General features: G+C 42.0%; 1 long non-coding RNA gene across 1 annotated transcript; it reads left to right on the top strand.

Annotated features, from left to right (window-relative positions):
• The first annotated feature begins 14198 nt into the window (after window positions 1-14198).
• LOC117520076 lies at window positions 14199-40419 on the top strand. Its single transcript, XR_004563524.1, has 3 exons — window positions 14199-14277; window positions 36649-36655; window positions 40409-40419. It is a non-coding gene; the product is annotated as an uncharacterized LOC117520076 (long non-coding RNA).
• The last annotated feature ends 31670 nt before the right edge of the window (window positions 40420-72089 follow it).

The raw sequence follows: 72089 nt of genomic DNA, 5'->3' as shown, positions 1-72089 counted from the left end.
TAATGTGAATGTCCTTTGACGAAAAAAAAATTCATGATCTGTTGCCAGGGAATGTGTTTCTTCCTGCGTTTCATCCATAGATCTGTTAGCAACTACCCTGGCATATGATTGATGTTTAGCGTTCAATCCTGCTACAATAACATCATCCATTCTTGAGTACTGTTCCAACTCATCCACCTGTTTTTCCAAAAATCTAATTTTGTTGTCTTTTTCTTGCAGCATTGTTCTCAGCTCACATTCAACAAACGCAGTAATTCATTCTGTTTTTTAACCACACCATTCAGTTCTTCCGACATGAAGTTCAGAGACTGTTTTATCTCTTCAAGCTCATCTCCACTTATTACCTTATTACGTTGGCATCTACCGACGAGCTGCGGTCCTGGCTGGGCCTCCCACAAGCTGGGGCGAGGCTAAGCTGGTTTATCTTAGCCTGTGTCATCCCAGCTTCCCTGCAGGAACAACACGCCGACTGTCGATGCTGGTGGTGGTTACCGATGCTGCAGCAGTTCCAGCTTAGTCGTGGGCTCAGCTCACGACCCCCGACGAGTTGCATGCTATTGACGCGCGGCGAGCCTAGATGGAAACACTGACACAGCCGTGGACCTGGCTGGCGGACTCTGTCGTGGTCTGTCGCAAACGGTGTGGCTGTCTGCACAAACGCCAACCGTCTGCTCTGCTGCTCCGCTCTGGGCTCACTGCTGCTCCACTCTCACAATATCTTTAACATTTTTGTAAATAAGGAAAAATACATTATAAGTATTAAAAATTGATTAAAAAAAATAATGTTTTCAACACATATAAGCAGTATGACATTGACATTTAAATAAAACCCCTCACAAAGAAATAATATTTTTTTATTGGTCACTTCACTACTTGCAATTCAAACTTTATCAGACATGTTTTTAAACAAACATGCTGAACATGAGATAAATATAACATTCACACACATTATAGTGGCATGTAATAGCTATTTCAAGATTTTGTACAGTACCTGTTTTGTCTGTATGTGATTCATTAAAAATAATTAAAAAAATGCCCTATTGACATATCCCATAATCCCTTGCATGCCACAGAGAAAAGCTGATAGTTTAGGATGGCAATAACAATGTCTAGAAACTTACATAATATGTTCACAGCCACAATAGAAAAAAGTTTTATCGTGCGATATTGATGTCATTGTCCGTTTCAGGTGGTAAAATTCGACCTTTATCTGAGCATCTGTCTTGTTGCTGTGCTGTGACATTTTACATGATTTAACACCTCAATACGACGTATGTGAATGGCCTGAATTTCCATCACCTTTTGCTGTTTCAGAGCGTTGAGAGAGTTGTGCCAATATGTGGATGAAAATCTATTGCCATCAGGTAAGAAACATCTATAGCTATGCTTTAAAACATACTAGAAACATTATCTGTATGTTGTGGTTTTACGTAGGTCTATATATTATAATCATTATCTTTGTTCTTACATTATAACTATGAAGTTTTCTTTTCAAATTGATCTGATGTGTGCCTTTGAAATTACATTGCTTTACCTGCTTTCATTTTTTAAGAATCCCACTTTGGACCTACATAATGATAAAATAGTCTGAATATATGATGATCACGACTGGGGATGGATATTGATAATATTTTATCGATATTGATACCATTATCGATTCTGCTTATCAATCTGATTCCTTATCGATACCTCTTGTGAATTCTGTGTCCTAAAAGTAGGCTTTACAGGTTTTATATGTCAACAACATTTTATTGAGTCTTAAAGTAAATATGAAATTGGTCACTGGATCCTTAAATCCTGAACATAATAAACTCTACATGGTGGATCCTTGATCTCTGGACATAAATAGAAATTAACAAAATTTGTAGTTTTTGTCAAAAGCATTTCCTTTCAGACATTATTGGCATGAATGTCTTTCCATAAATCTGAGCTGAGCTCTTGCAGCTGCTGTGCTTCATGTCAGGATGTAATTCATAAAGAACGCATGACATCTCATTTTGGGAGGAAACAAAAAAACATTTCAGTCAATTGTAGTTCATTGCCTGTATTACAGCATTTGGAAAGAGGTGTCATTTTATTTAAAGCAGCAATTCATTTTGAAGTTATTAATTCCGACCGGACTCTGTCTCAGCAGAGAGCCGCGCATCGTTTGGAGCTGTGCCAATGGAACGGAGGGTGATTCTCATTTCTTGACTACAACAAGAGTCCCGGTTAGTGACTTTAATCCATGCAAAAGTGACTCACGATTGACATATTTTAATGGCTTTGAGAGAGGTTAAGAAGTGGACTTGTTGCTTCTGAAGAGCAGAGAATCAAAGAATCAATGAGCCAGCGGATCAAAGCACTGCTTCATTGGTTCACGCTTCAAAGTGGAGTTGCGCTGCAGAAGCGGTTGATTACAGAGCCGCTGCAGGGTCTGTAATCAACGTAGAGAAATGATCATTTTTCCGACAAACACCCTCAAAAACAACGACCGCTCTGAAGGCCCAATAAGGGAATTGTTAAGCAAAAAGACTATTGATATCGGTGGATTGAATGATTTCGTAACAATACCTGAAAAGAACTGGTTCTCGATACACAACCCTAATCATGATTTGGATATAAGCCTATATTTTACCAGCAGTTAGTCAATCTGATTCGTACCAAGAATGGCCCATGGCCTGGAAGGGGTGGTGCAGACCTTAAATATTGAGGTCTCCAAACAACTTTACACCACAGCTGGGGCATGCAGTTCATAACCTGTTATAAATAAATTTAAAGTTTGAATAATACTTGACATTTTACATTTGTTACATATAATCTGGAGCACTCCTACATGGAATGCCTTGTGGAGGCCTGCATGCCTGCATGGAGGTCTAAAAGTATGTAGATCTGTCTATCTGAGTACTGTGGGCTGTCTCTAGGCTGTAGTCAGCCCACAGAAAATATATAGTGTTTGTTACAAGTTGTTCAGGAAAATGAAGTTTAAATAAAATGTTTGTGCACAGAAAAAGATTTTGTAAAAATAAATCTTTTTTTTTTTTTTTTTGCATTGCCACAACTGTTTTGTACTGTTTCTGTGTGAATATTTACAGTTGTATGCAAACGTTTGGGCACCCCTGATGATTTCCATGATTTTCCTTTATAAATCATTGGTTGTTTGGATCAGCAGTTTCAGTTAAATATATCATATAGCAGACAAACACAGTGATATTTGAGAAGTGAAATGAAGTTTATATGATTTACAGAAAGTGTGCAATAATTCTTTAAACAAAATTAGGCAGGTGCATAAATTTGGGCACCCCAACAGAAAAAATACATCAATATTTAATAGATCCTCCTTTTGCAGAAATAACAGCCTCTTCTTATAGCTTCCAGCGAGAGTCTGGATTCTGGTTGAAGGAATTTTGGACCATTCTTCTTTACAAAGCATCTCAGGTTTTTTGGTTTCTGAGCATGGAAAGCCCGCTTAAAATCACACCAAAGATTTTCAATAATATTCAGGTCTGGGGACTGAGATGGTCATTCCAGAATGTTGTACTTGTTCCTCTGCATGAATGCCTGAGTAGATTTTGAGCAGTGTGTAACAAAATTCTAAATTGCCTCACACAGGCACACCAAAATAAATGTAATGAATTACATGCCTCACAACGGGGCATCAAAATAAACTGTAACGAAATTGCATCAATTATTTGGAATGAATGGCACCTCACACGCCCCAATTTAATGTAGTGAATGAGTAGTTAAGCCTCGCAATGTTATTGGCCTCACAGAGAGCACCAAGAATATGTAGTGAAAGTATTGTTAAAATCCCAAATTTAATTAAATTGGCCTAGACCTCATTTAATGGGTCACCAAAATAATTAACAATTTTAGGGTTTAATAATTATTATTTAATGAGAATAATATCTAATTACCTCAGGGCACCACCTATTTAAAGCATAAATTTGAAGCCATTTATTTATTTATTTATTCAATTATTTTTATTGATTTTTCCATTTGAGGGAAGGGTACAGAAAAAAGAGACAAGGATGTTCTGATATCAACCAGTGGATGTAATCAGGATGTGATGAACATTTTACAGTAGACAATGTCTACATTAAGACAGTATGTTGGGGGTAAGTTCCCCTCCCCTGACACACAATAGCCCTCTCACTCTTACTCATTCATACCCAGTGGTGGGCACAGATAACCAAAAAATTAACTTCGATAACAGATAATCAGATAACTGAAAAGTTATCTTTGATAAAGATAAAACAATAAACCACCCAAAAATGTATCAGACGTTACTGATAAATTAATTATTAAATTATTTATCGGTTTACTGATAAACCGATAAATTCCAATATTGTCTCTGGTACATTTGCAACTACTAATAAACTGAATTTGAGTTTTAATGCCACAATGGCTTCTACTAGAATTAAAAGTGACAACAGAGCCAAACAATGAGACTACACTTTCGTCTTTGAACATCCTGTCCCTGCTGGAAGCTCTTGTTTACTACACAGCTTCCACTACAGAGACACTCTGAGAGCAGCCATAAAGCCCAGCTCTCTGCCAATCACAACACTCCGGTCAGGCGGAGGTCTTGAAAAATAAAGTCATGCTGACTTATGGTTTTGATTTATAAATAACATTAATACCGATAGAATAACTCCATTAATGTCAATTCTGTCATTTGTACAAAGGTAAAATATAACATATATTTTAATGTTGAATAATGCACTAATTCTGAGGTTTTGTAACAAACACAGACAGATCGCAACGGATTCTGGGTAAAAGTGCCTCTGCTAAACACTGATTGGTTCAGTCATTCATTATGTAAACTAACACGTTAATGTGACGTGTCGTGTGTTGGTGTTTACAGATAAATGTGCTTTTGTAAAATATTCCATTTTTTATTTGTAAAAACAAGCATTTTTACAGAGCCCTGGAAGTGTCATCGCAAAATGTTTTGCATGTGGAGAGAATGTGCGCACGTTTTATTAGTGCCGTGTGCACGTTTTATGACATTGTAAAATGTGCACTCAATACTGTCTACATAAATGTTGGCTTTACACTGTGCGAGTTTTGGCCGTTTCAGATGATTTTTCATTCGTGCGAGAATTTTTTGGACCGAGTTTCAGGTTAATCACGTGTCCTGCATCATGTAGTGTACATGGAGTAACAAGCTGCGTTTAACATCTCACGACCACCTCCTGATTGCCGATCGTATGGTCGAATGAAAATCAAACCTGTTTGATATTATTCTGGTCGGCCGTCGTGAGGTTATCCTGCTGCTGAAAAGCTACAAGCATCCAACACCTCGTACTGTGCATGTGCAAACATTGCAGAGCTGTCTTGTAATGTTTTTTTTTTTTTTGCTGTTTTGCTGCAAAGCCATTTGCAAAGCCAAAAAGTTGATTTGACAATCATCTGATATAACTGGGGTCAAAATAAATAGAACACTGCGAATACTGCCATGAACACTACTGGCCAGTAGATGGCAGTAGAGGCCTTGAACTTGCCAAAACAAAATTCCAGATAATCCGTGTCTGCTACATTTAAAATGCGTGGAATTTAACAAACTCAAATACAATAACAACATCTATAAACCCAGGGAATATATTCACGAGAGTTTTAGACACTAGAGTTTAATGCTGTTGTCTGTGGAGCCTGAACAGAGTGTCTGAAATGCATTTGTCCTGTCGTGAACATACTGAGATTACATAATCATACCCATAATGCACTGCTGGGCACAGCATGTGCTCACAAAAACTTAAAAATTAGCACATTACTTTAAAACTAAAACATATATCTGATTTGTTCACTTTATAAAACTTCTGACATGACAGTAATTTTAAATAACTTGTCCATAGTTAGTTTGGTTAAAATTTGAACCATAAGTTAAAAATGTATGCCTCTGGATGACTTAGGTGATATTGCCAGCATATCAGTATGGTGTTAAAGGAAATGACTTTTTTTTTGTGACTAGTTCTCCTTTGTCTGCAAAGGATAGAGATGTTTTTTATAGTAGCAGCGCTCTTCTGTTTGCAGAGGGTAAAACTGTACATCTGTTACAGGTAGGTGCTCAACTGATTTTAAATTTTAAAAATGCTTGTCGCTGTTCAGCTTTGTTTACTTTGCTTATCCGTCTAAAAGTTATCGGACAAAAATTAATCGGAAGATAATTGGTCCGATAATGGTTTTTAAAGTTATCTAAAAAGATAATCCAATAATGAAAACATTATCTTCGATAATTATCAGTTATCCGATTATCGGAACTGTGCCCACCACTGTTCATACCACACGAGACGGAACGTACAGACACACGGGGTGGGGGTGGAATAATAACTAATACTCATAATTTAAAGAAAAAAAGGTCAACAACTCAGTATTTCATTGGTTTTCAGCATCAATATGTAAGGTATCTATATAATGTGAAAAGGGCTGCCTACGAGGTCTGTTAGAAAAGTAATGGACCTTTTTATTTTTTGCAAAAACTATATGGATTTGAATCATGTGTGATTGCATCAGCCAAGCTTGAACCTTCGTGCGCATGCGTGAGTTTTTTCCCCCCTGTCGGTTGCGTCATTCGCCTGTGAGCACGCCTTGCGGGAGGAGTGGTCCAGCCCCCTCGTCGGATTTTCATTGTCAGGAAATTGGCTGATCGACTGCCACTTTGCTTCATCAATTTTTTTTCAGAAAGTGTGAGAGACAGCCAAGTGGAAACCATTTGGAACATTCAGATGGCTTTCGGTGAAGATCTTATGGGGATCACACAGATTAAGGACAATTACAACTGGATTAAAGACGGCCCACAGCGGCGGAAGGTGCGCTGCGCACCGAGCGGCGATCGGCAGGCTCAAATGACCAGATCATTTCCAAAGTGAACGCTTTGTTGATCCGGGACGTCGTCTGACTACCAGAGAAATGGCAAGACAGCTGGACATAGCACTTTTTTGGCACATTCCACTGTTACAGGAGTTTTTTGTAATGGAAAGAGGAGCGGAGAAATTCGCCTATGGAGCCGCTCATGGCGCGGGACGAAAGCACCTCCATGTTGGTCTCACAGGACAAGCCCTAACATGCCCAGCTCTTGCACCATTCAGAAAATTCAGACAGCTTTCGGTGGCTTTTCAGTCGTGTGACTATCTGAGAAATTGTGGACGAGCTGGACATGCCACAACATGTCCTGTGAGACATGTTGCATGTGATCAGCTGGAGACAGTTAACACCTGTAGCAAGAGTCGACTCTGTCTGGGTAGATTTTAGATAATCTTGCATTAGTGAAATGGCTCCTGTGTAAGATCTTGCACTGTAAAAGTTTTTGCCTAGCGCATATAGAGGAGGTGTGGACTAGACTAAGTATGCGATCCCATTGTTTGTCAGATATTGTGATCCTGAGGTCCTGGTCCCAGACAGCCCTCAGGGAGTTCAGGGAGGTCAGGTTCATCTTAAAAATTGTATCATATAAGACTGACGTTAGGGATTTTTGTGTTGTTTTGATTAGGAGAAGTGAATCCATCCAAGTTTCCGGGGGGTGATTGGGGAAATGAGGGAACTGATTTTGTACAAAATGCAGAATCTGGAAGAACCGGAATAGTGAAAGAGGGAAAAAACACCATCAACGTAGAGGTCATCAAAAGTTTGCAAACCCTTGTTTGATCAGGATTCAAAGGCTACGTCAGAACAGGATGGAAGAAATGAAGTGTTTTGGTAAATAGGAGCTAGTTTAGATGAGGAGTGTAGGCCAAATTGTCTCCTAAATTGATTCCAAATTTTTAAGGTCTCAGAAACAATGGGGTTTTGTGCTATATGTTTGGTTGGTAAAGATAACTGTGAGCAGACCACTGACCATAAAGCGACAGGTGTGGATGCTAGCTCCATGCTGGCCCATAGTGGGTGATTATTGGGAGCAATCTTAACATTCCAGAAGAGGATTTTATTAATATTACTAACCCAGTAGTATCAGCGGAAGTCAGGCAAGGCTAGCCAGCCCTCCGAGAGATCTGGGAAGTTGGAGAGTTGATCTCTTAATGCAAGCTTGTTTGTTTCACCATAAGAAGGAATTAACCAATTGATGAAGTGTGGAAAAAAAAAGATTTGCGGGTAAACAGTGGTATGTGTTCAAAAATACAGAAAAAGTGGGGAAGTATTGTCATCTTGACCAGACTGATACGGCCCAGAAGTGACAGAGGTAGAGTGGACCATCTTGTTAAATCTGCTTTACATCGCTCCAACAGCATATTTAAGTTTTTTGCAAATAAATCAGAGAGTGATTTTGTTATGATAATGCCAAGGTATTTTAGACCTTGGGTTGTTTTTCTAAAGGGGAAAACAGTGGAGGGGAGAATCTCCACTGAAGAATTAATTGGAAGATACTCGGTTTTAGGCAGGTTAATTTTATAGCCAGATAACCCCTTGAATTGTTCTAAGATAGCCAAAATAGCTGGAAGGGATGAGGTTGGGTTACTGACATAGAGCAAGAGGTCATCTGCATATAGAGAAACTTTGTGGGTAAGGCCAAATCGGGATATCCCTTCAAACCTCCTATCGCTATGTAACCACAAGGCTAATGGTTCGACAGCGAGAGCGAATAAGGATGGAGAGACAGGGCATCCCTGACGGGTGCCCCGGGATAACAAAAAAGGTTTAGATTTTATGTCATTAATATTCACACTAGCTACTGGGGAGGTATAAAGAAGTTTAATCAATGATATAAAGTTGTAATCGAAACCAAATTTGTTTAAAGTGAAGAACAGGTAGCTCCACTCTACACAGTTAAATGCCTTCTCGGCGTCTAATGACAGGATGATCTCAGCTGGGATAGAGTCTGAAGAGGAACAGATAATGTTTAATAATCTTCTGGTGTTGTGAAAAGATGAAGACAATTATTAAGAAAAATAATAAACAAACATGAATATGTTTAAAAAGGAGCCACTTTGCATCCATTGACAACAAAACCCTTTTTCTGGAATCTAACTGGGTCACTTAGCTGATCCGTTGAAGAGATGGTTCGGATGCACCATCCGTCCGTCGTTGATGGGTTAGGCCCTCTGCAGTGTGAGCTCACTTGGGTCAGGGGTTAAACCAGCGGTCTCCCCTGTGATCCCAAAGGCTTTAGTCCGCTGGTTTTACAACAGGATGGCTGTCAGGTCCACCGTCAGCTTGCTGAACCCCAGAGGTGGAAGGCGTTTGTTGAAAATGGGTTCTGGTAGCTTTTAAAAAGTTTGTTGGAGCCAGATTAAAAGTCTTTGTGAATTTAGAAAAAGATAAAACTTTAAGAGCAGCGTTGTAAAGTACAGAAAAGGAAAGTCACTTTTCTGTAAATTCGCTATTATTTTGAAAGGTTCTGTTCGGAAGTTCTCTTAAAAATTTGAAAGACTTCACAAACCTTAAAAACATCAGGCTATTAATTTGTTAAGCGTTATCAAAGATGAAACAACGAATGAATGAATGAATGAAGCCACATGGTAGTTTAGCTTGGCTAGCAAGGGGCCTTGTTGATCCAAAAATAAAGTGAAGCATTTGAAGAGAAGAGGGAAGGCAGGCAGAAGAGCAAGAGATAGATAGATAAATACTTTATTCATCCCCTATAAGGGGAAATTCATCTGCCCGAGAGCATACATACATGGACGAGGTCTTCCCATGCGGTGTTTGCTGTAAAGGCTGATGTCAGAGGCACAAAGTGGCTCAAATAAACAAAACAAAGGAAAGCATTTTATTCCCTAGATTGGAAAGCTTTAGAGTGTCACTTTGGGAGCTGTTCTGGGTTAGGCCTGTTTCAGCAGTTTGGAGACCTCATGGGTCTGCATCATTTATCCTATTATTTGTTTCGATTGAGACTGAAGATATCTTTAAATTTCTTAACATAAAAGTTAATTGGATGGTTTTAAGATTAATAAGAAGAATTTAGATCAGGGGTGGCCAAGTTCGGTCCTCGAGAGCCACATTCCTGACACTCTTAGTTGTCTCCCTGCTCCAACACACCTGAATCCAATGAAAGGCTCATTAAAAGTCTGCTAACGAGTCTTTCATTGGATTCAGGTGTGTTGGAGAAGGGAGACAACTAAGAGTGTCAGGAATGTGGCTCTCTAGGACCGAACTTGGCCACCCCTGATTTAGAGCTTGCAGATTCACCTGAAGGGTTCCGTCTGGTTGTTACGGCTTCCTCCCACAATTAATGACATGCAAGTTAGTTGAATTTGAAATTTTAAAATTGGTCCAGGTCTATCTGGTACTAAAGATTTCAACTTTAGTGGAGTTATCCTCGTTGAAATCAAATTAGAATTGAGTAAAGTTTGAATTACCTAGTGTTCACCCTAGTGCAGCAGCTAAGAGAATATTTAGAGCAAAATCGTGCAAATGGTGATACAAGCACCAAAGTTGGCACAAATACTCCTTAAACATTACTCTTTTGAAAAAAACGACTGGCCACTTGAATTTTCAATAGGCGGCCAGGTAGGGGTCAATTGAAGAATTACACAGTGGTCAAAATTAAAAATGCTCAAATCATTTTGAAAACTACACCACATTATTTGTCTGATTGTAAAGATTCCAAAAAGGTATAGTTTGGACTATCTATGACCGAATGATCAGGAGTTATGGGGTAAAAACAGCAAAAAAGGTGACAACGGTCAGTGTCAGTTTGTACAGGAGTCAAAAGATAAAGTTGCTCCAATTTTGGTAAAAAAATGATGCATATTATTAGTTGAGTTATCAGGGTTTTAAAAAGGAATAGTTTGGACCATGTATCATGCTTTGTTATCATGTTACAGGGTAACTTATGTCACATGTCATAGAATCCAATGGACGTTGACCTTGTTTTACCTTTACTTTGGAGACCAAACATTCAACACATCAAAACTATTCCATTTATTAATCCTATTAGCTCAACCAATAATTTGCATCACTTTTTACCAAAATTGAAGGAACTTTAACTTTTGACCCCTGTACAAACTGAAACTAACCTTTGTCACCATTTTTGCTGTTTTTACCCCATAGCTTCTGATCATTCGGGCATAGATAGTACAAACTATACCTTTTTGGAATCTTTATGATCAGACAAATAATGTGATATAGTTTTCAAAATGATTTGAGCATTTTTAATTTTGTCCCCTGTGTAATTCTTCAATTGACCCCTACCTGGCCGCCTATTGAAACTCAAGTGGTCAGTCGGTTTTTTCAAAAGAGTAATGTCTACGGAGTATTTGTACCAACTTTGGTGCTTGTATCACCATTTGCACGATTGTTTCAGTTATCTGCTGCACTACCCCCATTGGATTGGCTGGGGTGGCTGAATTATCAGTGTAAAACTGTCAATGCATCCTACTCAGTTTTGGAGAAACATTTTTACACTTAAAAATTGAGAAATCATTTAAATATTTTGATGATCTTGGTGCATTTCATTTGGTATATTCACACTCAATTGTGTTTCTGAAATTTTATTAAGTCAGCATTGCTGTTTCTTACTGTCATTTCTATATACAAATGCACTGAGTTAGAGTGTAACGTCTGTGATGCTCTGTTTACAGATGTAGAACTGTAGTTTGTCTGCTTAAAAATTTGAAAGACTTGACGAACCTTAAAAACGTCAGGCTATTAATTTGTTAAGAGTTATCAAAGATGAAACAACGAATGAATGAATTAATGAATGAATGAAGCCACATGGTAGCTTAGCCTGGCTAGCAAGGGGCCTTGTTGACCCAAAAATAAAGTGAAGCGTTTGAAGAGAAGAGGGAAGGCAGGCAGAAGAGTAAGAGATAGATAGATAAATACTTTATTCATTCCTTATAAGGGGAAATTCATCTGCCCGAGAGCATTCATACATACACAATTCATCCATACAATAAAATACCAATAAATAAGACAAATATAAAAACACATGGAAGTAAAACTACATTAACAAGAAGTGTTAAACAATCTCATGGCAGCTGGGACAAATGATCTTCTATACCTCTCAGTCCTGCATCTTATGGAGAGGAATCTGTCACTGTGGTTGCTTTTCTGAGCAACCACAGTGTTGTGTCGAGGATGAGATTTGTTGTTAATAATAGAATTCATAATACACCCCATCCTGCACTCCACCAGTTTACCCACAGAGACCGCCTCCCTCCCCATCACTGACACGCGCTTCCTGACAAATTTGTCCAGTCTGTTACTGTCCCTAACAGACAAGCAGTTCCCCCAACACACAACAGCAAACAATACAGCACTTACCACAACAGATTGATAAAAAAGGAAAAGCATATCGTTACAAACGTCAAAAGATTTTAGTCTTCTGAGGAAGAACAATCTGCTTTGTCCCCTTTTATACGCTGCATTTACCTGCACCGACCAGTCCAATCTATTGTCAATGTGGACTCTGAGGTACGAGGTCTGTTAGAAAAGTATCCGACCTTATTATTTTTTTCAAAAACCATATGGATTTGAATCACGTGTGATTACATCAGACATGCTTGAACCCTCGTGGGCATGCGAGAGTTTTTTCACGCCTGTCGGTTACGTCATTCGCCTGTGGGCAGTCTTTGAGTGAGGAGTCGCCCACCCTCTCGTCGATTTTTCATTGTTTAGGAATGGCTCAGAGACTGCTGCTTTGTTTGATAAAAATTTTTTCAAAAGCTGTAAGGCACAACTGAGTGGACACCATTCGATAAATTCAGCTGGTTTTCAGTAAAAATTTAAACGGCTGATGAGAGATTTTGGTCTGGTAGTGTCGCTTTAAGGACGGCCCACGGCGCCTGATGGCGATCTGCGCTTCGAGGCAGCAGCGTCTCGCCGTTTCAAGTTGAAAACTTTCACATTTCAGGCTCTGTTGACCCAGTAAGTCGTCAGAGAACAGAGAACTTTCAGAAGAAGTCGGCATGAGGAGTTTATTCGGACATTCCATTGTTAACAGACATTTTGTAATGAAAGAACATGCGGGCAGAGTCGCATGTCGGGCCAGACCCGACCGCGGGGGGTCGCAACAGGAAAAACACCTCCGTTGGAAACCTTAACAGGCAAGTTGGAACATGCCCAAGCTGTTAAACAATTTCTCAGTTACTCACTTGTTAAAAGCCATCAAAAGCCGCCTGAATTTTACAAATGGTTTTCAACACGGAGGTGTTTTTCCTGTCGCGGCGCACACAGATTTGCCGAGTCGTCACGGAAATGACTCGGCGAATTTGCACGCACGTCTTTCATTACAAAATGTCCTTAAACAGTGGAATGTCCGCATAAAGTCCTCATGCCGGCCTCTTCTGAATCTTCTTTGTTCTCTCACGACATCCTGGGTGAATTAAGCCTTAAATTAGGATGTTTTCAGCTTGAAACAGGCCGACGACGGCGCCTGGAAGCGCTGCGCGACGTCCCGCTCCGTGGGAAGTCCTTACAGCGACAGAAACACCCCATAATCTCTCATCAGCCCATTAAACTTTTCACCGAAAACCAGCTAAATTTCTCGAATAGTGTCCACTCGGATATTCCTCACGGGTCCAGAAAAATTTTTGATAAAGCAACGCGCGCCGTCTCGAGCAGCATGTGAAACAAAGGAATTCAGCCGAGAGGGCTGGACCACATCTCACTCAAGGCCTGCCCACAGGGAAATGACGTCACCGACACGCGTGAAAAAACTCACGCATGCGCACGAGGGTTCAAGCATGATTGGTGTAATCGCACGTCCTTCAAATCCATATGTTAAAAAAAAAATAAAAGTGTCGGTTTCTTATCTAATACACCTCATACTTGCATGTGGGGACCACCTCAGTGCCCACATTGTCTATACGGACTGGTAGGTGTTGTGCTTTCCTCTTGCCAAAGTCACTATCATTTCCTTTGTTTTGCTGGTGTTCAACACCAGCCCGTTGCACCTGCTCCAGTTGGTGAAGTCCTTCATAATTGCCCTGTACTACGTCTCATCCCCTCCCCTCACACAGGCCACCACAGCTGTGTCCTCAGAATATTTCTGCATATGACATGTTGGAGTCCTGTAGGTGAAGTCAGATGTATACAGTGTGAGAAGAAAAGGGGAGAGGGCCGTTGCCTGGGGAGCGCCAATGCTCATTTGCGCAGTTCCAGAAACTGCCTTCCCCAGCCTAACGTACTGTGTCCTCTCTGTTAAGTAGTTGTTGATCCAAGAGATAAATACCTGCTCCACACCCAACTTCACAAGCTTATCCCTCAGAATAGAGGGATGGATGGTATTAAATGCGCTTGAGAAGTTGAAGAACATAAGCCACACCCCTCCACACCATCAAGAAAGGAGAGTGCCCTGTGCAGCATGAACAGTATGGCATCCTCCACACCCATATGCGCTCGATAGGCAAACTGTAAAGGGTCAAGTGCAGGCTGTAATTAGACACTTGAGAAGCCTCTCAAGTGTCTTTATAACCACAGACGTCAGGGCCACTGGTCTGTAGTCTTTGACCCCTGACGGCCTCCCAACCTTGGGGACTGGCACAATGCATGAGGTCTTCCACTGCCTTGGCACCTGCCCTATCTGCAGGCTCTGGTTGAAGAGCACCTGCAGAGGCACCGCCAGCTCCGCAGCACAGGACCCTCGGTGCGATGCCATCAGTTCCAGTTGATTTACCAGGACACACCTTTCAGAGCTCCGCCCTCACCTCATCCATGGTGAAATACTCCCTGTACAGTCCCCCCGCATAGCTGCTGGGTGGTGTAGAACAGGAGACAGCAGCAGAGCTGGAGCGCTGAGAGAGAGCATTGAGAGAGTGAGCAGAAACTCTGTTCTAACTTTTTAAAGGGGACTTATGTCATTAAACTCCACCCATTTAGGGTGTGTCATTTACAGAAAACTTAATGTTCTCAGAAAAGCAGACAAATGATTCAGTTATTTAAACACATTAACTATTTTGGCATACTATTTGTTCTAAGACATTTTTGGGATGAATATAACTTTATTAAAGGCTTAAACACATCCTACACACATCACTTGGTTAACAGAATATTCCACTGTTATCAAAACATGGATAAGTCAGAAACATCACATTAAGCACACATTAGTTACAAGGAACACAGGTCAATAAAATGGAATACATGTAAAACCTTTGTTTGAATAAGCAACACAGACAACATTAGACGTTTTTATGTATGAATAAAAGAATGCTGATGCAAATTTTTATTTTAAGCAAAGGTCTTTTCCTTCACTTAGACCTAGAGATAATAGCTGGTTGTCAAGGCTCAAAGTTTATGAACATGTCTTATCATGGTAGAGATCCTCTTGCACTGTCTGGAGAGGTTCTGACCTTGGCGTGAGGCCATAAAAGGTCAATTCATCTGGCCTGGGGAAGGTCAGATTCTGACGTGAAGTAATTATAATATCATGTAATTCATAGTGTCTGAAATTTAACCGATAAACAAGCAAGGGCTCCTTTGAAGAACTCTGAGTTACAGTTCTGTTGTGATGTGGGCCACAGTGTGGAGGCCCACGGGGGTGTCTCCCAGAGCTTATCTCCAGATGGACCCAGGAATTTCTCAGTTAGGAGTAAAACACAGTCTGTCCTTAGTGCAAAACCTCAGTTTTTTGTTGAGAAAGCATTAATGTATTTATTTAATTAGGGTGAATCAAAGCCATGCACTACAAGTGTTTAGGGTCACTGGGCCTCATGTATCAACGTGCATACGGCGATATTTGAGCGTATATGGGGTGTATGCCAAAACGGCTGCGCCACTTGACATTTATCAATGTGGTTGTTGGCGTACGCTGTGCTGAAAATATACACCAGGTCGAGAGGTGGTGTAAATTATACACCAAAATGAACCAGTGCTGGAATCCACATAAAAATGAAAATGATCGGCCTGATAAACAGTGCCATTATACAAATCAATGCATATGTTACATAAATAACACTTTCCTGATTATACTACATAATAATCAATACAAATCCCACTTTTGCAGGATTGCTGGTCTATCGAGCACGATCCGTGGCCACAGCGCTGACCACAAAGAAAGCGCTGCTCGCCTTTTTCTCCAGAGCCTGGAGCCAGAGCAGCGCTGAGCTTAACTTTATGTGGTGTGATCGTTTTATACAATGAAATTGATAATTACAACTGTAGTGTTGTCATTCCCTTCGCCCGTGCTGCAATCAGGTTTTGTCATCTCCATTCGTTTGTCACAATAAAATAACTAAAGAAATACATTTTAAGAATAAAGAAATCTGAAAAATTAGGTGTGTCTTATTAATTGAGCGAGCAAATATCCACGTCAAGAATTATTGACATGTGAAAAGAGAATACAGTGGTCCCTCGCTATAACGCGGTTCACCTTTCGCGGCCTCGTCATTTCGCGGAGTTCTTAGTCCAATTTTGCATGCCTTTTTTTTTTACAGTGTTCTGTGTGTCTGTTTATAAGAATCTTCTCGCCCAGAAGAAAAAAGAGCGCCAACAACTACTCATAAATGTGTTTGTCACTCGGAAACAGACACCTGCAGCCAGGTGTGAGTGGAAAAAAGGCGCGGCGTCAGGACGCAGAGGCGCGATCTGTGAAATACTGGTCAGTCACTATTAACAATTTCTTATGTGTCCAACCTCGTACGTTGATCGTTAAAATTAAATGCGTTAGTTCTAAAAGCCATCATAATTATTTATAGGAAAACATTCTATTTTTATTTCTCAAACAAATGTTTGGGCCTGAAAACAGTTTGGTCTTATTTTTCTACTAAGGTTTGAACTTTGAGAGTGTTTACACACGAGAGAAAAGTGAGAAAATGTTCATGCCTGATTGAGAAAGTGTATAAAGTGGTTTTACAGGGTTTTTACAGCTTTAAAACGTCTATAATAATTGTAAAAAAAATAACGCTGACTACGTCGCGGTTTCGCGTATTACGGGCTATTTTTAGAACGTAACTACCGCGATAAACGAGGGACCACTGTAACACTTTTTTGATTATACTACAAAACAACTGATACGACGGCCACTTTTGACGCTCTATTGGCACGCGTCGTGATTGGTGCAGTTCTTTTTCTTTGCCGTCTTCCTGGCTTCCATGTCGTAAAATGAGGGTGTGTCTGAAGCGGAGTCTGAATATTTATGGGCGTGTTTATTATAATTATGATTGTTTTCACCCGCCGCATTTATCAAGGTTGTGTCAGGCATACGCTGGAAATGGGCAGGTGCGCACTGCTTGATACATGTCACGGCAACTTTGGTGTACTTCAAATGTACTTCAAACGTAAATTTACGCCACAAGTGCGCAACTTTGATACATGAGGCTCATTGTCTTGTTGAAAGATCCAGCAATAATGTTTGGGGGTTATTGTTTGTGTTGTTTGTTTTTCTTTACAAATGCAACCATGCCTGCTGTCATAAGAGATGCTACATCAGTGAATCCTCCATCCGACCAGTCAGCTGAGCTTAAACCAAGAAACATGCCTGCAGTTGAATTACACCAACATTCCGATCTGTCTGTATCGGAGAATAGTAGTGAATCCACAGGTTTGTATTATTATGGTTAAATAAGATTGTACTGTGTCTTGTGCCATTAGTTTCTAAAATTCACATACAACAAGCAAAATATTCAAACATTTCTGGTATGAAAAATTCTGTAGATTTTGGATATAACTTGAAAATACAGTAAAATCTGCCAGTAATGAAGCTGTTTATTAACTTTCCTTCTATAAAGAAATAATTTACAGGCCCTGTCACTTAATGTTGCTGTTATCCTTTAGTATGCTCCCATATGTTCAGGGTCACCACAGCGGATACAACTCGACCTGCATTGGTATTTGGCACAACCTTTACCTGGAGAAACACACACAGGCCCTGGTGTTCTGACAAGGTCTCCCATCCAAGTAGTAACCAAACCCCGCACTACTTAGCTTCTGAGATTTAACGGAATCAGGCTTACACAGAGCAGACAAGCTGCACAGGCCCTGTCACTGAATAAACATGTTGATTTCTTATTGATATAAAGTTTTAGAATTCCTTTTATAAAAACTCAATTTCTGTGTGTGTGCTGTGGTCTGATGAGTCCACATTTCAAATTGTTTTTGGAAATCATGGATGTCATGCCCTCTGGACAAAAGAGGAAAAAGTCCATCCAGATTGTTACCAATGCAAAGTTCAAAAGCCAGCATCTGTGGGGGCGCATGCTCGTGCAGTGACCAGCAGCAATTGGGAACGTCTCTGTCTCGTTTTTGATATATGAGCCTGTTTGAGTATCAAGGTGTGTAACCAGATTCTGACTTGTGCATTAAGGAGAAGGACCCGTTTTTATTGTCCATTGAACATTGTGTCGGGAATGAAGGTTGTTGCTCTGTTTTTGCTGTGGACACTGTGTCATGCCGCCATCAGCCTCAGCCCTCCCGCTGGAGAGTTTACGCAGATCCAGTATAGCAGGGATTTTCTTCTGCAATGGGAATATTCATTGCCTGCAGACCCTACTTTGGACCTCCTTTTACAGAGAGTTGATCTATCAGATTATTTTAAAAACTCTCAATATGTTTCTCCTTACAAAACCAGGAAGCGAGGGAAAAGGGACGGCGCGCGTCAGCGGCTGCGGAGACAAGCCATGAATTGGATCCCCCTGCCGTCTATGATTCTGATGAATGTTCAATCACTCAGAAATAAAGTTGACGAGCTACAGGCACAAATACGTTTCCAACATGAATTCAGGGAGGCGTGCCTGTTAGTGATAACGGAATCCTGGCTTACGGATAACGACGCTGACACAAATTTGGCACTGGATAACTTCGGGGAACCCCTTCATCTCGATCGTGACGTAGATGTGACTGGGAAATCACAGGGGGGAGGAGTGTGTCTTTACGTCAATGAGCGCTGGTGTAAGAATGTCATTGTGAGAGACAAACACTGCACTGAAGATGTAGAGCTTTTAGCGGTGTCCTTACACCCACCATATTTACCCCAAGAATTTCCACAAATATTTGTTATTGTGGCATATGTACATCCCAACGCAAAAGTCGACAGAGCGTCTGAGACTATTCTTAATGTGACTCAAAAGCTGCAGTCTAGATGTCCAGATGCGCCCATCTTTGTTCTTGGTGATTTTAACCAATGCTCTTTGAAACATGTTCTGAGGAACTTTTATCAGTATGTCACATGCGCAACTAGGCAAAATAAAATCTTGGACATGTGTTATGGTTCGGTTAAAGGAGCGTATAGGTCAGCACAGAGAACTGTTCCAAACACATTACCATAATAAACAGCAAAAACCTCCTGAAAATTATTAACCCTCTGGTGTCCGAGGGCATTTTTTGGACAGTTCAATTGCCTGGAATAAATGTTTTATTATTGTTGTTAACAGCTCACCCTGCATCCCACAATCAAGTGTTATGTCTCTTTTTTCAACCTGTACTTTCAGAATTTATATGGTATAGTGGTTTTATAAGTGTAATAAAGATTTACAATCAGAAATAAGAAAGGAAAAAAATTAAGCGGGAAATAATTTTCACACATTTATTCAAAACACAGCAAACTATAATAAACAACTGTCTTTACACTTTATAAAGGTAATTTGGAGTCTTGCACAAAAGACTGTATAATATAAATTGTTCTAACAATAAACACAAATGCACATTTTGAACAATATATATAAAATGGTCTATGCATTTTGTTTGAGAAGACTGATGTACAAGTTCATTTGTAGACTGCAGGGGTCCCTGATTAATCTTATTATGCAGTTGACCAATTCCAGGTACAGTTCTGTCAGATACCAATCCCATATGTGGAAATACTGTTATTTGTGCCTTTTATAGAATGTGTATGCACTTTTGGGCACACATCAAGAAATAAAACTAAACTTAAATAGTTCATTCTGTGTAGCTGTTCAGGATCAAAGTTCAGTTCGCTCAGGATCAAAGTTCAGTTCACTTCAGGAGTCCAGATGAAAGTTCAGTTTATATCAGTGTTCAGGATCAAAGTCTTAGTGTGTTCAGGACTTCAGTTCTACATGACACACCCAGAGGCATGTACATGTGAAAGACAGAGTCAGAATGACAGGTCCCGGTGTCAGGCTGAGGAGTGCAGCCAAACAACAGAGGTCCCTGGGTGATGGCAACCAGAAAGCCACAGCTTCATCACTCAGGAATTAAGCGGCTGCATGCGGACCCCTCCGGACTGTTAGTGGATCTGATCACAGACGATGGAAAATAACTTAACAGTTAAGCCAGCTGAGAAACTAGATACTGTGCATGTAGTTACTGAACAGCATGGACACACGAACTCTGGGAACTGAATTATAGCTGGACTATCAAGAACTGAATAATAGTTGATCACTAAGCAGGGTGGAACAGAACTGACTCTTACCAATTAACTAATTAATATGAAGCGCTGCTGGTGAAGACACACCAGGCGGCCAGCAGAATGAACCAGGGTTAAAACAAGCAGCAAGGAGGCGTGACCGTGGGAAAAAGAAAACAAAGCACGAATGATAATTTCACATTAGAAACCTAGATGCTCATAAAGAAATAGACAGAGGGTTATGACTGCACTAGAAAACTCACAGGGGAAATAAATACAGCTGAATAAACTCCGAGGCTGGCATCAGGAAAAAATACACAACTTATTGCATTCAGAAAATGGAAGATAAACTCGACAGGTTACTTCTGAGCCTGGCAAATCACAGCAGGAAAAAACACAACATGTAACACACTGAGCTTGGAAAATCTGGAGAGGACAAAACACAGCGGGTTACAGACTGCACCTGGAAGCGACAGTAAAAAACACAGATCTGTCGTGGACATGGGAGCCCACAGTGGAAGAGTTAGGACAGGAGTGCGGAGACTTCAGTCCGGAAAAACTCAGCAGGAAAAGTTAATGAGCTCAGAGGCTCACGTCAGGAAAACAGATACAGTCACTTGCCCAGTTCTGGATCATTGCCAGTTCTGGATCACTGCTGTAGTATTTGCTCCGCCGTTTCTCATAATCAGCGCGAATAAGCTAATACTTGGTACCAATGGAAAGACTGATGTTTTGCCTACAAACGACCACAAGCTCGACCAGATCCAGCCATACTTGTGATCAGCACAGGAATCAAAACATCTGGTCTCGGTGGTGTGCGCGCGTTTTTTGACTCACTCATTCCTGCAAGTGTGAAAGTGATGATCTCTATTAAGTAGCAAAGGTGAGTTATCCATTCAGTATCATTGGTTCTAGAGTGGGAGAATACTTACTTACTTAGGGAGAAAATGTCAGTGTGTTATGTCTTGCTGTTTAATTGCTGCACGCATTTATCTCTGATGCGAAAATTTGCCGGTGGTGGATCACTGAAGCAGCAGCCTCGTGTCAGTACTTGTGAGCCATGTGTACTTTGGGGGTCATCTCAACATCATGAATGGGCATGAATGTGGAGGCTTTTACTTTTTAATTTGGGAGAAATCTCAGGCTTACCGAAATGGCATGACTGGACACAAATGCAGGATTCAGATGTCAGTAAAACAGAGTTTAATGAAAATTCAGGCCAGGTTCGGTACACAGGTAGGCAGACCAAGATAAGCAGCAGGATCCAAAGCATTAGGCAGAGACAACATCAAAAACAGGCAGGCAGGTCAAAAACATGGGTAGACACAAACAGGACAGAAATGCTCAGAAGGATAAGTGCTCAAAAGTGGCTCAAGGCTCAACAATCTCGCAACCAGACAGGGTGACAGGTGTGACTAAAATAGAGGGAGTGATTAGCAGGAAATGCAGGACAGGTGTGTGTGGAAGGATCTGGAAGGGGTGTGGCACGCTGGAGAGAGGATCACAGGGAAACGCCCACCACCAAGTAGAAGACAGAGCAGAAAGATCCCACCACCAAACATGACAGTGACAAAGAATGGTAGCTACAAAATAAAGAAACAAAAAGACACAACATACGAGCCCCAATCATGACATCACCCCTCCCCCATGGCCGACTACTGACTGACTACAGACTGCTGTCTGAAGCATGAAAGTCCCCGATCAGCGAATGGTCCAAGATGAACCGAGAGGGCACCCAGGAGCATTCCTCCGGACCGTACCCCTCCCAGTCCACCAGGTACTGCACCCCCCGGCCACAGCGGGAGACGAAAGAAGACAACAAAATGAGAAGACAGGACCACCCTCAACGAACTGGGCGGGCGGGGGCTTGGCCAGAGGGCAAAGAGGACTGGACCTGGCTAGCTTGATACGACTGACATGGAAAGATGGATGTACATGAAGAGACCGAGGCAGCTGCAGACAAACTGCCGCCGGATTGATGACCCTGGAGACAGGAAATGGACCAACAAACTTGAGAGCCAGCTTGTGAACGGTCCCCCGGAGAGGGAGGTCCTGTGTCGAAAGACACACTCTCTGACCAGGTGTATGCGGTGGGGCCGTGAAACAGGAACGGTCGGCCACAGTCTTATAAGCAGATGAGGTCTTAAGCAGAGTCTGCCGTGCCCACTCCTGGCAATGCATGATTTGTGCCAAGGCAGATGGAACAGGTGAGTTCAAGTCTGTGGAGAGGAAAAGAGAGGGGTGATAACCATGGACAACTTGAAACAGAGAATACCTTGTGGAGCATGAAGGCAAGGAATTGTGTAAGAACTCCACCCAATGCAGTTGTGCAGCCCAAGAAGTCGGGTTGCTAGAGGCCAGGATCCGTAACCCCTTTTCCAACTCCTGGTTCATCTGTTCAGCCTGACCGTTGGCTGGTAGGTGGTAACCAGATGTAAGACTGGCCCTCACCAACCTACAAAACTCAGTCCAACAGTGAGAAACAAATTGTCGACACTGATCGGAGACAATGTCCATGGGGAATCCATCTATCCATCCATCCATTTTCTTCCGCTTTATCTGGAGTCAGGTCGTGGGAGCAGCAGCCCAAGCAAAGCCGCTCAGACCTCCCGATCCACACACACCTCCCCCAGCTCCTCCGGGGGACCCCCAAGGCGTTCCCAAGCCAGCCGAGAGACGCAGTCCCTCCAGCGTGTCCTGGGTCTTCCCCAGGGCCTCCTCCCGATGGGACGTGCCCGGAACACCTCTCCAGCGAGGCATCCAGGGGGCATCCGGGGGTTGCTGACTTTTCTCCGCCTCCCGGTGTCGGAACATGCGGAGTCTCCACGACAAACTGGTGTGGCGGACCCGGTGCCCAGGCGGAGAGGCAAAAGAGGAGCTGACAGAGGCTAACGCCGGCTACATCCAAGGCTAGCGACGGCCGCTACAACCAAGGCTAGCGGCGGCTACATCCGAGGCTAATGGCCGCTACAACCGAGTCTAGCGGCGGCTACATCTGAGGCTGGCGGCGGCTACATCGGAGGCTAGCGGCGGCTACATTGGAGGCTGGCGGCGGCTACATCGGAGGTTAGCGGTGGCTACATACGAGGCTGGCGGCGGCTACATCCGAGGCTGGCGGGCCCTACAACCAAGGCTGGCGGCGGCTACATCCGAGGATAACGGCTGCTACAACTGAGGCTGGCGGCGGCTACATCCGAGGCTGGCGGCGGCTACATCCGAGGCTAATGGCCGCTACAACCGAGGCTGGCGGCGGCTACATCCGAGGCTGGTGGCGGCTACATCCGAGGCTAGCGGCGACTACATCTGAGGCTAGCGGTGGCTACATCCGAGGCTAATGGCTGCTACTTCCGAGGCTAGCAGTGGCTACATCCGAGGTTAATGGCCGCTACAACCTAAGCTAGCGGCGGCTACATCTGAGGCTGGCGGCAGCTACATCCGAGGCTAGCGGCGGCTACATCCGAGGCTGGCGGCGGCAATATCCGAGGCTGGCGGCCACTACAACCAAGGCTGGCGGCGGCTACATCGGAGGTTAGCGGCGACTACATCCGAGGCTGGCGGCGGCTATATCCGAGGCTGGCGGCTGCTACAACCGAGGCTGGCGGCGGCTACATCCGAGGTTAGCGGTGGCTACATCCGAGGATAACGGCTGCTACAACTTAGGCTGGCAGCGGCTACATCCGAGGCTAGCAGCAGCTACAGCCGAGGCTAGCGGCTGCTACATCCGAGGCTGGTGACGGCTACATCCAAGGCTGTCACCGGCTACATCCAAGGTTGGCGGCGGCTACTTCCGAGGTTGGCCGCGGTTACATCCGAGGCTGGTGGCGGCTATATCCGAGGCTAACGGCAGCTACGACCGAGGCTGGTGGCGGCTATATCCGTGGTTAACATCGGGGCGGGGCGGTGTGCGGCAACCGGACCTGTGGTGATAGAGACTATAAGTGAGAATTGTTTCACAATTAATGGTGGCCAGTACTAAATCACAATAGTCAACATGGCACCACCTAAGAAAACGGATAAACTTGAGGAAGACATAGAGGAGATAAAGACCTCATTAAACCGTATATCAAAAGACATGTCTAATCTAGACAAGTTGACGGAGGAGATTAAAGAGCTCAAAAATCTTGTTAAAGTGAAAGACAAGATTATTAAGAAGCTTGAACAACGTGTGGATGAACTTGAACAATACTCTAGAAAAGACGATGTTATAATATCTGGTTTAGAAACAAAACATCAGTCTTATGCAAGGGTAGTGGATTCTAGTGGAGCCAATGGGGAGGATGCACCACCTGAAGAACTTCAAACATTGGAACAAGAAGTCACAATTTTTTTTATATCAAAAAGGTGTTGTCATCCATCAAGACACTATATCAGACTGTCATACTATTCTATCCAAAGATAATAAAAATAAACTATCTACCATTATTATACGATTTACAAGCAGAAAATACAAAAATGAATTAATAAGACAGGCAAAGAATCTGAAAGGAACAAGTGTCTATATAAATGAGCATCTAACGAAAAAAAATGCAGATATTGCTAGGGAAGCAAAGACTACTAAAAAAACAGAAACACATTGTTGCTACATGGGTCTGGAACTGTAGGGTGTGGATTAGAGTGAAAGAAGGAACAAATGGTATACAAATCAAAAACATGGATGACCTTACAAAATACAGACCTGAATAGACAATTAAATATGACGCCAGTTGGTAATTTGACCAACAAAAATCAGATCAAACATGGAAACAGATGATAAAATATATGACATAGACACTAACATTGATGAAAGTATGTTTGACTTAAAAACAATTGGTTGTGAGTATTATATGGAAGAACAGTTAAATAGTGAAAAAATTACAGAAGATACCCTGTCACTTATACATATAAACAGCTGAAGCTTGTATGGTAAAATGTCAAAAATAAAAGATTATTTAAATCAGTTTAAAAATAGATTCAGCATTATTGCAATCACAGAATCTTGGCTTAAAGATGACCTCATGGCTGATGTTCAAATGGAGGGATATGAGCTGTATTTTGTAAACAGAAGAGATAAAAAAAGGCTGAGGTATTGCTTTGTACACAAAAACAGATGTGACATGTACAATTGTAGAAGAAATGACAATTATAGATGATGTCATAGAAATTGTAACAGTGGAAATTGTACATGAAACATCTAAGAATATTCTAATCAGTTGTGTATACAGAGGACCAGACTCTTGTGTTGTGAAATTTACAGATAAAATAATAGAATTATTCCATCAAATCAAAAACAAAACACTTTTTATGTGTGGAGACTTTAACATTAATATAGAAAGCTCCAGTTGCCAAAGAACAAGTGATTTTGTGAATTCAATGTATAGTTTGGGTTTATTCCCCTTGATAACAAAACCAACCAGAATTACATCGCAAAGTGCAACTGTAATTGACAATATATTCAAAAATAGAACAGATGAAATTATTAAGAATGGGATCTTGATGACAGATCTTAGTGATCATTTACCAGTTTTTTCAATATTTAAATACAAAAATTGGTACAAGAAAAAAACTGAAAAAAAAGCTCCAAATCGTTCAGACATTTATTCGCAATTAAAATCCGATGAGAGGGGTGGACCACTGCTCACACAAAGCCTGTTCACAGGCGAATGACGCAACCGACAGGCGTGAAAAAACTCACGCATGTGCACGAACGTTCAAGCTTGGCTGATGCAATCACACGTGATTCAAATCCATATAGTTTTTGAAAAAAATAAAAAGGTCCGATACTTTTCTGACAGACCTCGTATGACATAAAAGAAGTTGCAAATGAGTTTAATGATTATTTTTCAAATATGGAATCAAGTCTGGTGGGAAATAAACTAATAGTAGAAGATAAATTAAATACACTTGTAAATACGGTCAATAGTATTTTCCTTGACAATGTGGAAAAAGATGAAATAATAAATATTGTAAAAAATGGTGTAAGCAAAAGATCAACTGACTATGAAGATTTAGACATGATGACTGTAAAAAGTATAATAGAAACTGTTATTGAACCATTCACTTACATTTGTAATCCCAGACGAAATGAAAATTGCCAAGGTAGTCCCATTATATAAAAATGGAGACGAACAGAATTTTTCAGATTACAGGCCAGTGTCATTGCTTCCACAGTTTTCTAAAATTATGGAAAAAGTTTTTGTGACAAGGTTGGACAAATTCATTGAGAAACATCATATTTTAAATAATGCTCAGTATGGATTCAGAACAAAACATTCGACATCTATGGCAGTTATGGAATTAACAGAGAAAATATCAACAACAATAGATAATAAGGATTATTTTGTAAGTATTTTTATCGACCTGAAAAAAGCTTTTGATGTTATCGACCACTCAAGATTGCTTCACAAGTTACAACAATATGGAATTAGAGGTATTGCACATCAGTGGGTAAAAAGCTACTTAGAAAATAGAAAACAGTTATCACATTATTTATGGAGTACCACAAGGGTCGGTACTTGGACCCAAACTGTTTATTTTGTATATGAATGACTTTGTGAATGTATCTAAAGTACTTGGCAGTATATTATTTGCTGATGATACAACATTATTTTACTCTGGATCAGATATACAGGAAGTAGTACAAGTGATAAATACAGAGTTGGAAAAAGTTAAACATTGGTTTGATATAAACAGATTGTCACTAAACTTAATAATGGACATACAAAGGGTAAAAGAAACAAAATTTCTAGGAGTCATGATTGATGAAGAGCTTACATGGAAGTCACACATAAATTACACAAAAGGAAAAATAGCAAAAGCCATTGCTGTTTTGCATAAAGTAAAATTTTCGTTGAATAGTTATGGTTTATTAACATTGTACAATTCATTGATTGTCCCATATTTAACTTATTATGTAGAAATCTGGGGATCAACATGTAAAACTTATACACAACCATTATTTATTCTGCAGAAAAGAGCTTTAAAAATTATTAGCAATAGTCATTTTAGAGATCCATCTAATCCATTATTCATTAAGTATAAGGTACTTAAATTTCATGATTTAGTTGATTTGAAAATATTACAATGTACCAAGCTAATAAAAATACCTTACCAATAAACATTGAAAATATGTTTGAAAAATTTGAAAAAAGAGTAAGTAGTTATAATTTGAAAGGAATAGAAGTCTTTAAAAAAAAAAAAATCAAGATTCAGAACCAAAGTAAAGGAACGGAGTATTGCAGTGAATGGTGTAAAATTATGGAACAACCTCAACAAAGAAATCAAAGAATCAAGGTTGCTTAAATTATTTAAAAAACATATTAAACTAGATGTATTAAGTAAGTATGAAACTATGAAATAAGTCAGTGGGTTGTGACAAAGTCTAAAATGTAATCTGTTAATAATTTCTAAAATGTTTTAAGTCTAAAATGTAACCTGTTAAAAATGTAATCTTTTAAATAATGGCTAAAATTATGAAATAAGTCAGTGGTATGTGACAAAGTCAAAAAATGTAATCTGTTAAATAATGTTGAATAATGATGCTTAAAATTGAAAGATTGTATTGTAAAAAGGGGCAGAAAATATAAGACTTGTTCTTCTCTCTGCTCCTTTTCATTCAGTGTCTTGTAATGTACTCATTTCTGCTTTTCTACTTTTCTTTTAAATGAATGAAATAAATAATGAAAAAAAAAGATGCCTGAGCCACCTCAACTGGCTCCTTTTGACGTAGAGGAGCAGCGGCTCGACTCCGAGCTCATCCCGAGTGACTGAGCTCCTCACCCTATCTCTAAGGGAGTGCCCAGCCACCCTACAGAGGAAACTCATCTTGGCCGCTTGTACTCGCGATCTCGTTCTTTCGGTCATAAGCCAAATCTCATGACCATAGGTGAGGATCAGAATGTAGATTGATCGGTAAATTGAGAGCTTTGCCCCCCTGCTCAGCTCTCTCTTCACCACGACGGTCCGATACAGCAACCGCATCACTGCAGATGCTGTACTGATCCATCTGTCGATCTCACGCTCCATCCGTCCCTCACTCGTGAACAAGACCCAGAGATACTCAAACTCCTCCACTTGAGGCAAGGACACTCCACCGACCTGAAGAGGGCAAGGCACCTTTTTCTGGTCGAGAACCATGGCCTCGGATTTGGAGGTGCTGATTTTCATCCCGGATGCTTCACACTCGGCTGCAAACCACCTCAGTGCACGCTGAAGGTCCTGATTTGACGAAGCCAACAGAACCACATCATCCGCAAACAGCAGAGACGAGATTCTGTGGTTCCCAAACCAGACATCCTCTACACCCTGGCTGCACCTAGAAATTCTGTCCATAAAGATAATGAACAGAACCGGTGACAAAGGGCAGCCTTGGCGGAGGCCAACGTGCACTGGAAACAGGTTTGACTTACTACCGGCAATGCGAACCAAGCTCCTGCTGCTGTCGTACAGGGACCGGATAGCCCTTAGCAAAGGACCCCGGACTCCTGGAGCACCCCCACAGGGTGCCCTGAGGGACACGGTCGAACGCCTTCTCCAGAGCCACAAAGCACATGTGGACTGGTTGGGTGAACTCCCATGAACCCTCAAGCACCTGATGGAGCATGAAGAGCTGGTCCAGTGTGCCGCGACCAGGATGAAAACCACACTGCTCCTCCTGAATCCGAGGTCCGACTATCGGTCAAATTCTCCTCTCCAGTACTCTGGAATAGACCAAACCGGGGAGGCTGAGGAGTGTGATCCCCCTGTAGTTGGTACACACCCTCCATGTCTCCAACCTCCCCCGGGATCTGGGAGAAGCTCTCCCGGAGGTGGGAGTTGAAGACCTTGAGGGTTCCACCAGTCGCTCCCAGCAGACCCTCACGATACGTTTGGGCCTGCCAGATCTGACCGGCTTCCTCCCCTCCCAATGGATCCAACTCACCACCAGGTGGTGATCGGTCGACAGCTCAGCCCCTCTCTTCACTGGAGTGTCTGAGACACGTGGCCGAAGGTCAGATGATACGACTACAAAGTCGATCATCGACCTCTGGCTCAGGGTGTCCTGGTACCACATGCACTTATGGACACCCTTGTGCTCGAACATGGTGTTCGTGATGGACAAACTGTGACTAGCACAGAAGTCCAACAACTGAACACCAGTTGGGTTCAGATCGGGGAGGCCGTGCTTCCCGATCACCCCCCTCCAGGTCTCACTGTCGCCGCCCACTTGGGTGTTGAAATCCCCCAGGAGAACAATGAAGTACCCAGTCGAAGCACTATCTACTACCCTTCCCAGGGACTCCAAGAAGGTTGGGTACTCTACACTGCCGCTCCGCCCATAGGCCGAGACAACAGTGAGAGACCTGTCCCTGACCCGAAGGCGTAGGGACGCGGCCCTCTCGTTCACCGGAGTGAACTCCAAAACATGGCGACTCAGCTGGGGAGCAATAAGCAATGCGGCCCCAGCTCTCCGCCTCTCCCAATGGGCAATGCCAGAAAAGTGGAGTGTCCAGCCCCTCTCCAGGAGTTGGGTACCAGAGCCCAAGCTGTGCATGGAGATGAGCCCGACTATCTCTAGTCGGTATCTCTCAACCTCCCGCACAAGCTCAGGCTCCTTCCCCCCCAGCGAGGTGACATTCCACGTCCCAACAGCCAAGGGCTGTGAGCGCGGACCGGGCCGCCGGGCCACCCGCCCTCGACCACCGTCCAGTCCTCTCTGCACCCGACCCCCGTGGCCCCCTCTGCAGATGATGAACCCACAGGAGGGCAAGCCCACGTCGCTCTTTCGGGCTGAGCCCGGCCGGGCCCCATGGGCTAAGGCCCAACCACCAGGTGCTCACGCGTGAGCCCCAACCCCGGACCTGGCTCCAGGGTGGGGCCCCGGCTTCGCCATACCGGGCGACATCTCGGTCCTTGATTTTTTTAGTGGTCATGGGAGCTTCTGAACTGCCCTTCGTCTGACCCGTCACCTAGGACCTGTTTGCCTTGGGAAACCCTACAAGGGGCACAAAGCCCCAACAACATAGCTCCTAGGATCATCCGGGTATGCAAACTCCCCCACCACGATAAGGTGGCAGCTAGAGGGGGATTCCATGGGTAATCCATGCAGCTTAAACACATTTTTAAGGAGGACCTCTGCTGTCTCCTTGGCCGAGGTCAACTTGGGCAGGGGAATGAAATGACACATTTTAGAGAACCTGTCAACAACTGTTAGGATGACTGTGAACCCCTGAGAAACGGGCAGCCTGGTGACAAGGTCCACTGCGATATGAGACCACAGACGCTTTGGGATGGACAACGGAAGCAGTTCACCAGAGGGTTTCTGCGTGGAAGCCTTGTGGGCGGTGCATACCGAGCATGCCAGGATATATTCCTTAATGTCCTGTGACATCTTGGGCCACCAGAACCGCTGATTAATTAACCAAGTAGTTTTTTAATGCCAGGATGGTTGGCAAAGGGGCTGTCAGAGTGCCAGGGACTAAGAGCCTGTTTGAAGGACAGCTCTGCATTGCGTTAGTGAGCCCAAATGGCATCACCAAGTACTCATAATGGCCCGTGGGAGAATTAAAGGCGGTTTTCAATTCGTTGCCGTCCCTAATCCGGACCAAATGGTATCCATTGCGAAGATTGAGTTTGCTGAAAATTTTGGCCCCTCCAGGAGCTCCAACGCTGAAGAAAGTAGTGATAGGGGATACCGTTTTTTTTACTGTGACCTCGTTAAGCTCCCGGTAATCAATACATGGCTGCAAAGACTTGTCTTTTTTTTCTACAAAAAAGAAACCGGCACCTGCAGGGGAAGATGATGGCCGAATAAGCCCTGTGGCTAGGAATTCATTGATATATTCCTCCATTTCTTGGCGCTCTGGAGTGGAGAGCGAGAATGATTTCCTCCTAGGGGGACAAGACCCAGGAAGGAGGTCAATAGCACAGTCATAGCTACGATGGGGTGGCAAGGACTTTGCCCTGGCTTTGCTAACACTAGTGCCAGCTCATGATAGCAGGATGGTACCTCAGAAAGATCTGGGTTAATTTCTACAGCTGGCTCCCCTTTTCTGACTAAACAAGTGTGGGCACAGCTGGGCCCCCATGAAATAATCTGGCTGCTGGCCCAGTCAAAGTTAGGACAGTGTTGTTTTAGCCAGGGGTGCCCCAAGATGGTGAGGTGGGTCATGTTATCAAAAAAATGGAAACTAATTTTCTCAGAATGCTCCTCAGAAAAAGTTAACTGGACGGACTGGGTGTGATGAATAATTCTCCCCAACAGACTGCCATCCACAGCTTTAACCTCCAGGGGGCGTGAGAGCCAATGTAATTTAAGATTCAGCCTCCTGACAAGAGAGGTATGAATTAAATTGGCATCAGATCCTGAGTCAATAAATACTGAGATTTGGACAGATGTTTTGTCAGACTTAATTTTAGCTGGAATGAAATTGTGAGTAGCGGAAATTTGGTTCTGACTCACCTGGATAGTTTGCTTGTTTGGAGGCGGGGCACTCCTGACCTGGCAACTTGCGATCTGATGGCCAAGCTGACTGCAGTAAAAATAACGCCCCTCCCGCTGACGGCGCAGACGCTCCTCTGCTGAGAGCTGAGTCCGCCCAAGCTGATTACACGACTGTGGTTGGAGTGGGTGGGTATGACGGGCCCAGCTGTGGGTGTCCGGGAGCTTCGTTTCGAGGTGCTTGAGGAAGCTGGGTGTCAAAGCGTTTCAGCAGCTGGTCCACATGTGTGCTTAGAGCGGAAATTAGCTGCTCCTGACATTGTGACAGTGCATTCAAACTGGAGCAGAGAGCTTCTAGCTTGTCCTCATGCTGAGGTAATTGCTGCGCCTGAGCACATAGCGTCAGCTGGGCTGGATCTGAACCCACTGTGTCCATAGCTGGCAAGATTGTTCTGTCAGGCTTACCAAAATGGCGTGGCTAGACACAAATGCAGGATTCAGATGTCAGTAAAACAGAGTTTAATGAAAATTCAGGCCAGGTTCAGTACACAGGTAGGCAGACCAAGATAAGCAGCAGGATCCGAAGCATTAGGCAGACACAATGTCAAAAAGAGGCAGGCAGGTCAAAAACACGGGTAGACAAAAACAGGACAGAAATGCTCACAAGGATAAGTGCTCAAAAGTGGCTCAAGACTCAATAATTTCGCAACCAGAGAGGGTGACAGGTGTGACTAAAATAGAGGGAGTGATTAGCATTGAATTCAGGACAGGTGTGTGTGGAAGGATCTGGAAGGGGTGTGGCAAGCTGGAGAGAGGATCACAGGGAAACGCCCACCACCAAGCAGAAGACAGAGCAGAAAGATCCCACCACCAAACATGACAGTGACAAAGAATGGTAGCTACAAAATAAAGAAACAAAAACACACAACATACAAGCCCCAATCATGACAATAAATCTCACCTCCACACATTTAAAACCCTCTTTTGCTCTCCATCTCTAACAATATAAGGCGCGAAATGATAGCAAGTTGGGGCATCTTGTGCTATCCTAACCCACTTCATTGAGTTAAAAGCTTAGGGGGAGATGTCAAAATCCAAGAATGTTTATTAACACAGATTTTATTTGATCTTCATTTATTAAGTAATGCCACCCAATTTGAATAAACACTTAATTTTTTGCTCGTAAAAATGTATAACAGTGCCTTTCAAAACTAAGTAAATTTATATCATTTTGGGTTCAAAACACATTCTTGGGCACAGTGTGTATCATTCTGCATTAGAAGGGCTCCAGCCAGATGCCAGGAATGCCCCCAAAGTGACACAGAGTGTCGTGATCCAGAACCGGGCAAAGTGATCCATTTCCGGCAAATATTTGCACCACACATAATGTGGTTTCACACTTTAAGTAGAAGGGCTACCCCATCCAGACTTCTTCAGCTAGATAACATCCAAATACCCAATACGACAATACCCAATAAAGGATATTCAGTTGCATTATGGCTCCGTATAGCGGTAATTTCAAAAAAGTGATCCAGAACTGGGCAACTGACTGAAAGTGACATTAGCTCCAAAATGGGACATCAAACAAAGAACACTACTAAATCAAATCAAATCAATTTTATTTATATAGTGCCAAATCACAACAAACAGTCGCCCCAAGGCGCTTTATATTGTAAGGCAAAAGCCATACAATAATTACAGAAAAACCCCAACGGTCAAAACGACCCCCTATGAGCAAGCACTTGGCGACAGTGGGAAGGAAAACTCCCTTTTAACAGGAAGAAACCTCCAGCAGAACCAGGCTCAGGGAGGAGCAGTCATCTGCTGGGACTGGTTGGAGCTGAGGGGAGAGAATAAGGAAAACACATGCTGTGGAAGAGAGCAGAGATCAATCACCAATGATTAAAAGCAGAGTGGTGCATACAGGGTCACCTGATCCAGCCCTAACTATAAGCTTTTTCAAAAAGGAAAGTTTTAAGCTTAATCTTAAAAGTAGAGAGGGTGTCTGTCTCCCTAATCCGAACTGGGAGCTGGTTCCACAGGAGAGGAGCCTGAAAGCTGAAGGCTCTGCCTCCCATTCTACTCTTACAAACTCTAGGAACTACAAGTAAGCCTGCAGTCTGAGAGCGAAGCGCTCTATTGGGGTGATATGGTACTATGAGGTCCCTAAGATAAGATGGGACATGATTATTCAAAACCTTATAAGTAAGAAGAAGAATTTTAAATTCTATTCTGGAATTAACAGGGAGCCAATGAAGAGAAGCCAATATGGGTGAAATATGCTATCTCCTTCTAGTCCCTGTCAGTACTCTAGCTGCAGCATTTTGAATTAACTGAAGGCTTTTCAGGGAACTTTTAGGACAACCTGATAATAATGAATTACAGTAGTCCAGCCTAGAAGAAATAAATGCATAAATTAGCTTTTCAGTATCACTCTGAGACAGGACCTTTCTAATTTTAGAGATATTGCGCAAATGCAAAAAAGCAGTCCTACATATTTGCTTAATATGCACATTAAAGGACATATCCTGATCAAAAATTACTCCAAGATTTCTCACAGTATTACTGGAGGTCAGTGTAATGCCATCCAGAGTATGGATCTGGTTAGACACCATGTTTCTAAGATTTGTGGGGCCACATACAATAAATTCAGTTTTATCTGAATTTAAAAGCAGGAAATTAGAGGTCATCCATGTCTTTATGTCTGAAAGACATTCCTGCAGTTTAACTAATTGGTGTGTGTCCTCTGGCTTCATGGATAGATAAAGCTGGGTATCATCTGTGTAACAATGAAAATTTAAGCAATGCTTTCTAATAATACTGCCTAAGGGAAGCATGTATAAAGTGAATAAAATCAGTCCTAGCACAGAACCTTGTGGAACTCAATAATTAATCTTTGTCTGTGAAGAAGACTCCCCATTTACATGAACAAATTGTAATCTATTAGATAAATATGATTCAAACCACTGCAGCGCAGTGCCTTTAATACCTATGGCATGCTCTAATCTCTGTAATAAAATTTTATGGTCAACAGTATCAAAAGCTGCACTGAGGTCTAACAGGACGAGCACAGAGATGAGTCCACTGTCTGAGGCCATAAGAAGATCATTTGTAACCTTCACTAATTGTTATGTGTCGGACGCAGCCCGGAGAACCGACCAGCGTTTGAAGGACCCAGTATAAAATAAGCAGAGCACGGTACAAAGGATAACAGAGTTTAATGAACATAACAGTGCTGTGAAAAATATAAAAGTGCGCGGTCTGGCGTGGTGGATTGCGGTGCGCTCCCAGCAGCGCTAACGGTCCGGAGCCAGAACTGGTTCAGACCCAAGGGCCGCGACAAACCGAGTCTGTGAAAGAAGGAATCATTATGTGAGTCCACACTCAACACACAGAGAGAACGCTCAAAGGTGTACAAACAGCAAACACTTCCTGGCTTAATTACTAATCAGCTTCCCACCCTGCAGGCATGGAACATCCAGTTCACAAAACTCCACAGCAGTGGAAGCTGATTAAACGACTACATACAGCTCAATATAATAAGGTGTGAGGGATACCATATTTACTGACTGTATAAGTGTTAGTCACAAAATCTAACATACCTCAGGAAGTGTGCTGACGAGCGTGAGACCTCACCCCCTCCTCTTTCACAGACCATGCATCAAACCTGGACATTCTCTGCATCCACTGATGATGAGATGGCTCTCGAGACGACGATCTCACCCGTCTGGTCACAAGGTCGAGTCTCTGGCAAATACACACTGTGTACTCCAGTCTTAAATGCCACCATGTTCCAATCCATGTAGATGCACCACAGCTGTGAGTCCTGACGAGCCGCAGGTGATCAGGGTGAGGTCCTGATAAACTCAGCTACACAGCCACTCAGTCCCAAATGCAAGCCACCTGGAAGGAAAAACAAAAGACAGAAACAAAAAGGCAGCCAGGCCCCCCAGCCATACAACACTAATGCTGTTTCTGTACTATGATGAATTCTGAAACCTGACAGAAACTCTTCAAATAGACCATTCCTCTGCAGATGATCAGTTAGCTGTTTTACAACTACCATTTCAAGAAGTTTTGAGAGAAAAGGAAGATTGGAGATTGGCCTATAATTAGCTAAGATAGCTGGGTCAAGTGATGGCGTTTTAAGTAATGGTTTAATTACTGCCACCTTAAAAGCCTGTGGTACATAGCCAACTAATAAAGATAGATTGATCATATTTAAGATCAAAGCATTAATTAACGTAGGGCTTCCTTGAGCAGCCTGGTAGGAATGGGGTCTAATAGACATGTTGATGGTTTGGAGGAAGTGACTAATGAAAGTAACTCAGACAGAACAATCGGAGAGAAAGAGTCTAAACAAATACCAGCATTACTGAAAGCAGTCGAACATAAAGATATTTCTTTGGGATGGTTATGAATAATTTTTTCTCTAATAGTTAAAATTTTATTTGCAAAGAAAGTCATGAAGTCATTACTAGTTAAAGTTAAAGGAATACTTGGCTCAATAGAGCTCTGACTCTTTGTCAGCCTGGCTACAGTGCTGAAAAGAAACCTGGGGTTGTTCTTATTTTCTTCAATTAGTGATGAACAGTAAGATGTCTTAGCTTTACGGGGGGCTTTTTTATAGAGCAACATACTCTTTTTCCAGGCTAAATGAAGATCTTCTAAATTAGTGAGACGCCATTTCCTCTCCAGCTTACAGGTTATCTGCTTTAAGCTGCGAGTTTGTGGGTTAAACCACGGAGTCAGGCAATTCTGATTTAAGGCTCTCTTTTTCAGAGGAGCTACAGCATCCAAAGTTGTGCTCAATGAGGATGTAAAGCTATTGACAAGATAATCTATGTCACTCACAGAGTTTAGGTAGCTACTCTGCACTGTGTTGGTATATGGCATTGAAGAACATAACAAAGAAGCAATCCATAAAACTAGTTACAGCGCTTTCAGAAAGACTTCTACTGTAATGAAACTTATTCCCCACTGCTGGGTAGTCCATTAAAGTAAATGTAAATATTATTAACAAATGATCAGACAAAAAGGGGTTTTCAGGGAATACTGTTAAGTCTTCAATTTCTATGCCATATGTCAGAACAAGATCTAAAGTGTGGGTAAGGTGGTGGGTGGGCTCATTTACATTTTGAGCGAAGCCAACTGAGTCTAATAATAGATTAAATGCATTGTTGAGGCTGTCATTCTCAGCATCTATGTGGATGTTAAAATCACCCACTATAATTATCTTATCTGAGCTAAGCACTAAGTCAGACAAAAGGTCTGAAAAATCAAAAAGAAACTCACAGTAACTACCAGATGGACGATAGATAATAATAAATAAAACTGGTTTTTGAGACTTCCAATTTGGATGGACAAGACTAAGAGTCAAGCTTTCAAATGAATTAAAGCTCTGTCTTGGTCTTTGATTAATTAATAAGCTGGAGTGGAAGATTGCTGCAACTCCTCCTCCTCAATCCGTGCTTCTAGCATTTTGACAGTTAGTGTGACTCAGGGGTGTTGACTCATTTAAACTAACATATTCATCCTGCTGTAACCAGGTTTCTGTAAGGCAGAACAAATCAATATGTTGATCAATTATTATATCATTTACTAACAGGGACTTAGAAGAGAGAGAGACCTAATGTTTAATAGACCACATTTAACTGTTTTAGTCTGTGGTGCAGTTGAAGGTGCTATATTATTTTTTCTTTTTTAATTTTTATGCTTAAATAGATTTTTGCTGGTTATTGGTGGTCTGGAAGCAGGCCCCGTCTCTGTGGGGGTGGGGTATTGGGTGGATGGCAGGGGGAGAGAAGCTGCAGAGAGGTGTGTAAGACTACAACTCTGCTTCCTGGTCCCAACCCTGGATAGTCACAAAGTGGAGGGTTTAATAAAACTGGCCAGATTTCTAGAGATGAGAGCTGCTCCATCCAAAGTGGGATGGATGCCGTCTCTCCTAACAAGACCAGGTTTTCCCCAGAAGCTTTGCCAATTATCTATGAAGCCCACCTCATTTTTTGGACACCACTCGGACAGCCAGCAATTCAAGGAGAACATGCGGCTAAACATGTCACTCCCGGTCCGATTGGGGAGGGGCCCAGAGAAAACTAAGTTTACACACCGATTAATATTAATTTTAGTGACCTCCAGTTGGCGTAACCAGGTGTCATTACTGCCGACGTGAATTACAATCTTACCAAATTTACTCTTAGCCTTATCCAGCAGTTTCAAATTTCCTTCAATGTCGCCTGCTCTGGCCCCTGGAAGACATTTGACTATGGTTGCTGGTGTCGCTAACGTCACATTTCTCAAAACAGAGTTGCCAATAACCAGAGTTTGATCCTCGGCGGGTGTGTCGCCGAGTGGGGAAAAACGGTTAGAGATGTGAACAGGTTGGTGATGTACAGGAGGCTTCTGTTTAGAACTATGCTTCTTCCTCACAGTCACTCAGCCGGCCTGCTTTCCCGGCTGCTCGGGATCTGCTGGGGGACAGCTAATGGTGGCTAAGCTACCTTGGTCTGCACCAACTACAGGGGCCTGGCTAGCTGTAGGATTTTCCAAGGTGCGGAGCCGAGTCTCCAATTCGCCCAGCCTGGCCTCCAAAGCTACGAACAAGCTACACTTATTACAAGTACTGTTACTGCTAAAGGAGGCAGAGGAATAACTAAACATTTCACACCCAACGCAGAAAAGTGCGGGAGAGACAGGAGAAGCCGCCATGCTAAACTGGCTAAGGGCTAATAGCTGCGCTAAGCTAGCGGATTCCTAAAAACACACAAAGTGAAGAATGTGAAAATAATTTAGAGGTGATTCAGCAGAGAGGGTGCCTTAGTTAAGGCGCATGAAGAAAACACTGTGAAATAAATCGTTATCTAGGTCAATCTAACTACGCCCATTAAACAGCTAACAGATACAGCAAAACACCGCTCTGCTCCGGAACAGGAAGTGATACAATACCGCAGTGAGAGCCAACCACCAGTAGAGTGCAGTTGTCTGCAAAGCAGAGTCTATGTCTACTACTACAACCCCTGGCAAAAATTATGGAATCACCGGCCTTGGAGGATGTTCATTCAGTTGTTTAATTTTGTAGAAAAAAAGCAGATCACAGACATGACACAAAACTAAAGTAATTTCAAATGGCAACTTTCTGGCTTTGAGAAATCAGGAAAAAAAATTGTGGCAGTCAGTAACGGTTACTTTTTTAGACCAAGAAGAGGGGAAAAAATATGGACTCACTCAATTCTGAGGAATAAATTATGGAATCACCCTGTAAATTTTCATCCCCAAAACTAACACCTGCATCAAATCAGATCTGCTCATTAGTCTGCATCTAAAAAGGAGTGATCACACTTTGGAGAGCTGTTGCACCAAGTGGACTGACATGAATCATGGCTCCAACATGAGAGATGTCAATTGAAATAAAGGAGAGGATTATCAAACTCTTAAAAGAGGGTAAATCTTCACGCAGTGTTGCAAAAGATGTTGGTTGTTCAAAGTCAGTTGTGTCTAAACTCTGGACCAAATACAAACAACATGGGAAGGTTGTTAAAGGCAAACATACTTGTAGACCAAGGAAGACATCAAAGCGTCAAGACAGAAAACTTAAAGCAATATGTCTCAAAAATCGAAAATGCACAACAAAACAAATGAGGAACGAATGGGAGGAAACTGGAGGAAACTGGAGTCAATGTCTGTGACCGAACTGTAAGAAACCACCTAAAGGAAATGGGATTTACATACAGAAAAGCTAAACAAAAGCCATCATTAACACCTAAACAGAAAAAAACAAGGTTACAATGGGCTAAGGAAAAGCAATCGTGGACTGTGGATGACTGGATGAAAGTCATATTCAGTGATGAATCTCGAATCTGCATTGGGCAAGGTGATGATGCTGGAACTTTTGTTTGGTGCCGTTCCAATGAGATTTATAAAGATGACTGCCTGAAGAGAACATGTAAATTTCCACAGTCATTGATGATATGGGGCTGCATGTCAGGTAAAGGCACTGGGGAGATGGCTGTCATTACATCATCAATAAATGCACAAGTTTACATTGATATTTTGGACACTTATCCCATCAATTGGAAGGATGTTTGGGGATGATGAAATCATTTCTCAAGATGATAATTCATCTTGCCATAGAGCAAAAAACGTGAAAACATTCCTTGCAAAAAGACATATAGGGTCAATGTCATGGCCTGCAAATAGTCCGGATCTTAATCCAATTGAAAATCTTTGGTGGAAGTTGAAGAAAATGGTCCATGACAAGGCTCCAACCTGCAAAGCTGATCTGGCAACAGCAATCAGAGAAAGTTGGAGGCAGATTGATGAAGAGTACTGTTTGTCACTCAGTAAGTCCATGCCTCAGAGACTGCAAGCTGTTATAAAAGCCAGAGGTGGTGCAACAAAATACTAGTGATGTGTTGGAGCGTTCTTTTGTTTCCATAATTCCATAATTTGTTCCTCAGAATTGAGTGATTCCAGATTTTTTTCCCTCTGCTTGGTCTAAAAAAGTAACCATTACTGACTGCCACAATTTTTTTTCCTGATTTCTTATAGTGTTTCTTAAAACCAGAAAGTTGCCATTTGAAATTACTTTAGTTTTGTGTCATGTCTGTGATCTGCTTTTTTTCTACAAAATTAACTGAATGAACATCCTCCGAGGCCGGTGATTCCATAATTTTTGCCAGGGGTTGTACTATGTGTATGTCTATGTCTAAGTCTAATTGTTTAAGTGTACAGAGTCTATGTCTAAGTCTACTACTAAACATAAGGTCGGGTTACTGGCTGGGTGCGTTGGCATGGCACAGCTGAGAACCCGTGGCAACCCGGTTCCAACCCGGAGGAACACGGAGGTTCTTCAGGCAGACTGTAGCAGATGTCAGCGGTAGGAGGCAGTAGCAAAAGATTCTGGCCCCGAACCATGACAGGTTTGGGGTTAAATCTGGCACAGTGATGAGACGCGATTAACGTCAGCTGTGAGCACCCACTCAGTGAAGATCCAGATCAGCAGTGAGAACCCACTCAGTGAAGATCCAGATCAGCTGTGAGACGCCGCTCTGTCAATTCCATGCGCTGTCTTGACAGATGGGGCAGGGCCCACATGCAACATGACCAGTGGTGGGCACTCTTCCGATAATCCGATAGATAATTATCGAAGATAATGTTTTCATTATCGGATTATCTTTTTAGATAACTTTAAAAACCATTATCGGACTAATTATCTTCCGATGAATTGTCGTTGAGACCTACCTGTTGAAAGTTTCCTAAGAGATGTATAGTTCTACCCTCTACAAACAGAAGCAAGCTAGTTTCAGGAGAAACCAGTCTACCCTCTGCAGGCAAAAAAGAACTGGTCATAAAAAAAAAAAAATCATTTCCTTTAACACCATATTGAAACGCTGGCAATATCACCCAAGTCATCCAGAGGCATACATTTTTAACTTATGGTTCAAATTTTAACCAAACTAATTTTGGGCAAGTTATTTAAAATTACTGTCATGCCTGAAGTTTTATAAAGTGAAAACATCAGATATATGTTTTAATTTTAAAGTAATGTGCTAATTTTTAAGGTTTTGTGAGCACATGCTGTGCCCAGCAGTGCATTATGGGTAATCTCAGTAGGTTCACGACAGGACAAATGCATTTCAGACACTCTGTTCAGGCTCCACGGACAGCAGCATTAAACTCTAGTGCCTAAAACTCTCGTGAATATATTCTCTGGGTTTATAGATGTTTTTGTATTTGCGTTTGTTAAATTCCACACATCTTAAATCAATGTAGCAGACATGGATTATGTGGAATTTTGTTTTGGCAAGTTTTCAAGGCCTCTACTGCCATCTACTGGCCAATAGTGTTCATGGCAGTATTTTCCCTAAGTACTAAGCGTCTGGGCACCAGTAGATGGCAGTGTTCTATTTATTTGGACCCCGGTTATATCAGATGGTTGTCAAATCAACTTTTTGGCTTTGCAAATGGCTTTTTTTTAACAAATTAAGTTGAAAAACAATACAACAACAACAACAACAGCAAAACCCATTACAAGACAGCTCTGCAGTGTTTACACATGCACAGTGTGAGCGGTTGGATGCTTGTAGCTCTTCAGGAGCAGGATACAGAATAATATCAAACAGGTTTGATTTTCATTCGACCATATGATTGGCGATCAGGAGGTGGTCGTCAGATGTTGAACGCAGCTTGTTACTCCATGTACACTACACGATGCAGGACGCATGATTAACCTGAAACTCGGTCCAAAAATTTCTCACACGAATGAAAAATCATCTGAAAAAGGACCAAAACTCACACAGTGTAAAGCCAACATTTATGTGTCAACACAATATTGAGTGCACATTTTACATCATAAAATGTGCGCATGGCACTAATAAAATGTGCGCACATTCTCTCCACATGCAAAACATTTTGCGATGACACTTCCAGGGCTCCATAAAAATGCCTGTTTTTACAAATACAAAATGGAATATTTTACAAAAGCACATTTATCTGTAAACACCAACACACGACACACGTCACATTAACGTGTTGGTTTACATAATGAATGACTGAACCAATCAGTATTTAGCGGAGGCACTTTTACCCAGAATCCTTTGTGATCTGTCTGTGTTTATTACAAAACCTCAGAATTAGTGCATTATTCAACATTAAAAGATATATGTTATATTTTACCTTTGTACAAATGACAGAATTGACATTAATGGAGTTATTCTATCAGTATTCACACAAAACCATAAGTCAGGATGCCTTTATTTTTCAAGACCTCTGCCTAACCGGAGCATTGTGATTGGTAGAGAGCTGGCTTTGTGGCTGCTCTCAGGGTGCTGCAGTGCTGTAGATTTGGAGCTTCTATAAGGGGGGCATTATGTTTAAACATGGCAGTGCTGATTCATTGTTTGGGTCTTTTGTTCGTTTTTATGCTTCCAAAAGCGATCGTGGTGTTAAAACTCAAATTCAGCTTGTTAGCAGTTGCAAATGTACCAGAGGCAATATTGGAATTTATTGGTTATCTGTAACTTCCGTTACATTTTTGGGTGGTTCATCGGTTTATCTTTATCAAAGATAACCTTTCAGTTATCTGATTATCTGTTATCGAAGTTAATTTTTTGGTTATCTGTACCCACCACTCAACATGACAGCCGGGATTAGAGCCCTGACGTAGCACACAGTGGATGCACCCAGCCACTTCACCCAGCAGCTCCATCTCAGCTTCACCCTTAAACACAAAGACAGACAAAAGCCAGCAGACCAGGGGCAAACCACAACAGATATATTAACAAACTTGTTTTGTTAAAAGCAGTTTACTAGCTACTCACTATTTTTTGTAATATTTCATACATTTGTCATTTATTTGAGAACATTTTATTTAACTTATTACCAGGCAGCACTTTGCAATTATTTTATTTTCCTGTTTGTATGATGTTACAATAAATTATTGGTTTAAACATAACGCAAATTTAGGTTTTGCATTTTGTTCCCATACTGTACTGAAAATTAACCAAACTGTGACCTCAGAACCGAGGGATGTACCGAACCGCGATTTTTTTGTATTGTTACATCCCTAGAAATAATTATTGTACAACCCCAATTCCAATGAAGTTGGGACGTTGTGAAAAATGTAAATAAAAACAGAATACAATGATTTGTAAATCCTCTTCAACCTATGTTCAATTGAATACACCACAAAGACAAGATATTTAATGTTCACACTGATAAACTTTGTTGATTTTGTGCAAATATTTGCTCATTTTTAAATGGATGCCTGCAACACATTTCAAAAAAGCTGGCACAGTGGTATGTTTACCACTGTGTTACATCACCTTTCCTTCTAACAACACTCAAGCCTTTGGGAACTGAGGACACTAATTGTTGAAGCTTTGTAGGTGGAATTCTTTCCCATTCTTGCTTGATGTACGACTTCACTTGCTCAACAGTCCGGGGTCTCTGTTGTATTTTGCGCTTCATAATGCACCACACATTTTCAATGGGCAACAGGTCTGCACTGCAGGCAGACCAGTCAAGTACCTGCACTCTTTTACTATGAAGCCGTGCTGTGGTAACATATGCAGAATGTGGCTTGGGATTGTCTTGCTGAAATAAGCAGGGATGTCCCTGTAAAAGATGCCGCTTGGATGGCAGCATGTGTTGCTCCAAAACCTGGATGTACGTTTCAGCATTGATGGTGCCATCACACATGTGTAAGTTGCCCATGCCGTGGACACTAACACACCCCCATACCATCACAGATGCTGGCTTTTGAATTTTGTGCTGGTAACAATCTGGATGTTTTTTTTCCTCTTTGGTCCGGAGGACACGATGTCTATGATTTCCAAAAACAATTTGAAATGTGGACTCATCAGACCACAGCACACATTCCACTTTGCGTCTGTCCATTTCAAATGACCTTGGGCCCAGAGAAGGTGGCGGCTTTTCTGGATGTTGTTGACATATGGCTTTCGCTTTGCATGGTAGAGTTTTAACTTGCACTAACTGTGTTAACTGACAATGGTTTTCTGAAGTGTTCCTGAGCCCACGCGGTCAGATCCTTTACACAATGATGTTGGTTTTTAATGCAGTGCCAACTGAGGGATCGAAGGTCACGGGCATTCAATGTTGGTTTTCGGAAGGTTCTCCAGATTCTCTGAATCTTCGGATTATATTATGGACTGTAAATGATGGAATCCTTAAATTCCTTGCAATTGAACATTGAGAAATATTGTTCTTAAACTGTTGGACTATTTTTCACACAGTTGTTCACAAAGTGGTGATTCTCACCCCATCTTTGCTTGTGAATGGCTGAGCCTTTTGGGGATGCTCCTTTTATATCCAGTCATGACACTCACCTGTTTCCAATTAACCTGTTCACCTGTAGAATGTTCCAAACAGGTGTTCTTTCAGCATTCATCAACTTTCCCAGTCTTTTGTTGCCCCGTCCCAACTTTTTTGAAACGTGTTGCAGGCATCCATTTCAAAATGAGCAAATATTTGCACAAAAGCAAAGTTTATCAGTTTGAACATTAAATATCTTGTCTTTGTGGTGTATTCAATTGAATAAAGGTTGAAGAGGATTTGCAAGTCATTATTTGCAAAAATTATTTCCATTTTACACAACGTCCCAACTTCATTGGAATTGGGGTTGTATATACACAGTGTCCAGCGCAGAGTGCGTGGCAGGCAGTGGAACAAAGAATGGCGTCCAGCTGGGATCACAGTGGGTGGGATCATCACGACGATGTGTGTGCTATTGTGTGAATCAAAGACATGCTTGTGTCAGGGGGCCTTTAGATGGCTGTGCTGGGTTTCTTCTTTCAGCCCTTACCCTTTTTCACTTGATTACAGATTTTGATTTTTGATTTTTTAATAATATGTGAGAACATGCTTTTTCTAAATGACACTGAGTTGTGCAGTGCTAGATGGGAGGAAGTGGAAAGAAGTTAGTATAATAGAAGAGGGGTTTAGAGGACAGATGATTGAATTTAATTAGAATTGGACAGAATTTGGAAGTAAAAACAGTAAAATTGCAGGGGAAGAGAAAGAACAGAGACTGCTGAAGTAAAGGTGGATAAAATAAAAGAAGACCTGAGGAAAAAAGGTTTGTGGGGATGGATGTTTGAGACTGGGCTGCATGGAGAAAGTCCATCAGAAACACCAACTCAGGCAGACGTGGAGAAAAAAATAAGCTGAAGAACAAGCAGAAAATGATAAAGAAAAAAACAGTCTGCCTTCATTATGGTAAAGCCAAACCTTGTAATTAAGTTTGATTGAAAATGTTATATGTGTTGTGTAATCCTTATAACAAACAGACAGGCAAACTCCTAAGCTTCCTGGAAGGTAATTAATGTTTGTGCTGCTGTTGTGATGACGATAAGGGAGTAATACTGAAGCATGACATGTCTGTCCTCACAGCTTTCACTGACGGTGCTCAGAGATACCAGTCTGCTAGGGTTTAGGTAAACCACTGCCTCTGTCTGCATTTTGAAAGCTCCAAACACTTTAATCACACTCTTCTTGTGTGTTAGAGGTCTCAAACTGATTCCAGAAAGGGCCAAGGAGGGTGTAGGTTTTCTTTGCTCCACCACTCCACCAGGGGCCTCATGTACAAAGCGTGCTTACACACAAAAACCTGGCTTAGACCTATCTCCACGTCCACATACAAATGTATCAAGAGTGACGTGAGCGTGGAAAGGTGTGGTGTGTCACACAAAAATCCAGGCAGGCGTACACACGTTTCTACAGCTATTTTTCCGCTGTGGACATGTAAAGGTGATGCAGGGCACCATTAATAGTGTGAAAACAAGAATTTATCATAGTGATGTGCACATCAGAGACACATTGATGAACAATTAACACACCCACGTGTTTGCAATTATATGGATAGATATAAAAGCCCACGCAAAGTGATGCGTAAAATGACAGTAATGGTGGTGTTGTTAGAGGACATTGCAAATGGTGCAATCTGACATGAGTGCGTATTCAGAGAATGCGAGGATTTACATCCAAATGAGGATTATTGGCTCATAAACTGATTTCAGTTACCAAGGTCATTGTGACTGGAGGTGCGCACAGAACTGCGGTCGGCCCAGAGCACAATACAACGAGGAACCAGGGGTTGTCTGTGCCAACACAGGTGCTGAACATGCTTGGCAGCTGGCAACAGGGGCATTCCAGCATGAGCTGGCTGATCGATCAGGAGTGTGCCAGTCAACCATGCGCCAAGCCATGCAAGCTGTGTGGAACACAATCATCCGAATCTCATCCAGGTACATTCCAACATTACAGCGCATTCTGCAGTGAGAGCTGGTTTCCCGAATGTAATCGGAGCTATTAACTACGCACATGTTGCTATAAAGGCGCCATCACATGATGAATTTATTTCTGTTAATACGAAACATTTTCATTCCATCAATGTTCAAATCATTTTTGGAGGCTGCACGGCAGGCAGGCCTGCACTCTTTTACTACGAAGCCACACTGTTGTAAACATGTGCAGAATGTGGCTTGGCATTGTCTTGCTGAAATAAGCAGGGACATCTCTGAAAAAGATGTTGCTTGGATGGCAGCATGTGTTGCTCCAAAACCTGGCTGTACCTTTCAGCATTGATGGTGCCATCACAGATGTGTATGCTGCCCATGTCATGCCAATGCGCGATGGGGGAGCTTGTGTTTAAATAGTTTATTTGTGTAATTGTTCCAAACAAAAACCAGCGCGGGCACATTTGGGCATATGAGCACATTTAAATATGTTACTATTACTATTAATGTATTTTTTTTATTTTTGCTTGATGGTGAGCTGCAGAGCTTCTGAACAGGCTTCCTATGTTCAGGATTTGTCAATAAATGTGTGTGTAAATTGTAAATGTCACACTGCAGCAGAGGCCTCACCTTTTTAATGTCAGTGTGTGTGTGCTGTTTTGCATGTTGGCCTCACACACTCATGCTCTGTAGCTCCCACAAACATTTTTCCAGTTTCATGATTAATCCGTTTAGTAGCATACCGGATTAAAAAAATTACTTCTGCATGTCTCCACGTAATTTCCAGTCATCTGTAGTATAATTTCTTTTCTATGTTCATGTTGTCTGATGTGACGCCATGGGGAATCCCTGCTCCAAGGGCCTATTTACATGAAATTGCATATTTAAATGGGGCGTGGCCAGGGAGGAGTTTGGTTCCACGCTCAATTCCATATTCAACGGGATGTACAAATAGAATGCGCATGAATTCATGCCTACACACACTTTCATACATCGGAATATATTTGTGGTTATGCCAGATTCAGGGTTTTGGTGTACGCCAACATTTAGTAGAAAGTCCACACAAGTATTTGTACATGAGGCTCCTGGGCAATTACTAGAAAGTTTCCAATTCACCTAACTTACATGTCTTTAAATGTGGGAGGATACTGGAGCACCCGGAAGAAACCCACGCAAAGTCAGCACAGAAAGGAATCAATCCTATGACCTTCTTGCTGTGAGGCAAAAGTGCTAACCAGTAATCCATCATGCTGCCCCATGCAGGTGTCTGATATGTAAGCCTGTATTTACTCCACAAATCCTCTTATTTAAGTCTTTGGATCAGACAAAGTCAAATTGGGACAGGCACACAAATGGTCAGTTGTAACATGGCAGAGAAACAGGAATGTAAACAAGATCCACATTTCACTGGCTGAATCTGTCTCAACTGTCCAAGCTCCTTGGCTGTTGTAACAGTTTACACAGAATCCATGTGTGACATGTCTCTCTTCATGTGGGTCATTATGGTAACCCAGGTATATCATATTTGCCAGTGTACCACGTAGAAACAATTTGAAATAATTAATGTATATCACCAAAATACTACTACTACTACTACTACTACTACTACTACTAATAATAATAATAATAATAATAATAATAATAATAACTAGGACTGCAAACAGTCATATACGGGCCCTCGAGCCATGCAACCGCCTACCCAGGCCAGCGCGTCCCCTTGTGACTAGATGTGGGCAGGTGCATACAGGGACTGTCCCTCATCACACAGTTCAAGTTTCAAGCAAATCAGACAATGCATGAAAGAGTTATGAGAAGTTGATTGTTCACACACTAGGGGGCACTCAGTGCACAAACAGAGGGCCCAGGTGTGTTAAGGGGCTGACCCTCATTACACATGTGAGGTTTCAAGTCAATCAGGTAATGCGTGAATGAGTTATGACAAGTTGATGGTTCATCCACTAGGGGGCTCTCAAAGCACAAAGAGAGGGGCCAGGTGTGTTCAGGGGCCAACCCTCATCACACATGTGAAGTTTAAAGTCAATTAGGCAAAGCATGAAGAAGTTATCATGACTTGATGTTCCATGGCGAAGGTTCAAAATGGCGGCACCATAACGGCCACATCCTTCAACATAGAGAAAAGCTTTCAATAACTTTTCATCAGTATTGTCTCTGGATGACCTGAAAGAAATTTGAAGTGCATTGGACAAAATCTATAGGAGGAGTTCATTCAAAAACAATGTGTCACCCAGTTTCTGCCAAAATGATGCAGTCGCGCTGCTCCAGTCGTTCCGCTATTTCCTTGCAAAGAAAAAACGACGAGAGACTCCACCCAACCTCACACAAAGGCTGCTTACAAGCAAATGACGCAACCAACAGGCATGAAAAAATCACGCATGCGCACGAAGGTTCAAGGATGGCTCATGCAAGCACACGAGATTCAAATCCTTCAGGTTTTTGAAAAAATAAAAAGGTCGGATACTTTTCTAACAGAACTCGTATATTCGATTTTTGCTTTAATTATTGTTTGTTGTGAAAAGACATTTCCCATCAGATTTTATTCACTATGAAAGTAGAATTTTTGATTTTTATTATTGTGGGACAGTGTTGGAAAAGATGTGCAGCAGGTTAGGTTGGTAAAAGATGCAGATGACAAGTGATGAGAATGTGTTTATAAGGTGGAGAGAATATTTTGAGGAGATGATGAATGAAGAAAATTAGAGAGAGAAAAGGCTGGACATGCCCAAATGTGTCTGCTCTGGTTTTCTTTAGGAACAGTTACACGAATAAATGATTTAATCACCGTGCCTCCAGCCTGATGTGCATTTGTGCACCAAACATGATTTGCACATTGATGGAATGAAAATGTTTCCTATTAACAAAAACAAACTCATCATGGGATGGTGCCTTTATAGCAAAATGTGTGCAGGTAATAGCTCCAGTTACATTCAGGAAACCAGCTCTCACTGCAAATTGCACTTTAATGTTAGAATGTACCTGGATGACATTCTGATGATTGCATTCCACACAGCTGGCATGGCTCGGGGCAAGGTTGACTGGCACACACCTGACCAATCAGCCACCTCATGCTGGAATGCCCATGATGCAAGGAAGCACGGTGTGGTCAGCATCTGTGTGGGCACAGACAACCTCCTCGCCGTATTGCACTCTGGGCCGACCGCAGTTCTGTGGACAACTCCAGTAACAGTGGCCTTGGTAATCAAAATCGGCTTATGAGCCAATTATCATCATTTGCAAGTAAATCCTTGCGTTCCCTGAGTACATGCTCACCTCAGATTGCACCATTTGCAAGGTGCTTTAACAATGCTAACACAGCCATTGTTTGTGCCATTTTATGCATCACTTTGCACATGCTTTTATATCCATCCATATAATTGCAAACACGTGGGTGCGTTAACTGCTCATCGCTGTGTCGATGATTTGCATATCACTCTAATGACTTTTTGTTTTCACACTATTAACGGTTCCCAGCATTACCTTTACATGTCTACAGTGGAACAATAGTTGCAGAAACGTGTACACCAGCCAGGATTTTTGCGTGACACACTGCACATTTCCACGGTCATTCACTTTTGATACATCTGAATGTTGGTGTGGAGACGGACGTACGCCAGGTTTTTGTGCATAAGCACACTTTGTCAGGGATGAGATTTTTCCACGGATCTGCGGATTTCCGCGGATTTGACAGTCCCGGGGGTCGATTTTGTGAAATGTCCAAATCCGTTGAGAAAATTTTAGGGGGGGAGGGGGGTAAGAATGCAAAAAAAAAAAAAATAATGCCAGGAGTACCTTTGTTTAATAAAATTGTCGTCTATTCAGAACACTGAGTGGTCTTTGTTTATCGCAGACGTAGCAATTTCGATCAGTCCGTCAGTCAGCCAAACGCGTAAGTAACGCTGTGCTGATCAGTGACCAGTATGAAGTACCGTATTTTCCGCACCATAAGGCGCACCTAAAAGCCTTAAATTTTCACAAAAATCGGCCTTGCGCCCTATAATCCGGTGCGCCTTATGTGCGCACTGAATTCCAAAATCTGTAAAAACGACCGACGTTGTGTTTGACCGTCGGAATATTGGACCATTTCCTGCTGACGCAGGGACGTAATACGTAAAGTACGTACGCTGGCAGCGTAGAGTACGTACCCTGGCAGTGATAAACCAATCGGAGAACATTATGTAATACGTAAAGTACGTACGCTGGTAGCGTAGAGTACGTACGATGCCAGCGATAAACCAATCAGAGAAGAGTCCGTGAGTCCGTGGTACGTACACTTACCTCCGCCACTCCTCCGGTAGTTACCGTATACTACAGGTATCCTGCAAAACAACATTTGTTGACATGCTTATGAGGCACAATTCAAACTGCAGGCTATCAGTTACGTGGTTGTTCATGGGAATAGAGCAGCTGCGAGAGAATTCAAGATAAATGAATCTATGGTACGTAAGTGGAGGAAACAAGAAAATGAACTGTGCCAAGTTAAAAAGACCAAACGGAGTTTCCGCGGAAACAAAACGAGGTTCGCACAGCTAGAAGACCAACTCGAGCAATGGGTCATTGAACAAAGAACAGCCAGGAGAAGCGTCTCTACAGTCACCATTCGGCTGAAGGCAAAAACGATAGCGATGATGAGAGGGAAGATGAGTGGGAACCTGGCGTGTTTGTTGGCGAAATTGCCCAGCTGTTCAATTCAGACACAGAAGATGAGGACTTCGATGGATTTGTGACAGAACCATAATAAAAAATAATGTGAGTAGCATATTGTTAAATACCGGTAGTTCAAAGTTGTTAAAAAGTTCAAATGAACTCATTGTTTTGCTTCCGTGACCTTTTTTTTTGTAGACATTATAATTCGGTGCGCCTTATGGTGCAGAAAATATGATAGGTGCACAATGGGTATGTAGTGTAAGGGAGGTAACTGTGTAGTCTTTCAGCTTCCAATATTCGGTAGTTTTCCCTCCAACAAATTATAAAAACCGAGACAGTATTGAAGCGCAGTCGAAGCTATTACTTACGCACGTTTTCATTGGTTATTATAAAGCTTATGACCAATCAGCGCAAAGGTTATATATGCGTTTCTCCCACCCTTTCTTCGGTGTTGCACACACACACACACACACACACACACACAGTCAGTGGATTATGTAAACAGACATTTTGATGTTATTGTACTGTGATAGAACATTGTAATTATATATACATGTATGTGTGTGTATATTATATACATGTATACATAGAACATTGGATTATACATGTACATGTATTTGAGGATATACATGTACATGTATGTTTGTTGACAAGTGTGCCATGCTGAAAGTGGAGAATGCTGAAAATCAAGTAAGTCTAGTTATGAAAAAATATTTTGGTCACAAAAATACACATGTACAGTAGATGGTCTTAGTAAGGGTTTACAGTTTGAATTATAGATATGAACACGTGGCATTTATAATAGTTTTTAATATAATTTTAGTGCAAAATAGTGCATAGAAAATACACAGTCTTTGTCATCAAGCTCAAAATTGAGCTGAGGTGTATCCTGTTTCCACTGATCATCCTTAAGATGTTTTTACAGCTTAACTTTAGTCAACCTGGGATCAATTCAGATGATTGGAAATGATTTGGAAAGGTACACACCTGTCTACATATAAGGTCCCACAGTTGACAGTGCATGTCTGAGCACAAACCAAGCATGAAGTCAAGGAATTGTTTGCAGGCCTTCGAGACAGGATTGTCTCAAGGCACATACAGTTGTATGCAAAAGTTTGGGCAACCCTGATAATTTTCATGATTTTCCTTTATAAATCATTGGTTGTCTGGATCAGAAATGTCACTTAAATATATCATATAGCAGGCAAACGCACCAATATTTGAGAAGTGAAATGAAGTTTCTAGTATTTACAGAAAGTGTGTTGTGGGCTGGGGTGTTTGGCTGGTTTGGTTTTTGTTTTCTGTTTCTCCCACCAGGTGGTATGCATTCAGGACTGAGTGGCTGAGCATCAGGACCTCACCCTGAACACCTGAGGCTTGTTTTCACGTGCAGGTCATCAGGACTCACAGCTGTGGTGTATTTTGTCTTAATCAGAGATTGCTGCATTTAAACCTTGAATGCACAGTGTGTGATTGCCAGAGACTCGACCTTGTGAGCAGACGTGTGAGATCGACGTCAGGAGGACAATCTCACCATCACGGACGCAGAGACCGCTCCAGGTTTGACGCCACAGTCTGTGAAGGAGGATTGGGTGAGGTCTCACGCTCTTCAGCACACTTCCTGAGGTAATTTGGTTTTGGTGACTTTTATGAAGTAATGACAGTGGATTTGGTGTCCCTCACACCTTGTGTTAGTGAGCTGTCATGTTATGCTAATTGTCTAATCAGCTTCTGCTGCAGTGGAGATTTGAACTGAGTTGTTCCGTGCCTGCAGGGTGAGAAGCTGATGTATAGCTTTAAGCCAGGAAGTGTTTGCTGATTGCGTGCACCTTTGAGTTGTGTCTCTCTGTGTGGAGTTGGACTCACCTCATGTTTTCTTTCTTCACAGACTCGGTTTGTCGCGGCCACCTGGGGGGTGTCGGCGGGGTCCCTGGGTCCGAACTGCTGTGGCTCCGGACCGTTTGTGCTGTTGAGAGCGCGCCGTGTTTCCACCTCACCAGACCGCGGACGTTTTAGTTGTTTGGCACTATTCACTGTTATGTTTATTAAATTCTGTTATCCTTTTGAACCCTGCTCTGCTTATTTCATGCTTGGTCCTTTCAAACGCTGGGTCGGTTCTCCGCCCGCGTCCGAAACATAACAAAGTGTGCAATAATTATTTAAACAAAATTAGGTGGGTGCATAAATTTGGACTCCCTTGTCATTTTATTGATTTGAATAGATTTAGCACTAATTATTGGAACACAAAATTGGTTTGGTAAGCTCATTGACCCTTGACCTCCTTACACAGGTGAATCCAATCATGAGAAAGGGTATTTAAGGTGGCCATTTGAAAATGTTTCCCCTCTTTGCATCTCTTCTAATGAGTGGCAATACAGGAGCCTCTAAACAACTGTCAAATGACCTGAAAACAAAGATTGTTCAACATCATGGTTTAGGGGAAGAATACAAAAAGCTGTCTCAGAGATTTCAGCTGTCAGTTTCCACTGTGAGGAACATAGTGAGGAAATGGAAGACCGCAGGCACAGTACTAGTTTCGGCCTGAAGTGGCAGGCCAAGAAAAATCTCAGATAAGCTGAAGCGAAGGATGGTGAGAGCAGTCATAGTCAACCCACAGACCTGCTCCAAAGACCTACAACATGATCTTACTGCACATAGTGTCTCTGTGCATCGTTCAACTACGGCACACGGAGATGCTGTATGGGAGAGTAATGCAGAGGAAGCCTTTTCTGCATACACACCACAAACAGAGTCACTTAAGGCATGCTAACCTACATTTAGACAACCCAGCTTCATTTTGGAATAAGGTGCTGTGGGCTGATGAAGCTAAAATTGAGTTATTTGGACATAACAAGGGGTGGTATGCATGGCTGAAAAAGAACACAGCATTCCAAGAAAAACACTTGCTATCCATAGTAAAATTTGGAGGTGGTTCCATCATGCATCATCACTATTTGTCTGCTATATGATATATTTAACTGGCATTGCTGATCCAAACAATCAATGATTTACAAAGGAAAATCATGGAAATCATCAGGGGTGCCCAAACTTTTATATACAACTGTATATAGGGAAGAGTACAGAAAAATTTCTGCTGCTTTGAAGGTCCCAATGAGCACAGTGGCCTTCATCATCCATAAATGTAAGAAATTTGGATCCACCAGGACTCTTCCTAGAGCTGGATACCCTTCTAAACAGAGTAATCAGGGGAGAAGGACCTTAGTCAAGGTGGTGACCAAGAACCCCATGATAACTGTCAGAGCTCCAGCATTCCACTGTGGAGAGGAGAACCTTCCAGAAGGACAACCATCTCTGCAGCAATCCACCAATCAGGCCTGTATGGTGGACTGTTCAGACAGAAGCCACTGCTTAGTTAAAAGCACATGGCAGCCTGCCTGGAGTTTGCCAAAAGGCACTTGAAGGACTCTCAGACCATGAGAAACAAAATTCTGTGGTTTGATGAGGCAAAGATTGAACTCTTTGGCATGAAAACCACATGTCATGTTTAGAGGAAACCAGGCACCATTCCTACAGTGAAGCATGGTGGTGGCAGCATCATGCTGTGGGGATATTTTTTTCAGTGGCAGGGACTCAGAGACTAGTCGGATTCAAGGGACAGATGCATGCAGCAACATACAGAGACATCAATCAATCAATCAATCAATCAATTTTTTTATATAGCGCCAAATCACAACAAACAGCTGCCCCAAGGCGCTCCACACCGCAAGGCAAGGCCATACAATAATTATGTAAAACCCCAACGGTCAAAACGACCCCCTGTGAGCAAGCACTTGGCTACAGTGGGAAGGAAAAACTCCCTTTTAACAGGAAGAAACCTCCAGCAGAACCAGGCTCAGGGAGGGGCAGTCTTCTGCTGGGACTGGTTGGGGCTGAGGGAGAGAACCAGGAAAAAGACAGGCTGTGGAGGGGAGCAGAGATCGATCACTAATGATTAAATGCAGAGTGGTGCATACAGAGCAAAAAGAGAAAGAAACAGTGCATCATGGGAACCCCCCAGCAGTCTACATCTATAGCAGCATAACTAAGGGATGGTTCAGGGTCACCTGATCCAGCCCTAACTATAACCTTTAGCAAAAAGGAAAGTTTTAAGCCTAATCTTAAAAGTAGAGAGGGTGTCTGTCTCCCTGATCCGAATTGGGAGCTGGTTCCACAGGAGAGGAGCCTGAAAGCTGAAGGCTCTGCCTCCCATTCTACTCTTACAAACCCTAGGAACTACAAGTAAGCCTGCAGTCTGAGAGCGAAGCGCTCTATTGGGGTGATATGGTACTACAAGGTCCCTAAGATAAGATGGGACCTGATTATTCAAAACCTTATAAGTAAGAAGAAGAATTTTAAATTCTATTCTAGAATTAACAGGAAGCCAATGAAGAGAGGCCAATATGGGTGAGATATGCTCTCTCCTTCTAGTCCCCGTCAGTACTCTAGCTGCAGCATTTTGAATTAACTGAAGGCTTTTTAGGGAACTTTTAGGACAACCTGATAATAATGAATTACAATAGTCCAGCCTAGAGGAAATAAATGCATGAATTAGTTTTTCAGCAACACTCTGAGACAAGACCTTTCTGATTTTAGAGATATTGCGTAAATGCAAAAAAGCAGTCCTACATATTTGTTTAATATGCGCTTTGAATGACATATCCTGATCAAAAATGACTCCAAGATTTCTCACAGTATTACTAGAGGTCAGGGTAATGCCATCCACAGTAAGGATTTGGTTAGACACCATGTTTCTAAGATTTGTGGGGCAAGTACAATAACTTCAGTTTTATCTGAGTTTAAAAGCAGGAAATTAGAGGTCATCCATGTCTTTATGTCTGTAAGACAATCCTGCAGTTTAGCTAATTGGTGTGTGTCCTCTGGCTTCATGGATAGATAAAGCTGGGTATCATCTGCGTAACAATGAAAATTTAAGCAATACCGTCTAATAATACTGCCTAAGGGAAGCATGTATAAAGTGAATAAAATTGGTCCTAGCACAGAACCTTGTGGAACTCCATAATTAACTTTAGTCTGTGAAGAAGATTCCCCATTTACATGAACAAATTGTAATCTATTAGACAAATATGATTCAAACCACCGCAGTGCAGTGCCTTTAATACCTATGGCATGCTCTAATCTCTGTAATAAAATTTTATGATCAACAGTATCAAAAGCAGCACTGAGGTCTAACAGAACAAGCACAGAGATGAGTCCACTGTCCGAGGCCATAAGAAGATCATTTGTAACCTTCACTAATGCTGTTTCTGTACTATGATGAATTCTAAAACCTGACTGAAACTCTTCAAATAGACCATTCCTCTGCAGATGATCAGTTAGCTGTTTTACAACTACCCTTTCAAGAATTTTTGAGAGAAAAGGAAGGTTGGAGATTGGCCTATAATTAGCTAAGATAGCTGGGTCAAGTGATGGCTTTTTAAGTAATGGTTTAATTACTGCCACCTTAAAAGCCTGTGGTACATAGCCAACTAACAAAGATAGATTGATCATATTTAAGATCGAAGCATTAAATAATGGTAGGGCTTCCTTGAGCAGCCTGGTAGGAATGGGGTCTAATAAACATGTTGATGGTTTGGATGAAGTAACTAATGAAAATAACTCAGACAGAACAATCGGAGAGAAAGAGTCTAACCAAATACCGGCATCACTGAAAGCAGCCAAAGATAACGATACGTCTTTGGGATGGTTATGAGTAATTTTTTCTCTAATAGTTAAAATTTTGTTAGCAAAGAAAGTCATGAAGTCATTACTAGTTAAAGTTAATGGAATACTCAGCTCAATAGAGCTCTGACTCTTTGTCAGCTTGGCTACAGTGCTGAAAAGAAACCTGGGGTTGTTCTTATTTTCTTCAATTAGTGATGAGTAGAAAGATGTCCTAGCTTTACGGAGGGCTTTTTTATAGAGCAACAGACTCTTTTTCCAGGCTAAGTGAAGATCTTCTAAATTAGTGAGACGCCATTTCCTCTCCAACTTACGGGTTATCTGCTTTAAGCTACGAGTTTGTGAGTTATACCACGGAGTCAGGCACTTCTGATTTAAAGCTCTCTTTTTTAGAGGAGCTACAGCATCCAAAGTTGTCTTCAATGAGGATGTAAAACTATTGACGAGATACTCTATCTCACTTACAGAGTTTAGGTAGCTACTCTGCACTGTGTTGGTATATGGCATTAGAGAACATAAAGAAGGAATCATATCCTTAAACCTAGTTACAGCGCTTTTTTTCATCATCCTAGATGAAAACGTTCTCCAGAGGGCTCTTTACCTCAGACTGAAGTGACGGATCATCTTTCAGCAGGACAATGACCCTAAGCACACAGCAAAGATGTCAAAGGAGTGTCTTCTTGACAACTCTGTGAATGTCCTTGAGTGGCCCAGCCAGAGCCTAGACCTGAATCCGACTGAACATCTCTGGAGAGATCTGAAAATGGCAACCTGATGAAGCTTGATATGTGTTACAAAGAGGAATGGGCAGAACTGCCCAAAGATAGGTGCGCCATGCTTGTGGTATCATATTCAAGAAGACTTGAGGCTGTAATCACTGCCAAACATACTGATCAAAGTGTGTGAATAGTTATGTACATGTGGTATCTTTGTTTTTATTTTCATAAATTTGCAACAAATTCCAAAATGTTTTTTTTTTTTCTTCATGTTGTCATTATGGTGTGTGTTGTGAGTAGAATTTTGAGGGGAAAAAATAATTTCATCCATTGAAATGAAATGAAATGAAATGTGGACAAAGTGAAGAGCTGTGAATACTTTCTGGATGCACTGTACCAGACCAGCAGAATGATCTTATCATTGGTATAAATGTGATCAAATTTCTTATGCACCAGTTGTAAACCAGTGATGATTACTCGCGGTTCCTCTCCAGTGACAGTCACTCAACTACTGAATGTGAACAGTTTCTGGAACTGATGGCAAACACATCATGCTGGAGTGGAGAGAATCTACCAGACAAGATTGGTACAATCAAACTCAGACAGACAGTCACTCTTCCAGCAATACAAGAACACTTTGTTTGGGATAAGCTATCTCGTGATGCTGCCATGTCACCTGGATGCACAGTTGAACCTACTTCATCCAAATTTAAGCCACAAAATATCATGGTAGGCCAGGTGTCAGGTGGGATCCCATCAAAGTCACCAACTTGTCTGATAAACCCATTATGCTGAAGAGGAACTGCAAATTGGCTTATGTTTCACCTTGTCTGGCTGTAGAAGACTTTGAGATTTTTCAAAACCCAGTGAGAGCAGATCCGGTATGTTGAGCCTTCAGCTCACAGGGGACCTTACTCGGACAACAGCAGTAACAGCAGGCTTTAGCCACACAGTTATCCCGACTTTGTGCTCAACTATCCACACTCACTGATCAGCTGTCACAAATTACCCTGGAACCCTCATCACCACCATCTCCACCACCACTCAGATTTCCAGATCACACACCAGATATTTGTAGTCCCAAACCCTTTTCTGGTTCAGTAGAAATGTGCACAGCCTTTTTGTTACAGTTTTCATTTGTGTTTTCACAATGAACATTAACTTATTCCAGCTTTTTCTTTTTCTTTTGGCTGCTTCCGTTAGGGGTCTCCACAGCAGATCAATGGTTTCAATTTCACCCTATCCTCTGTATCTTCCTCTGTCACACCAACCACCTGCATGTCCTCCCTCAATACATCCATAAACCTCCTCTTTGTCCTCCCTCTTCTCCTCCTGCCTGGTGGCTCCATCCTCAGCAGCCTTCTCTCCCTATATACTCTGGGTCCCTCCTCTGCACATGTCCAAACCATTTCAGTCTCGCCTCTCTGACTTTGTCTCCATACGGTCCCACCTGATCTGTCCCTCTGATATGTTCATTCCTAATCTTGTCCATTCTCGTCACTCCCAAAGAGGATCTCAACATCTTCAGCTCTTCTACCTCCAGCTCTGCCTCCTGTCTTTTTGTTATTGCCACTGTCTCTAAGCCGTACAACATAGCTGGTCTCATGACTGTTTTGTAGACTTTCCCTTTCACTCTTGCTGATATTCTTCAGTAACAAATTTCTCTGCCACCTTTCTCCACCCACTCCACCCAGCCTGCACTCCCTTCTTCACCTCTCTACCTCACTCTCCATTACTTTGGACAGTTGACCTCAAGTATTTAAAGTCATCTACTTTCACCACCTCTAGTCCTTGTAACCGCACTATTCTACTGGGCTGCCTCCCATTCACAAACATGTACTCAGTCTTGCTCCTGCTGACTTTCATTCCCCTTCTCTCCAGAGGATATCTCCACCTCTCCACACTAGACTCAACTTGCTCTCTACAAATTATTATTCAAACAAACAGAGTAAGTAAAGATAGGTTTACCAGACACAGAATTCTGTGGATCTGTTCAGCTGGCTCCTCCTAATGTAATTGTTAGCAAATTGCCAGCAGGGGAGAGAGCAGAAAAGACTGAAGACTCTCTGACTACACTTCATTTTTATAATCAGAATCTGCTCTCTGTTGATTAGTCAGAGTCCCATCCATCTTCACGGTCAAGGAGTGGTCTTCTCCCACGGTCCACCCACTGCACTGTCCTTGTCTCCTTTGTTCTTCTTTGATAGGCAAAATCTCCTTCACATCCTTATCAGCTTGCTTTGGGCCTTCTCTGCATGGTTTCCAATTCAGATCACATTGAAATGATACTTCAACTGACATCATTGATAAAAAAAAGTGACCCATGTGTGCGCTTAAGTGATCAAAAAATGCCATGTCATGTTTAGGCCATGTGGCTAACTAGGTCAAACTTTAAAGACATGAAAAGCAGGGCCTTGTGTTAGTGGAACTGCTGCCTTTTCATATGATAACAAGATAATGAAAGGCGCTTAGCTTTTAAAAGATATACTTTTGGTTCAGACAAAAGTACAGAAACTTATTGTGCAGATATCAATAACATATTGACCCAGTGCAAACTTGCTGACAGTCAGTCATCACTCTTAATCTCACATGACCCCAACAAAAAATGCACCAATGTATTAACATGGGTTTTAGAGAGTCTGAAATGAATCATATATGACATATGTATTTCTAAGTAATTAATTAACAATTCCCCCCTTTGGAATGATTTAATCATGCCAACAATTAAGGACAATCAGCCATGATAATTCAATTCCCGGCAATGATCCAATACTCCAATCAAACCAATACACTGCCAAACATGTAGGCATATGGGCAAACATCAATTGACCCCTCCGCAGTACCCCTGTGCTGTACCCTCATAGCCAGTCTTAGTGAGTCAGAGTCCCACGGAGACAATGTCGAGTAAGACAATTTAACATACAACACATATGTGAATGGCCATTCAATAAACACCATAAAAATAGTAAAGTCACAAGTGACCACATTTCAACAGTTCAGTCCAAATGTAACAATTCAACAACAAAGAAATCCCCGAGCGATCGCAAGTACCAGTCGGCGTATTTCAATTTTGCCCAAGGGAACCACAGTTCAACGGCACCACACAAACCAGAAGGAGAAATGGTCCAAATATTGGACAGAGTTTTTAGTCCAATAAAGATGTATATATTTGCGCCATGATTAAGAGTTGCGGAAGGGCAACAAAAAGAAGGAAAAGGCGGCTGAACAATGGCGCCTCCTACCAGACCAAAGCAGGAGATTCAGTTCACTTGAGTTCAGGGAGATCCTCTGGAAGTCCCAGATAGTTGTTTAGGCTCGGTTAGCTCACCATCAAACCTGGCCTGTATGAAGGACAGGACCAATTAAAGTTTCTAGTGCGCACAATTAAATATATTCAAAAATACCAGTGCTAAAATATATATTATATAAATAGCAGAGTATGTCATTGTACAATAGTTCAAAATACATATTCTATTTGAATAAATAATATAACATTTGTCATATCAAAACATTCATCTTAACTCGAGTCAATAATAAGAAATTAACATCCACAGATAAAGTGCATTACAGCTACAATGATTAACTGAACTGCAGATAAAGTGCAATGGATGCATATCAAATCAATCCAACATGCAGTTAAAGTGCATTAGACAAAGGCAGTACGATAAATAAACACACTTCACAAAAATTTCATTTCATTAACAGGTGTCATATTCAAGAGAACGGGCATACAGGATCATGCTAACCACTCCATAACAAACAAAGGCAGCGGCTAGGCTAGGCTAAGCAATAGAAACCAATGAGATGCTAAGCTAACATTAGCATTCTTACAGATGCCATAGATTATCAACATTCTACGCCCAGTTGTTTCAGATCGACAACACCAATAGAAGGCTCCTGCATCCCGAAAGTATATGCTTTAGATACAGAGGTTTAGAATATTTAGAAAAAGCACAATCATTAAACATAAATGCAGTCTACCAGCAATGCACGCGCCCCTCACGCTCCTAACAGAAGCAAGTCACTCCCGTATCTTATGCCAACACAATTGGCCATGCTAAGGTCACATGACCATGTGACGTAGATACATAAGGGCAAGCATGTAAGGTATAGGTAATATGGGAAAGATGCAAAATAAACATGACAGGATTTGTGATAGAGTTTTCTATATATTGTCAATATTATTATCAAATATTAATGTCTTTGTCTTTACTTTGATGAACTGCCTTTCATCTTGTTTTGATTCTGTTCTCTGTTTTCCATATATATACATATATGCATGTGTAAGAGTTCATGCACCATTATTCTTCTAAATAATCACTCATTGTTAAAACAGTAATATAAACTGAACTGTTGAAGTAACATTTGCACTTCTGCTTAATGAATGCGCAGACTGTTTTGCTAAAGCTATGTTTCTGCTGAACACAGATTACAACTGCTCCCATCAGAAAAGTAACATTTGTTGGTGAATGAATGCGCAGACTGTTTTGCTAGAGTTATGTTTTTGTCGAGCACAGATTAATATTTCGGCCTTGAGCAGAGAATAACACAGCTTATACACTAGTTCGAGGCTGGCGCTGTAATGTCTCAATTTGAAGAACAATTACTATCTGTCTGAGCAAGACTGCAGGGCGCCTTCCAGGTGCGAAGTAATACAAGTATGAATTGACTGAAGAAACGCAGCTGTGCCTTGTATATTGTTTTGTAATATGTCTGTGTGCAATAAATTCAGGAGCAGAGTGGGCAGGCCCTTCAGAGCTGACTGACGGACAGTGACGAGGGGTCACACTGGCTCTCCCTGATCAGGAAATGAAATTCAGTCTCTGGCATGATCATTCTTTGTGTTTAGTTAACTGAGTTGCTTTTTACAGATTTCAACTCTGACAATTTGCCACCCAGGTTACACCCTCCCCCCTTTAGATCATGCCACTCCTGGTGCATGCTAAACATTGTGAACACAAGGTTGCAAGAGACTGTTTGCTGCAGCAGTAGTAAACGCTTCTCTATAAGCATCGACCAAACCGTGAAATAGCATTTGGACAACTGAAATAAACGGAATACCTAACGCCGCATATTGGAGATGATTTGGAGACTAGGACGTCTAACAGGTGGTTCCGCAACCGGATCAGGCAAGTTGGATGGTTCAGCAAATATTTCTGGGAAATCGAGCAATTGCTCATCTTGGCAGGGGGATGTCCCTGCTTGATCAGAGAGCTCTGGTTCTTCCACAGGCAAGTCTTCAGAGATATAGGTAAGTGGCAGTTCTTCAGACTTGGGTTCTGTTTCACCAGGCTCAAGTTCTACTTCTTCTACAGGTAAAGAAGCTTCGGATTCTGTAGCGAACTCCCCATTGGCAGGTAAGTGATGCTTATCGGGTTCAGTAACAGGATTTACAGGACTCTCTGAGGATTCAGGTGAATCAGCAGCCCTTGACGCAGGTGGAAAAACAGGTTCAGCAGCATGCAAGGTCTCAAATTGGAAAGTTGTTGGCTGAATTTGGACTCGTGGAGGACTCTATCCATCTTCCTTCCTATCCAGGTCAGCAGTGTCCTCAACATTGTTTGGCCTCTGGCTCCTTGTACAAGGACGATGAGATTGTGTAGCCAGCAACAGTTCTGGATTAGCACTGGCTGGAAGGAAGGGACAGGGAAGCAGTAGGTCTCGGTATAATGTACGACTTGGTCCATCTGGGCTGTTCTCCGACCGTACTGTGTACACTGGTAGGTCACGAGCACGTTTCATGACGACGTACACACCTTTCTCCCATTTATCTTCAAGCTTATGTTTCCCACGAAATCTGACATTCCGCACCAAAACTCTGTCTCCCTCCTCCAGACTTGATGGAATGACTTGTTGATCGAACCAAGCTTTATTTCTTTCCCCAGACTTTGCAGAATTCTTTGTCACAAGTTGAAAGCTCTCTTGTAGTCGGGATCGCAAGTTCTCCACATACTGGAAGTGCGAAATAGGCTGGTCATCCCACACAGGCAACCCAAAGGCCATATCCACTGGGAGACGCAGTGAACGGCCAAACATTAATTCATATGGCATAAAGCCAGTAACATCATTTCTGGTGCAGTTGTAAGCATGCACTAGCAGTTTAACGTAGTCTTTCCATCCGGACTTCTGCTTGTGCTCCAAAATACCGAGCATACTAAGCAGGGTCCGGTTGAACCGCTTTACTGTGTTACTGCGAGGATGGTATGGGGTCGTGCGAGTCTTTACAATATTGGCAAGTTGGCAGAGTTTTTTTATTAACTTGGACTCAAAATCCGGTCCTTGATCGGTATGGAGCCATTCGGGTATCCCATAACACACAATGAAGTTCTCCCATAGACATTTTGCCACCGTTTTCGCCTTTTGGTTTGTAGTAGGGATGGCTATTGCAAATTTGGTAAAATGATCGGTGAAAACAAGGATGTCTTTTGTATTACTCTGATCAGGCTCGAGTGACAAATAGTCCATGCAGAGTAACTTCAGAGGACGGGGAGTTGTGATGTTTACAATGGGTGCAGATCTCTCTGGGAGTGCTTTACGTCTCACACAACAATTACAGGTTTTGACTTTGACCTCTACATCCGCTGCGATGCAGGGCCAAAAGAACCAGGAACACACGAGGTCTGAGGTCCGCTCGATGCCCATATGGCCCATGTCATCGTGCAGGCTTTTAAGGACAGTTGACCGCAGCTCCTCAGGTAGTACCAGCTGGAATGAGATGTGCTCTCCCTCCTGCTTCCTTCAATACAAGATATCCTCTCGTAACTCGAGACGATTCAGCTCCCTGAACAACAGTACAAGGTCCGGGAGTTCCTGCCTTGCCATTAGGGAAACCTTCTCTCCAGTCTCCATCTGGTAAATGACCTCTCTGATGGCTGGATCAGTGCACTGCATTTCCTTAAGGTCCAAATGTGACAGGAAAGGAATAACTGGGAGTCCATGCTGGTCTTCACTTCTGTAACAGTCTGGTATAGCTTTTGGTGAAATGCTCAGAGACTCAACCAAGGTAATGAAATTCAAAGAGACAGGCTGACTGGTGACAAGGCCGTGGTGGCAGATGGCAGACACAGTGTCAAGATCAAGCTCTTGGACTTCACCAGGTTCCATGTCATGTTCTTCTTTGAATTTGTGGATCAGATCTCGGTCTCTCTGTATGGACAAGTCAGCAAGATGGGGGTGAGGTAGGCGAGATAAAACGTCTGCGTCAAGGTTCTGTTTGCCTGCTCGATATTGCAACTTAAAAGTGTAGGTGGACAGGGCAGCTAACCATCTATGGCTAGCGGCATCTAACTTTGCAGATGTTAAAAGGTAAGTGAGTGGATTGTTGTCTGTCACTACCACAAAGTTAGCCCCATAAAGGTAGTCGTGGAACTTTTCACACACACTCCACTTTAGTGCAAGAAATTCTAATTTGTGAGCAGGATACCTCGACTCACTTGCAGATAGACAGCGGCTGGCATAAGTGATTACCCTCAACTGTCCATCCTGCTCCTGGTATAAAGCTGCACTGAGCCCAGTGGTGCTAGCATCGATGTGTAGAAGGTACGGCAATTTCGGGTCCGCAAAGCCAAGGATGGGTGAAGTGGTTAGATCCTCAATGAGCGTTTCAAAAGCCAGCTGGCAACTGGGTGTCCATCTCTCTCCAAATGGTTGTTTTATGTCCTGGAACTTAGTTGGACTGGTCTTCTGAGAATTGGAGGTAGGCCCGTAGCCACATGTCAAGTGGTTAAGGGGCTTGGCGATGGTGGAGTAACCTTTTATAAACCTCCAATAGTAGCCAGCAAATCCTAAGAATGATTTCAATTCCTTTAAAGTTCCCAGAATCAGCCAGGATTTTAAAGCACAGATTTTATCTGGATCAGGTTCAACCCCTCTCTCTGACACAAAGTGTCCCAGAAACTTAACGGATGCCTGAAAGAATTTACATTTCTCTGGAAAGTGCTTCAATTCATATTCTTTCAAGCGACACAACACCCTTAGCAGTCTTCGCTCATGTTCTTCAAGTGTATCCAAAAACACAGAAAGATCATCAAGAAAGATCAGCACTTCTTTTAAATGGAGATCCCCATGCTCTTCTCCATTAGCTGCTGAAATGTCGATGGAGCGTTTGTTACCCCTTGAGGCATGCGGTTAAATACCCAGAATCCAATGGGCATCACAAAGGCTGTTTTTGCTTTGTCGGCTTCATTCATTTCAATTTGGCAGTACCCAGATTTTAGATCAAGTACACTGAACCATTTGGAACCGGTCAATGCTGAAAGTGACTCCTCCAGATTGGGCAAAAGATAGGCGTCTTTAACATGGATTGTTCAACTTACGGTAATCAATGCACAGGCGTATGTCTCCATACTTTTTCTTGACCACGACAATAGGTGATGAAAAGGGCGACTCCAATTCACGAATGACACCAGCCTCCAATAGGTCCCTTAGATGTTGTCGGACGGCCTCGATGTCTTGAGGGTGGATAGGTCTGGCTCTATGCTTGAATGGAGTTTCGTCTCTCAGTTCAATGTAATGTTTCACCTTGTTAGTGCATCCAAAATCCATGTCGTTAAACGAAAAGACTTCAGAAATCTGAATGAGTTTCTACGTGATTCTTGCCTTCCACTCAGGAGGAATGGGTGAGTCTCCAAAATTCAACGTCAGAGTATTACCAGGATTTGATGAACAGGATTTCACACTGTGCGAAAGGATCTGCGGTGACACTGCAAGTTCTGCGATGGTGGAGAGGGGTTGAATTGTCACATCTTGGTCTGACACATTACTGAGAAGGACAGGTATCTTCTTGTGGGGTTGGCTTGGGAGCATAATTAAAGAGTTCTTAACACACAGCCCACCTGGCAGTGGTGAGGCTGGATGCTCCACAAGCGCCCACTGGCCAGGAGGTAGCATGCTGGGATGCAACAAACCATCAATGACTGCAGTACAGCCAGCAGGGATGAGAACTGGAGTCTTGCTGGCTGATCTCACAACTTCCTGGCTGCTCTGTTGTTGAAAATTGGAGTGCTCACTCCCCATGTACTGGCTATACAGCGCCTCCAGGGTGTTCATGCCGTTCAACACTGGGAACTGCTGGGTTTCAATGTCAGGGATGATAAGCGCCAGTGTTGCAACATCAAAATCAGCTCCCAGGAACTCCTTTGGAAATGTGACCACCATCTCCACATATCCAAGGTAAGGAACAGCTTGCCCAGCAGCTCCTTCAACTTGCAGTAAGTAATTAAGAGATTTCAGTGGTTGGGTTGCACAGTGCTGATTGTAAAATGATACTGGGATTGTGGTTACTTGTGATCCTGTGTCCAAAAGACAACTGCATTCTTCACCAGCAAGTTTAACATTTGCAGTGCAGCGGGATCCAACCAAGCCTTTGGGTAATTGGGTCAGTAGGTGTTGATCAACGTCCTTATTTGCCACTCCACCTCGCTTCACAGCCTGGTTTAACGCCACCTGCAGATGTGGCAAATAGTTTGATGGTTTCTCTCCAGCATCCTGGAAGGTGTCCATAAATTTGGCATATAGCTCATCACCATCCTGTACCATGCCGTACGCTGAGTTGAGAGTCTGAAGATACAATGCTGGCGGTGTGTCAGGCTTTAGGTGTTTCACCACATCAGCAGCAGGTGGTAACAAGCTATTGAAGATCTTCCGTGAGCACTGCAGATCAGACACAGCAGGATCTTTCATTAGCAGCTCTACTCCGGAACGCCAGGTGTCAGACTCTGTGTGTGGTCTGGGCAATCTCCCGGAGAAGGCTCTCAGATGCTGTACTGACAGGTTGACGGCCCCATCATAATTCTTGACAATATGTTCAACAACGTAACGTTGCACTTCTGGTGGATTTAAATTACTGTTCAACAAGACTGGAAGAGAGGATCTTCTGGCATGTTGGGCAGTGGAGTTCGGCTGAATGGCTGGCAGCGTCTCAATTAGATGAGCTGTAGCATTGAGATCAGCAGTCAACTCTTCATTGTCTTCAGGCAGAGGCTTTTCCACTGGAGCAGTGGGGTGGAGCTCGGGAACTGTCCAACCAAGCAGAGACATCACCCCCTTTAAAACAACTGCAAAATCTTGCCCAGTCAATTTGGCAACATTCTGTAACTTGGACAAGTAATTTTCAGTGTGAGCTTTCCCCACATCATCTGTGCAAACTGTAGACAAGTCTAAAATATCATATGTAACTTTCACATTTGCACAAACAAACGTATAAGGCAAAAGCGGATGCAAGGCAACCATCGCAGTGCCGGACCCAAATTCAACTACGAATGCTCCACAAAAAGTGGATTTAAGTTCATCGATATATTAAAATTTTGAAATCGACCCATACTGTCCTAAAAACTCAATAGCTTCTTTATCTGTTTCGGTTTTAGTTGCATCCTGTATTAAAACTGCATTAGGGATTTTAATGCCACATTTCTCAAATATATCCATGTTTCACACCAAAAATATATGTATATCACACAAGAAAGAAAAAATACATTCAGTTTTTTCCTCCACTCCTGGCTGGCTCGCTACATTTTGTAACCCAGAGGTGTTACTCAGAAATAGTGCAGTTTCAGTACTAATAAATCTAATTGATAGTTTAGATCAGAAGAACTAAGAATGGCTCTAGGAGAGGAGCATAAAAAACTGAATCACAAATTATATTTTGGTGTGGTCGATACCCTATATTGTGAAAGACAAACAATTTAACATACAACACATATGCGAATGGCCATTCAATAAACACCATAAAAATAGTAAAGTCACAAGTGATCACAGTTCAACAGTTCACAGTCCAAATGTAACAATTCAACAACAAAGAAAGCCCTGCGCGGTATCTTGTGATCGCAAGTTCCAGTCGGTGTATTTCAATTTAGCCCAAGGGCACCACAGTTCAATGTCCCCACCTGAACCAGAAGGAGAAATGGTCCAAATATTGGACAGAGTTTTTAGTCCAATAAAGACATATACATTTGGGCCGTGATTAAGAGTTGCGGAGGGGCAAACAAAAAGAAGGAAAAGGTGGCTGCACAATGGCGACTCCTACCAGACCAAAGCAGGAGATTCAGTTCACTTGAGTTCAGGGAGATCCTCTGGAAGTCCCAGATAGTTGTTTAGGCTCGGTTAGCTCACCAGCAAACCTGGCCTGTATGAAGGACAGGACCAATTAAAGTTTCTAGTGCGCACAATTAAATACATTCAAAAATACCAGTGCTAAAATATATATTATTTAAATAGCAGAGTATGTCATTGTACACAGGCTTGGGGAGTAACGGAATACATGTAACGGCGTTACGTAATTAGGATACAAAAAAGGTAACTGTATTCCGCTACAGTTACAGAAAAAAGACAGCGTTACTTAATTAGGATACAAAAAAAGGTAGCTGTATTCCGCTACAGTTACAGAAAAAAAGACGTATTCAGATTACAGGTATATTTACTAAAATGGGGATTACTTTGCAGGATTACAGTTTTAATGCATTTTATGATATTATCTGTATATAATTTTTTTTTTTCTTTGAAATGAAAACGTCCCTTCAGGAACAGCGACATGATGTCTCCTAACCGGGCAAAATATTGATGAAGTACCCAGATGTTAATGCATTTTCAATGGAGATGTGCGACTGGACACACTCAGAAAAATGCTCGCAAAATACGTGTTAAAAAATGTCATTTTGACCTGGATATTGAGCCAGTAAAATTAAATTACATTAAATTATGTCAGGAAAGTATTAAACTTACTCGGACACACACACATTCCCAAACATTAGTGTTGAAAGTTACACGGATCTGCACTGTTCAAGCTGCTGAGCTGAGGCGTCCTGCAGCAGCTGCGTTCAACGCAGCGCGGCTCCTAAAACCATTACAATACATTTATATACATATTATATTTTTACACAATTATCCTTTATTGACCGAGTTTCATTCATGAAGTCAGTGGTGTGGGTACACATCTCTATGTGTGGGTGTAACTGTAAGCGGCACAGCGCGGGTCATTATAATCTCATTATTTTAAGGTGCAAATTCAAAAAAAATCCCCAGTCTTGTCGAACAATTTTAATCACTAACGACAAGTATTTTAACTAGACATTGGTCTAGCAGTGGAAAATATCAACTAGACATAAGTGAAGAGTTAATGGTCCGTGTCATCGGGCGACACAGGTACGGCAGGAGACATACAGCTGTTTATCATCCAAATATCATGGACAAAGTGACAAGAATAACAAAAACCACTTACTTATGGAAGGAAATATTGTCTCCCTTGTTCCTCTGTTTGGGGCTTTGCCAACATGCGCAGCTTTCCGGCATATTCCACCTGTTTCTTGAGCTTCTATGCACGCAAATCACTAACTTGCCCGGAATTAAAATGGCGACCACGCCTCCTTACTGACAGTATTTACTTAATGGTTTTCATTATGCTGTTGTTTTTATTTTGAAAGTTCAATAAGTGGACTGATATGTTAAACATGGTGCGAATGCCATGTGAAAGACTAAAGTAAGATCATTTTATGTTTACTGAACAAGTAGCAGACTTTTTTTTTGTTTTGTATATTGTTCTGCAAGCCACTTTTAATTACAAATTCATCCGCACACGCCTGAGTTTTCATTATCCTTCATTTGTTTGGCATTTTTTGTTGAAAATTTAGCAGGCAAACACTGGGTGTGTTTAAAACAATATTGTGGGTGCTCTTAATTCATAATGTGAAGTAAAACAGAGCATGCCATGTAAAAGAAACAGTTTTATTTTTGCTTAATAAACTGTACTATGTGGTCAAGATTATTTCTATTTAGTTTCTTTTGTCTGTATTAGCATATTTGATATTGGAGTAATCCAGAAGTAATTGAAAGTAATCAAATTGCATTACTTTAATATTATGGTACTTGGATTACGTTACTGATTACATTTTTCAACAAGTAACTAGTAACTGTATCGGAATACATTTTTAAAGTAACCCTCCCAACCCTGATTGTACAATAGTTCAAAAATACATATTCTATTCGAATAAATAATATAACATTTGTCATATCAAAACATTCATCTTAACTCGAGTCAATAATAAGAAATTAACATCCACAGATAAAGTGCATTGCAGCTCCAATGATTAACTGAACTGCAGATAAATTGCAATGGATGCATATCAAATCAATCCAACATGCAGTTAAAGTGCATTAGACAAAGGCAGTATGATAAATAAACACACTTCACAAAAGTTTTGTTTCATTAACAGGCGTCATATTCAAGAGAACGGGCATACAGGATCATGCTAACCGCTCCATAACAAACAAAGGCAGCGGCTAGGCTAGGCTAAGTAATAGAAACCAATGAGATGCTAAGCTAATATTAGCATACTTACCGATTCCATAGATTATCAATATTCTACGCCCAGTTGTTTTAGATCGACGGCACCAATAGAAGGCTCCTGCATCCCGAAAGTATATGTTTTAGTTTCAGAGGTTTAGGATATTTAGAAAAAGCACAAACGTTAAACATACCTGCAGTCTACCCGCAGTGCACGTGCCCCTCACGCTCCTAACAGAAACAAGTCACTCCCGTATCTTATGCCAACACAGTTGGCCATGTTAGGTCACATGACTGTGTGACGTAGATATGTAAGAGCAAGCATGTAAGGTACAGGTAATATGGGAAAGACGCAAAATAAAAATGACATGACTTGTCACCCGGGTTTCACTTAGGTCGTCCCAGGGTTTAAGATGGGATCTTACCCATCATGGGCTATCCAGCCTTCCATATTCCCCTGAGAAAGGATGGCAACTGGGCAGGGGTACCAAGGGGTGGGGAAACAACCATTTGAGGTGTCATATCCAAACAGTTTAAATTTTCACAGATCATCAAATTTGTAGGATCACTGAAAGTGAACTGACGTAACTCCCTCTTAATTTACCTAAGAATAGATCTGTTGGATCGATCGATGCTTAAACAATACATGACAGTAATATTTAAAATAATAATAATACTACTAATAAAAAATAATAAAAAAAACTGAACAAGGACAGGATCAGATGCATAATTACCATTTTTTTGGAAATGCTCTAAGGCCCACATTCAGTTTAACCCCCAACCCTGCACACTGATGTTGTGTAAGCAGTTACTTCATTGCAGCACCTATATCCATAGCAAAAATGTTGTAAGCAGTTTGTCATTGCCATTTTAACAGCAGCAAGCATTTTTCATTGCACAGTGCATTGTGGAAAACATCTACAGAGCGTATCAGTGAATCACTAAAAAGACAAAAAAATAACATAATGAACTAAAATAATAAAAATTAAAACTAAAAATTGACAGAAGAAGAAGGAAAATTAATACACAGAACACATCCTCAACCTATAAGTTCATGGCCTCTAAAAAATTCCAAAAATCGTGGCCTACATGTGTACACTTCATAGCGCAACATTTTATTTAGGCAGTAAAAAATATGTCGGTCTTCATCCTCTTCTTCCAGGTCGTCTTCTTCCACTTCTGCTGTCTCAGGAAGGGAGATTGAAGGTCTGGTTTTGTTAGGAGAGTGCTGTGACATTAAATAGGGGTAAGGGGCCCCCAATTTGTTATCTAAGGAAGTAGTGATGCATTTGAGAGACAAGTGTCTGATACAGCGGACTAGTACAGTTACTGCTACAGTCAAAGAAATTAGAAATTAAACTACCAGTCCTTTCCACTTGCCAAAATGTTTGTAAAACTAGTCAACTATTCTGTTATTGATTGCAGAATTTTCAGACAATTCCTCAGA

Source organism: Thalassophryne amazonica, chromosome 1 (genome assembly GCF_902500255.1).
Source record: "Thalassophryne amazonica chromosome 1, fThaAma1.1, whole genome shotgun sequence".
Taxonomy (NCBI): domain Eukaryota; kingdom Metazoa; phylum Chordata; class Actinopteri; order Batrachoidiformes; family Batrachoididae; genus Thalassophryne; species Thalassophryne amazonica.
The sequence above is the reverse complement of the archived record's forward strand: the minus strand, read 5'-3'. Positions and strand labels throughout refer to the sequence as shown.